The 60,948-nt window shown below is 42.9% G+C and overlaps 4 non-coding genes across 4 annotated transcripts; 1 reads left to right on the forward strand and 3 right to left on the reverse strand.

Moving 5' to 3' along the window:
• Positions 1-3,045: 3,045 nt before the first annotated feature.
• Positions 3,046-3,127, reverse strand: trnas-gcu (transfer RNA serine (anticodon GCU)). The gene has a single exon. It is a non-coding gene; the product is annotated as a tRNA-Ser (tRNA).
• Positions 3,128-6,193: 3,066 nt separating this feature from the next.
• Positions 6,194-6,266, forward strand: trnaf-gaa (transfer RNA phenylalanine (anticodon GAA)). Its single transcript has one exon. It is a non-coding gene; the product is annotated as a tRNA-Phe (tRNA).
• A 45,275-nt stretch (positions 6,267-51,541) lies between these two features.
• trnak-uuu (transfer RNA lysine (anticodon UUU)) lies at positions 51,542-51,614 on the reverse strand. Its single transcript has one exon. It is a non-coding gene; the product is annotated as a tRNA-Lys (tRNA).
• A 2,928-nt stretch (positions 51,615-54,542) lies between these two features.
• Positions 54,543-54,624, reverse strand: trnas-aga (transfer RNA serine (anticodon AGA)). The gene has a single exon. It is a non-coding gene; the product is annotated as a tRNA-Ser (tRNA).
• Positions 54,625-60,948: the final 6,324 nt, after the last annotated feature.

The raw sequence follows: 60,948 nt of genomic DNA on the forward strand, positions 1-60,948 counted from the left end.
CCCTCCAATCCTGTACTTGGGTTCAATGTTGCTGTTCCATTTTGCAGCAGTAGGTGTCGCTGTGATCCCAGGTTCAGTTCAAGAGTCCCAACTCCAGCTCATGTTGGTGACCTCAGTGGCAGGGTAAAATGGCGCTTCAGTGGATCATGTGCATCAACTCATGTCTGTCCTCACTGCTCCACAGGTCTGTCAAATGTTCTGTAAAATAGTTTGACCACAGCAGAGATGCTAGATTAGGAGCTGATGGGAGTTGTTGCAGATACCAGTGTCCAAAGTCCAGCTTGAACCCAGTTTGTGCCACTTATTTGTCAAGCTAGCAGTGATTCTTTTCACTGCCAAGCTAAAGTGACTTCTGTCAACAAAGGTAAACACACAAAAGGATATTTCTACTGTCAGTTCAAGATTTTTATCAAACTCCTTTTTCATAGCTTGAACCTTCCTCTTGTGTTAGCTTTCTGTTCCCATCTCTGATGTTAACAGGTCAGTTTTGACCCTCGTCTTCAACCAGCTGTAAAATAAACTAAAAACAATTTTCTATCATCCAAGTTGTTTCCCATCTCTTGGTTACCTTGTTAGGCTTCCTTATCCATGGAAATATTGATTGGAATATTTTGTTGTGGGCCTCTGGACCTTTTTTTAGTCAGTAAACCCTCGATTTCAGTTAAAAAAATGATCAAATGAACCTCCAGAAAATCATAGAAATAAACAAAATGTTGTTGTGTTTCCTGACCATTACTGAGGGGTGTTAGAACACATCTCTGACATGGATTGGTTTGATTTATTATTCATTTTAATATTATTAACTATTGTAACATCCATGGTGTTATGGGTCAGTTTCGACCCTCATATATTTACTTCAACAAAAAGGCAAAAAATTCTCTTTTTTTTCAGCAATAGAACTTTAATACAAACACAAAATGAAAAGCAGAAATGGAGTGACTGCAGGAACAGGAGCTCCATGGAGCTCAAAGGAGTGATCACTCTCAACTTTGAGCAGTCCTGTTCAGAGTTTTCCAACAGGGCTTTGAGAGACCAAGAGTTCCCCAGAGCTGCAAGGAGGAACAAGAAGGAGACTTGGAAAAAGAAGGGAGGGAAACCTGCTGATGTGTTATGAACTTAAGTCACATAAAGTTCTCCATTTATTGAGTTTGTATTTTAAAACTTAATTGTGCAGTTCAGTGTTGAACAATAAAGAATGTGTTTATTGGTGATAAAGCATTTCAAGCTTTAAGTAGGAGGAATTGCTTTCTTGATCACCCCTTGACTAAAAACACCTACAAAATAAAACACACCACTGCTGTGGGCACCCACCTCATGGGAGTCAGGCCCCTGGTGGTCATGGCCCCCAGGAGCCGTGGTGGGCGTCCCTGATTTTCATTTCTAAAAGGTGGCAACCTGACAGCAAACAAACCCATCCTCTGAACTAGGAGTCTCAGTTGAGGCTGCATCTGAAACCAAAGACTGTGTATGAATAACTGTCAACCCACATTCTTTGTCTGGACTAAAAGTTAATTAGTTAACAGTTGGCTAAGCTACCTGTGGTCAACTACTGATTTAAAAAAGGTCCAGAGGCCAACAACAAAATTTTCAAATCATCCAGTCATGTGACTGAAGTCATCCAGTCACGTGACTGAAGCCATCCAGTCATGTGACTGAAGTCATCCAGTCATGTGACTGAAGTCATCCATTCATGTCAGTGATGTCACTTGGCAGGACTGTCATTGCCGTCACATTCTAGAAAAGAATCCAGACTCCACATGTGGCTCCCATGATAACTGATGGACCTCTGGTTGGAGGCTGGACGATGATGTTCTGACTTGAAGGAAAACTCCTTGTCCAAATTCCATTGTGTTCAAATTTAAAGTCCCACAATAAGAAGTAGCTGAATCTGACAGGTGAAGGTTTGGAACTACAAGATGGTTGATGTTTTCTTGACTTGATGCTCTGACTGTCAGGGTAGATGACAGCTTCTTTCTGCTGCTGCATCTGAGTGGCTATGATGTGAGGTTTTACCTCCCAAGGTTGTCTGGTTCCAGGGGAAATTTGAAAATTCCAGTCCCCAACCTTGGCTGTTCTGAAACTCTTCTCCTGAATCACTCCTGAGCTGCAGCAAGAAAAAATACCAGTGCCCAACCAGATCAACTTCATGGCTGCTAACAGCCTCAGACACTTGATTTCCATCAATCTGGAGCCAAGAAGGCCCTCACCTGTGGTTCTCCTCCAGGAGGGTCCAGGTTCTGCCATTGTGGCTCCTTGTGCCACTGCCAGAGAGTCTCAGCTGCACACTGCAACATTTCAACAGGAGATTGACATTCCTTCAAATGTCCTGACATCTTCTTCCAATGGTTCTGTTCTATCTTTATATTTTAAAATCAATCACACAATGAAAGCTGCCACAGCTGGTTTAAGAGAGAGAACACACTAAGAGATTTGAAACCAGTAAAATATGCTTTTCTGTGTGCAAACTAGTGAGGGGCATGGAAGGATATTTTACCACCAATACAGAACCCAAACTTTAGTCATGTGATGAGATGGCGACTGTGAAGAGTGATTATGAAGTTAATGGACAAAATGTGAATTGAAAGAAAATACATTAAAAAATACTAAATAAACAAATAAATAAAAGAAGGAGCACAAATGACATTTTTCTGCACAAATTTACTGGTATTAGACTGCCTTTTTTGTTCATGAGTAGATGAAAGAGTATCACATATATATTATATACATGTGATACATGCACGTGGCTTTGGACGAAAGCTGAAAGAAATTGTAGAATTATTTAAATGTACCAAGTGAACTTTTTCAGGTTTCTTGAAGATGCTTCAGCTCTCATCCAAGAGGTGTCTTCAGTTTTCTTCACTGATGGGAGGATTTATAGCTCTGTGGGGGCGGGACCTTCTACAGAGGTGATTGACACATGTGAGCACTGGGTGTCAGAGTTGTTTTGGTCAGGTTGTGAAAGGGAAGTTGACTCAACTGGTATCTGTGTCAGTTAAAAGCCTCACAGTAATTCCATAATGTTGGAGCAGAAACCAGAGTCGCTCACGACGAGGATGGGATTCGAACCCATGCTTGCAGAGCACAATGGATTAGCAGTCCATCGCCTTAACCACTCGGCCACCTCGTCTGCTGACAGCAACTCTGAGCTTTTAAACACCTGAACTCTTTGGAGCCTATTTTTCAGAAATGGACCCAGCAGGAGCCACTGAACACAACTCTGACATAATCAGGCTTCTTCCCAGCAGCATCGTGCTACAGAAGGCAGAATACAAACCATCGATACATCATCAGAGTGAACACCAGCTGATGCTTACAAGTTTAATTCACCTTTTACTACAAAATGACATCCAAGCTCAGATTCTCTTGTCCTGATTGAACAAGTAAATGTTTAAGAAGATGAGAGTACCAGACTTTTTCATCCAAGGAAACAAGCATCCTATCACTGTCCTATGCAGAGTTTCTTTAAAAAAAAAAGTGAGACAACCTCAAGATTTTCTGTTTCCTCTTGTTGGATTTTGCCACAGAGAATCAGAGACAATCAAAAGCTTGTTGGACTTTAACGTTGGAGGACTGAACAAGTCATGACATCATCAGTTTTACCTTCACAGGTGCTTCATTTACTTTACTTTCAATTTTACAGAGGTAGAACCTGAAATCAAAGCTGTCCATCAAAAGAAGTGAAAGCTTCCCAGGTTGTGATGTTCTTGTCTACAAACTCTGTCTTGTATGGAGCTTCAATCTTTAATAAAAAGAATAAAAAGAAGATAACACTTGTTGTGATTTGGCGCTTTAAAAATAAAACTTACGACTTACATGGAAACTGTCTGGGGGGGGTGGAGCCTCCATCAGGTATGTGTTTGATGTCTGAATTCTGTCTCTGATGTCTGAATTCTGTCTTTGATCTCTGGGTTCTGAGCATTGATCTCCTGCTTCAGTCTTTGATCTCTGACTGATCCTAAACTAATCAAAGGATCACATCAGCATATTTGTTCAGTCTACAGATGGTGATTTTACCTATTTGAAGCCTTATTTTGTGTTTGATGGACATTTTTAAAATCATTAATGACTTTTTGACTGAACATCCTGGACACTGTGGTGCCTGATGAGGAGACAACTTGGGTACAAAGTTGAAGAGGAGGGTTTTTGGAGAGGGGATATTTTTGCAGTGTTCCAAGTCAATAATAACTGTGGCAAAATGTCATCATTTTTCAAAATGTCCTCACAAAGATTGTTTGAAATTCTGTCTCTCCCTCATCCTCAGCTGCTGCAGCACTTTAAAGAAAACCTTTGACTCGTGGATCTAAAAAGATCAGATGTTGTCTCCTCCAGAACATCAACACTTTAACGTTGTTGGCAGGACTCCAACCTGAGCAGGGAGACCCCAATGGATTTCTAGTCCATCGCCTTCACCACTCGGCCACAACAACCACATTCACACACACATTTGTAAAAGATTCACATTTACACAATTCTTTAAAATTATGTTACAAGCCCATTTGTGTGAGGTCCTATTTTCTCTTTTTCAGCATTCCTTTGTTTCCAGGTCTCTAATAAGTGCAGAATTACAAAGACAAGCAAGCTGGATCCATCCTGGGCAGGTGATAGGAGCCATTGACCACTGGCCAGAGACCCTGGCACAGACGTTGGGGATGGTGAGAGAGAGCATTTCTACAATTATATTCTACATTTATAGAATTCTACAATCCTACAATTTCATTGAGCAGACGCTTTTGTCCAAAGCCACTTGCATATGTTTTTGGTGAGTTTGGCTCCTGAGCTCAAGACAGTTGTGACTCATAAAGGACAGCTTCAAATGCAGCTGTGAAGCCTCATTGTAAGCTGGGAGGAACGACAGGTGTCTCCCTCTAGTGGCTCCTCACAGCAACACGAGCCTCATTTCATACACATGCATCCACCACCTCACTACCAAAGGCCAGTTGGGCCTCGACAGACAGGTGAGTTTCAAGTGTTGGACAAAGGTCTTTAAGATGTTCTTATTAATTCTATAACATCTGAGATGGAAATCTATGGAATTACAACCAACAAGCAGTCCAACACCTGATCAGATGCTCCTTCATGAGGCTGAGAAGAATCAATCTAAACTGGGATGAAGAAAATTAATTGAGAGGAGAAACCTACTGATTGGATGACATGGACCCACCTGATCCATGTCAGCCTTGTTGGAGCAGAAAGAGGTGGATCAGAGGAATCAGTGGATCAAGACTCAGGTGTCAGATGAAGAATCTCTTTATTCACAATGGAGTCAGAGAAATCTTCCAACGTGAACGTGACAGACCATTTTATACCAAAGACAGGCTGTGTGTGTGTGTGTGGGGGGGGGGGGGGGGACAATGGCTTAAGGGAGCTCCAGGTAGCTGGTTTGAACTGGTCCCTCATCTCTGTGAGTAGAAACCATCTGAGGTGGAGGGTGAAGATCTGCTTTGACCTCCTGATCTCCCAGTAAAGCCAGTATAGATGTTGAGCTTGGAGGAGTTGATGGCCTCCTTCATCTTCTTGTTGGAGATGTTTGCTAAACTCAGCACCACCACAGATCAGAGGAAAGTCCACTTGTAAGCTGGACATTGGAGTTTCTAGTGACCTGCAGGATCTTAGTTGTGGTGGCAGCAGGCCTGTTCTAAGAGCTTTGCTCACATTCATGATCAGGCTTCATAATGGTTCTGGACCACTGTGTGATAGAAGCTGATCCTGGGGCAGCAGAAGACAAATATAGAGAAGAAAAGACAAAAGACAGAGAGAAAGGAGGGAGAGAATGACAAAAAGATGGGAACAAGATGAGGGTGAAAGACAAGCAGAGAGAAAGACAGAGGGATGGAAGACAGACACACAACCAACAAAAGCAACAACAGCAATAATAGTATTGATATTGTCCTGTTATTGATGTTTTCATGTGAAAGTGGCATATTTAAGATAAAAGACACTGTTAGAACAGAAAGATCCAGAAAACCCACCAACCAGAGGTGTGTCTGGTACAGATGTGGAATTATTGGCTCACACAATGTTGAGGCAACTGGGAAGAAGACAAACAAAAAAGGCTTGTGTGATTCAGACATTCATCAAAAATGGTCCTGTAGAACTGTTCAATGTGTCATGACTTCAGAAGCTCAAATCCTCTCTAAGTTCTAGTGAGAGTGGAAGAGATTATAAAATGAGAGAAGCAGGGCCTTCACTCAGAGCTGAAATAGCTCAGTTGGGAGAGCGTTAGACTGAAGATCTAAAGGTCCCTGGTCCGATCCCAGGTTTCAGCAGAGGAACAGCATTGACTTTACTTTCCAGTGGAGGAACTGCAGACATGAAGGAAACTAACATCTTGTCCTGTGCATTCTTATGACATTCAAGACATTTTTGGAGCCTCTTGTTGGATTTTGCCACAGAGAATCAGAGCCAATCAAAAGCATGGTGGACTTTAACATGGAGGATTGAACAAGTCAAGAAAGCAGCAGTTTGACCTTCACAGGTGTTTCTTTTCCTGTCTAAATGCTGTAGAAAGAGCCTGAGTAGCTCAGACGGTAGAGCATCAGTCTTTTAATCTGAGGGTCCAGGGTTCAAGTCCCTGTTCAAGTGCTGTGGTTGTTCCAGTGTTTGACAACATGGTACTGGATGAAGTTTAGTGTTGAACAAACTGTCATCACCAAAAGTAGAAGTGTTCTTGTCTTGAGACTGTCGCTGCAGGTCAAATGTTAAGAACCGGCAACCCCCATTTTGCAAAAAGTTAAATTTTTCTAACTGTTCAATTGGAAAGTATTTTCAGATTGAAGAAGTGATCAAGAGAAACAGGAAAAACCCTCTAAACACAGCAAACTCCATCCATCAATCCATTTTCTACAGCTTTTCCTGTTCAGGGTCTCAGAGGGAACTGCAGCCTGTCCCAGCAGCCTCAGTACAAGAGGAGGGGTTCACCCTGGACAGGTCGCCAGTCCATCACAGGGCCAGGTGAAAGTGCCAACCACTGCACTGCCCCTACTAGTCGTCTACATATCAGTGTTCTCAGTATTGCACTGACATTCACATCAGTATTGTGCTTATATTTTATTTCCTGGCTCTTCAAGCCTCCTATTATGCTGAAGTTGATTGCTTCAGTGACCAGGAGACGTTATCATTGGCAGCTAGTTTACTATTATTGCTGCTGCTGTTGCTGTTGTTGGTTGTGTGTCTGTCTTCCATCCCCCTGTCCCTCTGTCTTTCTCTCTGCTTGTCTTTCTCCCTCATCTTGTTCCCATCTTTTTGTCATTCTCTCCCTCCTTTCTCTCTGTCTTTTGTCTTTTCTTCTCTATATTTGTCTTCTGCTGTCTGTCCTGTCCTGCTCTGTTTCAACAACCAACCAGTCAAAGCAGACGTCCGGTTAAAAAAATTATCATAAAAGAACTCTTGATGTGATTTGGCTTGAGACATGAAGAAGATAGGATTTTTTTTCTCTTAATTTTAGAAGCATTTACAGATTCATGAAAAGATCATCAATCAGTGTAGTATTTCAGACAGACTTCTGGTCCGTGAGGACAAGGAATCCAGCACAGATCCACAGAACTCCAACTGCCATCTTTGATGATTCCTTTACAGTCTGTAGGGTGGAGAGATCCTCCTGAGTCTGGCTTTGAATGTTTGTCTGTGGATGTGTTAACCCTGTCATGGACTGGTGACCTGTCCAGGGTGAACACGGCCTGTCGCCCAAAAGCTGCTTGGATAGGCTCCACCCCCTCCATGACCCTGAACAGGATAAGCAGAAGAAAATGGATAGAAGTCATGACACATTGAACAGTTCTACAGGACCATTTTTGATGAATGTCTGAATCACACAAGCCTTTTTTGTTTGTCTTCTTCCCAGTTGCCTCAACATTGTGAGAGCCAATAATTCCACATCTGTACCAGACACACCTCTTGTTGGTGGGTTTATGGATCTTTCTGTTCTAACAGTGTCTTTTATCTTGCTTTTATCTTTTATCTTTTGGATCTTTTCTTTGTATCTGCATTCTGTGGTGCACGGTTGCTCTGGAAGAGCGCTCTATCTAACTATTTTCACTGTACCCCCCCCCCCCCCCCGTATAGCAAAAAGAAAAGATTCTGATTCTTACACACACACACACACACACACACACACACACACACACACACACACACACACACGTGTATAAACATGATGTTCCGAATGTTTCACTGTCTGTGGTTGTCCATCTTTCCTTGCCTCTTCACTGTCATTGTCAGAACTCTGAGCAGTCTTCCTCTCCAGGTGATGTCTCTGAGTGATGATGATTGCTGTCTGTTCAACCAGCTTCATTTGTTGATATCTGAGAAGGACTGAAGACAGCAAAGTGTGCTGATTGGCCAACAACCCCACACAGGTCAAAGGTCACTGCTCTGAGGCAGACCAGTTTACTATATCAGTGGTGACACCATCCACTGCTGGCGCTCTCTTCAGTGCTTCTTGTTTCTGCCCTTTGTGCTTGAGCTCCTAGAGCAGCTGGTCCGGCTCTCCCCCTTTTCTTTTCTATTCCACTAATTTTTTTTTAAAAATTTTCTATTTTTGTAATTCATCATCGATCTCAGCTCACGGTTGCTACACTCTTGACCTCCTGTGAGCCTTGAATCTCCATCCTGACCAGCAGAGAGAAGCCACCTTTGTGTTGGAGAAGAGCAGCTTAGTCGAGGCAGCCAGCAGCCTGAGACCAGAGGGTAGCGAATCAACGCGCTTCCCTTCTTCATCGAGCGAATGTCAGCGGGAGCCACGGTCGACGAGGTGGAGGCTTTGGAAGCCGTCCTCCCTCCAGTTCGTTGGAGAGGCATCGTACATCGATGGGAGAATCCAGCTGAGAACGTCAGCCGGTTACGTTGGTTTTCACCTATTCAGGCCTGGACTCCTGTCTCACTGCCAAACTCTGCCTGACTCCGTAGAGCTGGTCAGCCTCCACTCAGTCCTCTTCATTTGTTTGGAGGTCACTATCGTTCATCCTACACACCTTTCCACCTGCCTCTTTGCTGTCTACTTGAAGCTCAGATAAATGGAGGCTAATTCATCCCTGCTACTCAATAAGTGCCTTAATTACGCTGCTGGAATTATCACTCTGTCTTAAGTGTTTTCTTAATTGTATTAAATCCTCTTTAATTTCCAAGAAGTGTTCCAACTCATTCATGCATGCAAGCCACTGATCCACAAGGACTCATTGATGAGCTTAAACCTGAGACTGATCGTTTCTCGTTGGACGAGACAAAAATACAACGAGTGGAGCCCAGAGTAACAACTGGATAAAACATTCTAAAGATACGCCGTCATCACCAGTTTATCAAGTCACGACACTCTTTTTATATCATCTTTTTATATCATCCAACATCCTCAGGGACTATCATTGAAGAAGCTCTATTTAATATAAGATGCATAAAATCACACCACATGAAGCAGGCTAATGAAAAATAAATCAAATGTAAAAATGCTTTATTTTAAGATCTAGAATATCTTGTGAATATCTGGAGCTTAATTCCAGCAGCAGACCTCCTCAGGTGATGGAATTTATATTTGACATGTTTACCATTAAATGAGACACATTTGCAGTCCATTGAAATCTACTTGTGTTCATGGTGAGTTGATTTCAAAACATGAGCTGACAGAATCTACGTTTAGGGAGGAACCACCATATCCAGGTGTCTGGACCTTTTAGTAGTCAGAGCCATCAAAGTAGCAGACTAAGCTAGCAGACATTAGCATTGAGAAGAAACTGACACCTGGAGCCTACTTTTGGGTCTGGTCAAGTGATAACAAAATAATATGACATTGTTGTCAGACTGACGCCTGCTCAACAATGACCAAACACCGCCTTATGGCATTGTGGGAAATTTCTGCTTGGCCCGTGTCCATCAATACACACAAAGAAATTTCTCCAGAGTCAGTCACACCAGTGGTAAAAACACTAAAGTGCTGTCAAGGAGAAACAGGATACGACCAAACACACACACAAGTTACAGAGAGAGAACTCTCCCAGAAGGAACCACTCAAAGGAGAACCATGGACATCATCAGGCTGTATGACCTCATCAATATGAGACAGGGGGATAGGAAACAAGCTCAGAGATGTCAGAAACATGAGATTCAAGTGCTGAGAAAGCTTCAACTGGTGAGGTTCCAGAACCAAGAGCGAGGTGGAGCCTGCATCACCTACTGGGAGCTTTTTGTCAAAGGTTCAACTTTGATTTGAATGCTTTTGGAGAGACAACGTGCAGGGAGGGAATTTGGTGATGAAGAACAAGTTCCTCTCAGCTTTAAATGGAGTTTTCAGGAGTCAAAGAGACACTCCTCTGATCCGTTGTCAGATGTGTTCTCATTGCACCACAGCCCTACAGGTTGAGGGTTCTGATCCTAGTCAGACACATTCACTATGATGCTGCTGAGCCTGAAGGGAGGATGAATAAAGGAGTGTCTGAGAGAGCTTCAACAGACAAACTGTCCAGTTTAACAACAAATACTAGTCAGTATTCATGTTGCTGCCGTGACCCGGATTCAAACCAGGGTTGCTGCAGCCACAACACAGAGTACTGACCACTATAGGATCACGGCCTCCTGGAGGCTGAGGTTTGAGCTTCTATGTCTTTGTCTCATTGAGAGATCAAAGACAATTTGTGTCCACAAAGAAATCATTGAGGAATCAAAGTGAGATCAAAGAAAGAATTCTAAGATCAAACACAAAACTCTGAGATCAAAGGTTGAAGTTCCCAAGGTTCAGTTTTAGCTCAGACCCCCTTTAATATCTGTATACTGCCACTTGTCATCAGGAGACTCAGTATAAACTTCCACAGTTCTGCTGATGTCACATAGCTGTACATCGCCATGTCTCCTGATGACTTCCTCCACGTCACCTGTTGATGTGACAGGACTCGACCAAACGTCATGTTTTGATGAAGAGGGTGTGAGTCTGAGTTGGCTCAGTTGAGACAACTGGACAGCAGCAGGACAGAACAGAGACTCTCCACAATGACAGGAGACAGGAAACAGGTTTGGACCATCTGGGCTCCACCCACTTGTATTTATTAAAGGAAATTGTAAAAATCAACAAAGTGGAAACATTGGTTTTGCCAGTGGGTTTAAATCATGATTGATATTTTAGTGTTTGTTCATCCATTTATTTGTCCAAGAGAAGAAGAAGTGACTCTGAGTCAAACTGGAGTCCTTTGAGGTCTGGCATCTCAGGAAGAAGGAGCATTCAGGCTGAGGTCATCATAACAGTCAGGATGTGCTGACTCATCATTAGTGGGAATCTCAGTGTCCAATGTTGTGTAGTGAGGGACAGCACTGTTGCTGTGGCCTGATATGTAGATGAAGGAATCAATGAGACACCATGAAGACAGACAGCATTGCTGGACAACACCTTCTTTTATTACTTCAGCATTGGCAAGAACTGGAAGCATCAGCAGAACCACCACAGAAAAAGAACACTTTTCTTTTTTTACAGATTTTTCACGTCACCAAGCACTCTATGAGCTCAACTGCCCCCTTCTGGTGTAACTACGCATGTACAGGTGAAACAATGAAACTCTTAGCAAAAATAACAGAAAATCATGGAGCTCATTATGACATCACACTAACTACTTTCACTCCAGAAATCAGGTCATGACATCATGAAGAAGAATAGAAGTCTCTTCCTCACAGGTGTCACAGAACAAAATCTCTCCAACACTAAACAGCAGTGAGAGAGCAAAGCTGGTAAGAAGACAGGACTGTTGGAGGAGGAAACCTCTCAATGTTCCAGAGTTGTTTCAGTGGAAGACATCACATTTGGGAGGGAGGTTCTTGACATTTTCATCCATTTTTATTTTGGTCAGATGAACACATCATGAGCTCTACTTTGACAGAATACGCCTTCAAACAGGCAGGGGTGCTGAGGCTCAGAGACCAACAGTTGAACAACATCAGAGCTCATCAGAACAAAGACCAAGGTGTCTGTTTTCATTTCAAAAGATTTGTTGTCAGTGAGTCTCTTATATTTTTCATCAACACCTGAATGAAGGATGGTTTCATGAAAAAACTGTCATTTTTTAACGAAAGCTGAGAAAAACAGTTTTGTCAAAGAAGTGGTTTTCCAGCATCAAACTGGACTTCATTTTGTTTCCATCTCTCATTTGGTGACTTTAAATGTTCACTGTAAAAATCCAGCCTACTAATCAGGAGGAGGCCCAGTATTGGACCATGAGCTGATCTCTGCTATGCTGGTAGATGGGAACTTGTTTAAAGTTGATTTGTGATTATTTTTCAACAAAATGTGCTCAGACGGCTCCTCAACAGTTCTGATGATGAACAGAACCTCTGTCCTCATGGGTCATGTGACAGGATGTGACCTCTACTTGAGCCAGAAGCAGTGAACGCACCCCTGCACAGCAGAACATGTTCACTTGACCTGCTCTGGCTACTTGTTAGCTTGCTGCTAACAAAAGTGGGTACAAAATGGAATCATGGTCCCTTCAGACTTTCCATCAGTTTTATTCTGTCAGTGGAACGAGTCAGTTTGGGCTGTAGAGACTAAAACAATGAATCCAATGTTTTACAGACACTTCTTCTTGGATGTTTATGGGAAAAAAGTATTTTGGGGCCACAGTGCATCACGTGGTGAATGGGGGAGGGGCATCCAAATCTGAGGAGCCATTTCCATTGGATGGAAAATGAGTCGACGCCACTGAGGGAAGGATGAGTCCTCAAATGTTTGGATTGTTTTAACAGGAAGAGAAAAAAAGAAAAACAGGGAGTTTGATGTGAAAACACTGGAAAAGGGATGTTTTTGGTTTGTCATGTGTGGAGAGATAAATGAGCCATGACCACAGAGATGCAGGATCAGAACTGAGAACATGGAGTTTTCATTTCAGGGACCTTCAATAACCTTTGATCTATCTGATAAAACAGGCCAGAACTGAGACTTGACCTTGAGAACAGAGACGGACGATCATGAAAACATGAGAAAAACCACAAGACTGCAATGAGGAGACCTCCTGTTGCTTTAAACATCATCACGGTGAAAGCAGAAGAAGCCTGGAGCTCAGTTGTGGCGGCGCTGCAGTCACACGTCCGTGGTGTCTTGGTGGTGAACTCCAGCCTCTTCATCAACCAAGCCTTCCTCTGTAGCATCACCAGCGTTGAGTTCAATGTTCTCCTGGTGTCCTGCCTGCCGCTCCATTTTGGCCTGGAAGACATGACAGCTCAGACCTCCAGTTGCTGCTGAAACAACTGCTCATAGCCAAGGACTACGAAGCTACGTCGTGTTACCTTGAAGTAGCGGTAGAAGAAGACAGCACATGACCCCAGGATCAGATGGTGGATGAACGCTCTGATGATGAAATCACTTAAAGGCACTGAAAAACATTTAGAATCATCACATTTGATCAATGACATCACCACTGTCCGCCACAGACATGTTGATGGTTGAAGGTTCTTGATGGAAGGCTGCATGTTAAAGGAACACGCTAAATTTTAGGAGAAGTCTCTGACTGTCCATCATCCCCAGAGCCAGACTAGAAGATGGAGACCCTTCTCTAGGAGCTGAGACTCATGCTAGTTAGCTTAGCACAATGAATGGTAGGAGGTGGGAAGTGTTAGCATAAAAGTCCCAAACAGTCATTGCCTGTGGAAGGAACTTAAAAAAATGAAAATAAAAGTTTTAATGTAAACAGACAGAAAATGTTGGGATTTAATGCGTTTTCACATAAAACAGACACCCCCTATTTTTTGAATTTATTCCACCTGACCAGTAGGTGGAGCTCTGACGCTTACATGGGTTAGGCTGAGAGATTTTTCCCACAGGCCCAACGAAGCGTCAGATATCAAACGGACTTGAGAAGACGTTCATCCATCGTTTCTCTCTTCATTGATCCTCAGTCTTCATCCTGGGTATCACATGTAGCGTCCAGATACCCCTCAGTCTGGAGCCGCTACACCTGCATTCATATATCTGGGCTTGTGGATCACTTTTAACAGACATTCTAATTTTAGAATCAGACACATAGCTGGGACTACTTTCCTGACTGGGAGCAGTGATTTGGCCACCAAAACCAAATGTTTGTTGGAGCAGGAGAGCGACTGCTGCTACTGATCATGGCCGACTTTGTAAGAGAGGAGGAGGAGGAGGACTGCAGGACAAACCAACATCATGATCCTGAGACAGTTGATGCTAACACTTCCCACTCACTACCATTCATTATGCTAAGCTAACTCATGGTCTGCTGGTCTCTGCTGGTCTCAGCTCCCTCATGGACACACAGAACATGTAATTACAACATTCTTGGTTTGATTTCACCAACGTGTTGAACCTCATGCCGTTTCCTCTCTCTTTGTTTCCTGTTTGTTCAAACTGTCCAGTTCAAGTCTGGGGCCTCTTGCAACGAGATCGTTTCCTGTCAGGTTCGTTCTGACACTGAGTTTGAAGTGGGACCTTCACGTGAGCAAATGATAGGACGAACAAATGTTTCTGGAGAAACTATTAACACTTGCTAACACTTCCCAACCGCTACGATTCAATGTGCTAAGCTAACTAGCAAGGGTCTCAGCTCCCTAGAGGAGAGTCTCTGTCTCCTTGTCTGGTTCTGGGGATGATGGACAAGAAGCATATTTCCCAGAAGGTTGGTGGATTCATTTAACACAGACTATTTTTACACGTCCGCCATCGTTCCACTGTTATTCTGAAAATGACAACAGTCCAGATTTAATCAGGATTCTAGAAAGAGTTTATTCTGGGTGGGTTTTCAAAACTGAGCATTTCTCAATGAAAACGTAGGACAGACCAATATTATTTAGGTTTGAGGCTTTTCTGTCATGAATGAACTTCAGGAGGAATTAAAACTGTAGAGTCTCACAGTGTGAGACACTTTAACTGGACGGGAGACAAACAAATGACAAGTCAAGTCAGTTTTATCTATATTGCACCAAATCACAACAAAAGTTATCTCATGACACTTTACAGGTGTCTGCTTTCTGAATTGTACCAAGGTGCTTGTTTCCTTGGACTTATAGATTTCTTTTTTAACGGGGCATTTGAGTCCAAAGTTGTTCTTAAGGAGCCTGTTGGACTGTCAAGAAAATGATCAACGTGACAGTGAATTTTAGCTCCGCCCTTCATCTCTCAGACTAGCCTAGCTAGTTAGAATTAGCTAGCTGGACTATTTTCCATAGTCATGTAAACAGCTTCATCAGAATGTTGTCATTTTCAGGCTAAAAACAAGAAGCAGGAGAACAGAGGAGTAGAAAGTGCATGTAAATGTAGTCAGGGTCACATTCTTCTGTCTGACTCCAGCTGGTCCTGTTGTCACCTGCTATGATGAGGTGGAGCTCCTGGCTCTCAGAGGAGAAGTGATGGGGGAAAACATGGGACAGGTGATAAAGACATTTGTAGTTCCCTCGGTGGGTGTGGTCTGCTGCTGAGAACAGGAACTGGGCGGAGTGCTTGAGCGCTGGTAGGGTGTAGTTCTGTGCCGTGCTGGAGGTGGAGAAGATGAGCTGGAACAGGCCTCCTGGGTACTGTGGTTCAACAGAGCAACTGATGGTGAAGTTGGAGCCCCGGAGCAGCAGAGTCTCCTGCTGCCTCACCTCAGAGACGCCGTCAGTGAAGGCAGAGAAGGAGATGTTTGGCTGGACCAGCAAATCTGTGGAGGGGGGAGCAGAAGAAAGGCTGAATCAGCAGATGTGCTGGTGTCATCAAGGAAGCAGCAGCTTGTTTGGAATGTCCAGTTTTACCTGAGCACACCACCATCAGACTGGTAGCACTTTCAACTCTATCAGTCTCCAGTACACACTCCCGCAGTCCAGATGCTGACTGGACACAAGAAGACCTGATCCACCACACAGGCCTGGATCGTGAGTTCCTTCTTTTATTTGTTAAAGCAGCAGAGCCACAATTTATCCGTCTACACACTGCAGAGGCAGACTGGTGGAGCCATTCAGGACCCCCAGGGGCCGCTGGTCTCCACTCTCCCTGGTGTTTGATCTCCAGGGTCCCAGCACAGCGACTGGGCTCTCCCACCATCCTGACTCCATCAGGCTCTGAGCAGACACAGGAATCATGAGTGGTAGAAGCAAAGCAGTGGGATGAAGCAGATCTATGACCTTCACCTGAGCAGACGAGGCCAACGCTTTTCCCAGGTAAGCAGGTCTTCCTCACTGAGCCAGACCTTCCACAGTTTAGCAGAGCAGATTCATCTCCACCACACTGGAACTTGGCTGCCATGACTGGGGTCTCCATGTCTGTATACGGGCCCCCGTGGAGGAGGGACGGAGCCCCACACCCCAACTCTCTACACAGCACCTCTGCATCCTGCAGGCCAAAATCCTCCTCACACACAGAGGACCATGACTGGTTAGACTTCACCTCCAGTCTGCCTGAGCACAGACTGGACCCCCCCACCAGCCTGACAGACTCTGTGGAGACATCAGGAAATCATCATTCTAATATTCACCCATTTTTCTCAGCTACTAATCCTGCTTAAACTCATCGGAAAAAACAAGAACCATGAAACTTCCCTTCCTGACTCACCTTCCTCTTGTTATTGCTTGATGAGGCTGAACCCCCAACACACACACACACACACACATACACACACACACACGCACATACACACACTCGTATTTGAGACACCTTGGTCTCTCTGCTTAAAGTGAAACATCTGGATTCCATATTTCATATCATCAACATGACCCTCATCAAATTCAGGATCTCATCATTGTCAGAATCATAGAGGAATATTTGTGTTCATGTAAACAGCCAAAGTCAACTTGTCCTGGATCTCAGTCACATGACTGTTAGTGTCAATAATGTTACCTGAGCAGGTGATTTCCTGGATGGTGGAACCAGATGAGTTCCGTGATCTCACACACTCCTTCAGTGTTGATGTAGACTGAACACACTCAGAGTTGATGAACCACATGAGTCGTTCTGAGGACTCGTCTCTCTGCTGTGTTGAGACAGCAGAACCACAGTCCAGCCGTCTACATATCACAGCTGTTTCCTTCAGGGTCCAGGACCAGTCTGTCTCTGCTTCTCTCCACTCTCCCAGGTGTTTCACCTCCAGTCTACCAGCACAGCGGTTTGCTCCTCCCACCAACCTGACATCATCAGCATCTGAGCAGAGACAAGAGCATCATTAATACATGAATATGCAACAGGACGGAAGTGGACCTGAACCAAAGCTCCACCTGAGCAGATGAGTCCAACTGATTTGCCAGGTGAGCAGGTGTTTCCAGACCCTGAGCGTCCACAGTCCAGGAGGGAAGATTCATGGTGCTCACACTGGAACGCCTGAGTCCAGAATAGAGACTCTGTTGGTCCAAAAAGTCCCCCCTCCAGGACTAAAGGTGTCCCACATCTCAGCTCTCCACACAGCACCTCTGCATCCTGCATGTCAAAGTCCTCTTCACACACCGAGGACCACAGCTGGTTAGATTTCACCTCCAGTCTGCCAGAGCAAAGGTCCGACCCGTTCACCAGCCTGACAGACTCTGAGAAAGACAACAAGAGGCAGATTCATGATGAGAATGAATTCATGTTAACATGAACTCACCTGTTCATGCCTCTGACATGTTAACTAGCAAACCCTGGAAATGAGACAGGAAAACATTGGTTTCCAAGGAATTTAACCTGAGAATGAAAAAGAAAATTTAGAATTGCAAGGAATTTATCCTCTTTGAAATAATTCACATGCTCTTATATCATCTGAAATCCCACACGTGTAAATCAGAGAACACAACTGGAATCTCTGGTTTTCATCACCATCTTAACCCTTGTCAAATTTGAGCACTGGTGGCTTAAAGTTAAGAAATATTGACTTGTGATTGGAGGGTTGCTGGTTCAATCCTCAGGATTTGCAGGAAGAAACAGTGTAAATGACTCTCATGTAGGTCTGTTTCTGAGGGAAAATTTCCTGAGGGGTTTTAATTTGTTCAGGTAATTTTCAGGATTTGAGAATTTTATTTTGAAGGGAATCCAGTTACGTTCCTGTTTTGCACATCTGGCAGGCAGCAATTTGATGCCTTCACAGAATGAAGTGAGGTTAAACAGGGTTTTCCTGATGTGTGCTGATCCTGTTAAAGACACTGAAGCTCCTGGCTGGAACTGGAACAAGGAATTCTGTGGTTCATTTGTTTGATATCAATTTATGGGAATCAGTGAACTTGATTGTGTGTTGAGATGAAGGCTATGCTAACAGGAGCTTCTCTCACAACTGTTTCTCAGTCTTGTTAGCTTCTCTACCTCACCACATGAGCACACTATGGGTGAACATGACTAATTTTTGTGGTTCGTTGTTGTGTAGATTGTTCATGTTGCACATCTGACGTTTAAAATTGTTGTTTTTCTAAGAGATAAATTTATTTCATTTATCTGTCTTTTAGCTCTGAAGGTTTTTTTCTGAACACGAAAATGAAACAGAGAGACAGTAAATTATGTTAAAATACAACTGAAAGCTGAACAGATTAAAAAGCTACTGGAAACATCAGTACACTTCACCTTTGTCTCACCAGGATTGAGCTACAAGCAGCACTGCTGCCTCCCTCATGAACACCACTGAGGTGCCCTTGAGCAAGGCCCTCAGTGGCTGAACTGAGCAGCTTGTTTTATGTGATGATGAACATTTTCAGTGTGCTGCTGCAAATGTGAGTCCCTCAGTTAGTTTCCTCTGGTTAAATAAAGGTTAAATAAGGGAATATCATCATTGTCAGAATAATAGAGGAATATTTGTGTTCATGTAAACAGCCAAAGTCAACTTGTCCTGGATCTCAGTCACATGACTGTTAGTGTCAATAATGTTACCTGAGCAGGTGATTTCCTGGATGTTGGAACCAGAAGAGTTCCATGATCTCACACACTCCTTCAGTGTTGATGTAGACTGAACACACTCAGAGTTGATGAACCACATGAGTCGTTCTGAGGACTCGTCTCTCTGCTGTGTTGAGACAGCAGAACCACAGTCCAGCCATCTACATATCACAGCTGTTTCCTTCAGGGTCCAGGACCGGTCTGTCTCTGCTGCTCTCCACTCTCCCAGGTGTTTCACCTCCAGTCTACCAGCACAGTGGTTTGCTCCTCCCACCAACCTGACATCATCAGCATCTGAGCAGAGACAAGAGCATCATTAATACATGAATATGCAACAGGACGGAGGAGGACCTGAACCAAAGCTGCACCTGAGCAGATGAGTCCAACTGATTTGCCAGGTGAGCAGGTGTTTCCAGACCCTGAGCGTCCACAGTCCAGGAGGGAAGATTCATGGCCCTCACACTGGAACACCTGAGTCCAGAATGGAGACTCTGCTGGTCCAAAAAGTCCCCCCTCCAGGACCGAAGGTGTCCCACATCTCAGCTCTCCACACAGCACCTCTGCATCCTGCATGTCAAAGTCCTCTTCACACATTGAGGACCACAGCTGGTTAGATTTCACCTCCAGTCTGCCAGAGCAAAGGTTCGACCCGTCCACCAGCCTGACAGACTCTGAAAAAGTCAACAAGAGACAGATTCATGATGAGAATGAATTCATGTCAACATGAACTCACCTGTTCATGCCTCTGATATGTTAACTAGCAAACCCTGGAAATGAGACAGGAAGACACAGATTTCCAAGGAATTTATCCTCCTTGAAATAATTCATGTGATCCAACAGGGCTGGTTCTAGACAGTCACATATAAGGGGGCAGAAGGAAATGTGAAGGGGGCAAAGGGTGGCAACAGATGTGGGGAAATGGTGTGGTGGCGGTGTTGGGGGGGGGGGGTAGGTGGTTCTCTGGATAACTGATATTATCATGTAGTTTGATTGCTCTTTATCAGACCTTTACCCTAAGACCGGTCCGACTTGGTCCAACTTGTCCCACCTGAAGGCTAAGCTTCTGCTGGTGTAACTCTTCAGGTCACTGAGGCCCACAAACCCCCTGACCCTGATGAGGTGGCAATACCTCGGGAAAAAATTAAAAAAAAGAAAACAAAAATAAAAACAAAAAACAAAAAACTTTTCTTAGGATGACAACAACTAAATCTTGACATCTACCTTCATTGGATGGCCTGTATCAAATATATTCAAACCCAACAATAACACTTATCATGATTGCCAATATCAACAAAACAAAAAGGGTAGGCCAGGTTATTAAAGAAAAATCCCTTCACCAAGTCTTGAAAAACAAAACCGATCAATAGAAAATAAATAAATAAAAAAAAATAAAGAATAAAATAAAACATCCATCCAGATCTCGACAACCAACAACATTGAAGGTCTTTTTTGGCTCCATGCAGCAGACCAGCTCACTGTGGTGCTTGTGGGATCCAGAAAGAAACACTTCTCTTACAGAGTCAAACAGTGAGAAGAACAACGGGCTGGTCCTCAGTTGACTCTACAAATACAGATGTGTGTGCAGCTGAGTGACAGGGAGATGAGAGGAAGCTGAGACTGGAACACACACCTTTTTTTGCATTTTTTCTGCTACTGCAGATCATTTTGTCAACTCATAATATATCAATTTTGTACGTATATCAAAATGTGTTTTTTTTTTTACTTCTAAAATTTTTTGATTTGAGGGGGCAGGACATATGTTTGAGACAGATCTTGCTTCCCCATAGAACCGCCCTGATGATCTTATATCATCTAATATCCCACATGTGTCAATCAGAGAACACAACTGGAATCTCTGGTTTTCATCACCTTCTGGACCCTTGCAAAATTGAGCACTGGTTATGTCACGATCCCTGTCTCGTGCTTCCTGTTTTATTTTGTAGTCATGTCCTGTCTTCCTGACCTCCCTCCTGTGATTCCCTCATGTGTCTCACCTGGTTGATTGCACCACCTGTGTCTTGTTTCCCCTCTCGTATTTAACCCGTGTGTTTTCCCCTGTTCGGTTGTTGGGTCATTGTTGTTGTTGTTGATGATGTCGCTGTCGTCGCTGATTGTTCTGTCTTGTATACTGTCAAGTTCATCAGTCACCGGTCAAGCCTCCAGCCTCACGTCTTGTCTACGCCCTCACACCACGTCTCCGCCCTCACGCCACGTCTCAAGCCTTCGCCCTCACGCCACGTCTAGCCCCCAGTCACCCAGCTTCAATAAACCTCTTTTGTGCACCTCCCAAAATTGTCTGCATTTGGGTCTCCCACACCATCCTCAACCCCCAACACTGACATGTTGCGAAAAGGAAAGAAAATTGCCTTGTGATTGGAAGGTTGCTGGTTCAATCCTCAGGATTTGCAGGAAGAAGCAGTGTAAATGACTCTAATGTCGGTCCATTTCTGAGGGAAAATTTCCCGTGGGCTTTTATTTTGTTAAGGCAATTCTCAGGAGTTGAGGCTTTTATATTGAAGAGCGTCCAGTTAAGTTCCTGCACATCTGGCAGGCAGCATTTTGAAGCTCCTGGCTGGAACTGGAACAAGGAACTCTGTGTTTCATTTGTTTGATGTCAATTTATGGGAATCAGTGAACTTGATTGAGTGTTGAGATGAAGGCTATGCAAACAGGAGCTTCTCTCACAACTGTTTCTCAGTCTTGTTAGCTTCTCTACCTCACCACATGAGCACACTATGGGTGAACATGACTAATTTTTGTGGTTCATTGTTGTGAAGATTGTTTATGTTGCAGATCTGACATTTAAAAAAAAAGCTAATTTCATTAATCTGTCTTTTAGCACTTGAGGGTTTTTCCTGAAGAAAAGGATGAAACAGACAGTAAATTATGTTAAAATCCTGCTGAGTGCTGAACAGATTAAAAAGCTACTGGAAACATCAGTGCACTTCACCTTTGTCTGGCCAGGATTGAGCTACAAGCAGCACTGCTGCCTCCCTCACTACCACCACTATGGGGCCCTTGAGCAAGGCCCTCAGTGGCTGTACTGAGCAGCTTGTGTTGTTTTCAAGAACATTATCAGAGTGGTGCTGCAAATGTGAGTCACTCAGGGAGTTTCTTCTGGTTAAATAAAGGTTAAAAAATGGAATATCATCATTGTCAGAATAATAGAAGAATATTTGTGTTCATGTAAACAGCCAAAGTCAACTTGTCCTGGATCTCAGTCACATGACTGTTAGTGTCAATAATGTTACCTGAGCAGGTGATTTCCAGGATGGAGGAACCAGGAGAGTTCCATGATCTCACACACTCCTTAAGTGTTGATGTAGACTGAACACACTCAGAGTCGATGAACCACAGGAGTCGTTCTGAGGACTCGTCTCTCTGCTGTGTTGAGACAGCAGAACCACAGTCCAGCCGTCTACATATCACAGCTGTTTCCTTCAGGGTCCAGGACCAGTCTGTCTCTGCTGCTCTCCACTCTCCCAGGTGTTTCACCTCCAGTCTACCAGCACAGTGGTTTGCTCCTCCCACCAACCTGACATCATCAGCATCTGAGCAGAGACAAGAGCATCATTAATACATGAATATGCAACAGGACGGAAGTGGACCTGAACCAAAGCTCCACCTGAGCAGATGAGTCCAACTGATTTGCCAGTTGAGCAGGTGTTTCCAGACCCTGAGCGTCCACAGTCCAGGAGGGAAGATTCATGGCCCTCACAATGGAACACCTGAGTCCAGAATGGAGACTCTGCTGGTCCAAAAAGTCCCCCCTCCAGGACTGAAGGTGTCCCACATCTCAGCTCTCCACACAGCACCTCTGCATCCTGCATGTCAAAGTCCTCTTCACACACCGAGGACCACAGCTGGTTAGATTTCACCTCCAGTCTTCCAGAACAAAGGTCCGACCCGTCCACCAGCCTGACAGACTCTGAGAAAGACAACAAGAGGCAGATTCATGATGAGAATGAATTCATGTCAACATGAACTCACCTGTTCATGCCTCTGACATGTTAACTAGCAAATCCTGTAAATGAGACAGGAAAACATAGATTTCCATGAAATGGAAATGTGAAGGGGGCAAAGGGCGGCAACAGATGTGGGGAAATGGTGTGGTGGCGGTGTTGGGGGGGGGGGGGTAGGTGGTTCTCTGGATAACTGATATTATCATGTAGTTTGATTGCTCTTTATCAGACCTTTACCCTAAGACCAGTCCAACTTGGTCCCACTTGTCCCACCTGAAGGCTAAGCTTCTGCTGGTGTAACTCTTCAGGTCACTGAGGCCCACAAACCCCCTGACCCTGATGAGGTGGCAATACCTCGGGGCAAAATTAAAAAGAGAAAAGAACAAAAACTAAAAAAAAACAAAAAACATTTCTTCGGATGACAACAACTAAATCTTGACATCTACCTTCATTGGATGGCCTGTATCAAATATATTCAAACCCAACAATAACAGTTATCATGATTGCCAATATCAACAAAACTAAAAGGGTAGGCCAGGTTATTAAAGAAAAATCCCTTCACCAAGTCTTGAAAAACAAAACCGATCAATAGAAAATAAATAAATAAATAAAATAAAGAATAATATAAAACATCCATCCAGATCTCGACAACCAACAACATTGAAGGTCTTTGTTGGCTCCATGCAGCAGACCAGCTCACTGTGGTGCTTGTGGGATCCAGAAAGAAACACTTCTCTTACAGAGTCAAACAGTGAGAAGAACAATGGGCTGGTCCTCAGTTGACTCTACAAATACAGATGTGCGTGCAGCTGAGTGACATGGAGATGAGAGGAAGCTGAGACTGTATCACACACCTTTTTTTGCATTTTTTCCGCTACTGCAGATCATTTTGTCAACTCATAATATATCAATTTTGTCTGTATATCAAAATGTGCTTTTTTTAACTTCTAAAATTTTGATTTGAGGGGGCAGGACATTTGTTTGAGACAGATCTTGCTTCCCCATAGAGCCGCCCTGATGATCTTATATCATCTAATATCCCACATGTGTCAATCAGAGAACACAACTGGAATCTCTGGTTTTCATCACCTTCTGGACCCTTGCAAAATTGAGCACTGGTTATGTCACGATCCCTGTCTCGTGCTTCCTGTTTTATTTTGTAATCATGTCCTGTCTTCCTGACCTCCCTCCTGTGATTCCCTCATGTGTCTCACCTGGTTGATTGCACCACCTGTGTCTTGTTTCCCCTCTCATATTTAACCCGTGTGCTTTCCCCTGTTCGGTTGTTGGGTCATTGTTGTTGTTGTCGTTGTTGATGATGTCGCTGTCGTCGCTGATTGTTCTGTCTTGTATACTGTCAAGTTCATCAGTCACCGGTCAAGCCTCCAGCCTCACGTCTTGTCTACGCCCTCACACCACGTCTCCGCCCTCACGCCACTTCTCAAGCCTTCGCCCTCACGCCACGTCTCAAGCCTTCGCCCTCACGCCACGTCTAGCCCCCAGTCACCCAGCTTCAATAAACCTCTTTTGTGCACCTCCCAAAATTTTCTGCATTTGGGTCTCCCACACCATCCTCAACCCTAAACCCTAACATGTTACCAAAAGGAAAGAAAATTGCCTTGTGATTGGAAGGTTGCTGGTTCAATCCTCAGGATTTGCAGGAAGAAGCAGTGTAAATGACTCTAATGTCGGTCCATTTCTGAGGGAAAATTTCCCGTGGGCTTTTATTTTGTTTAGGCAATTCTCAGGAGTTGAGGCTTTTATATTGAAGAGCATCCAGTTAAGTTCCTGCACATCTGGCAGGCAGCATTTTGAAGCTCCTGGCTGGAACTGGAACAAGGAACTCTGTGTTTCATTTGTTTGATGTCAATTTATGGGAATCAGTGAACTTGATTGAGTGTTGAGATGAAGGCTATGCTAACAGGAGCTTCTCTCACAACTGTTTCTCAGTCTTGTTAGCTTCTCTACCTCACCACGTGAGCACACTATGGGTGAACATGACTAATTTTTGTGGTTCGTTGTTGTGAAGATTTTTTATGTTGCAGATCTGACGTTTAAAAAAAAGCTAATTTCATTTATCTGTCTTTAAGCACTTGAGGGTTTTTCCTGAAGAAAAGGATGAAACAGACAGTAAATTATGTTAAAATCCTGCTGAGTGCTGAACAGATTAAAAAGCTACTGGAAACATCAGTACACTTCACCTTTGTCTGGCCAGGATTGAGCTACAAGCAGCACTGCTGCCTCCCTCATGAAAACCACTGAGGTGCCCTTGAGCAAGGCCCTCAGTAGATGAACTGAGCAGCTTGTTTTGTGTTTTTGTGAACATTATCAGAGTGGTGCTGCAAATGTGAGTCACTCAGGGAGTTTCTTCTGGTTAAATAAAGGTTAAAAATGGGATATCATCATTGTCAGAATAATAGAAGAATATTTGTGTTCATGTAAACAGCCAAAGACAACTTGTCCTGGATTTCAGTCACATGACTGTTAGTGTCAATAATGTTACCTGAGCAGGTGATTTCCAGGATGGTGAAACCAGGAGAGTTCCATGATCTCACACACTCCTTCAGTGTTGATGTAGACTGAACACACTCAGAGTCGATGAACCACACGAGTCGTTCTGAGGACTCGTCTCTCTGTTGTGTTGAGACAGCAGAACCACAGTCCAGCCGTCTACATATCACAGCTGTTTCCTTCAGGGTCCAGGACCAGTCTGTCTTTGCTGCTCTCCACTCTCCCAGGTGTTTTACCTCCAGTCTACCAGCACAGTGGTTTGCTCCTCCCACCAACCTGACATCATCAGCATCTGAGCAGAGACAAGAGCATCATTAATACATGAATATGCAACAGCATGGAGGAGGACCTGAACCAAAGCTGCACCTGAGCAGATGAGTCCAACTGATTTGCCAGGTGAGCAGGTGTTTCCAGACCCTGAGCGTCCACAGTCCAGGAGGGAAGATTCATGGCCCTCACACTGGAACACCTGAGCCCAGAATGGAGACTCTGCTGGTCCAAAAAGTGCCCCCTCCAGGACTGAAGGTGTCCCACATCTCAGCTCTCCACACAGCACCTCTGCATCCTGCATGTCAAAGTCCTCTTCACACACCGAGGACCACAGCTGGTTAGATTTCACCTCCAGTCTGCCAGAGCAAAGGTCCGACCCGTCCACCAGCCTGACAGACTCTGAAAAAGACAACAAGAGGCAGATTCATGATGAGAATGAATTCATGTCAACATGAACTCACCTGTTCATGCCTCTGACATGTTAACTAGCAAATCCTGTAAATGAGACAGGAAAAAAGATTTCCTAGGAATTGTTCCTCCTTGGAAAAATTCATGTGATTGTTGAAACTGGGAAACAATATTCCTGCTCATTTCTCACTGAACCTAATATCCCAGGATTTAATATCCCACATTTCTAAATCAGAGAACTCAACTGGAATCTCTGGTTTACACAAGTGAACTTGTGATGGGAGGGTTGTCAGTTCAATCATCAGGAGAGGCAGGAAGAAGGAGTGTAAATGAATCTGATAGGCTGTTATTGGGGTTAAACTCTGTGAGCTTTTATTTTCTTAAGGCCTTTTTTCATCGAGGCTCCTAACATGTAGGAATCATTCAAAACTTTGAAGCACCACGTTGGAATGAGAACAAGGTCTTCTGTCATTGTTCTGTTTGATGCCATGTTCTGTGTTTTGGGTGGGGTTTTTGTATCTGTGTGTTGAGGTAAAGGCTATGCTGACATCAGTCAAGTCAAGTCACTTTTATTTGTATTGAGCCAAATCACTACAAAAGTTATCTCATGACACTTTACAAGTACAGCAGGTCCAGCACCAAACTTCTTCAATGAATCTACACCCAACAATTCTCCATCAGCAGGCACAAAAGCAGTGACAAAAGCCTTCCTTTTCACAGGCAGGAACGTCGAGCAGATCCAGGCTCAACAGGAACGGCCTTCTGCTTTGAATAACAGGGGGAAAGAGAGCAGGAGAGCAGGACAAGACAGAAAAGGGAGGAAGACAGATAAACAGAAGGAAAGAGAGGGACAGATGTAAAGACAGAGAGAAAGTGGAAGAGACTGATGGACAGATTGGGACGGGGATTAAAAAGAGTTCTGTGGAAATACAACTTGATGTTTGGCTTCAATTCCATACGACAGGACGAGGTTGAGGGTGTGACTGAGACAGTGAGTGGGCTCACCTGCAGACTGATGGAAACCAATGGAGTCTAAAACCATGAGCTTTGGTCACAACTGTTTCTCAGTCTTGTTAGCTTCTCTACCTCACCACATGAGCACACTATGGGTGAACATGACTCATTTTTGTGATTCATTGTTTTGAAGATTGTTCATGTTGCACATCTGACGTTTAAAATTTGTGTTTTTATTAAGAACTGATTTCATTTCATTTATCTGTCTTTTAGCTCTGAAGGTTTTTTTCTGAACACAAAAATGAAACAGAGAGACAGTAAATTCTTTTAAAATACAACTGAAAGCTGAAAAGATTAAAAAGCTACTGGAAACATCAGTACACTTCACCTTTGTCTCACCAGGATTGAGCTACAAGCAGCACTGCTGCCTCCCTCACTACCACCACCATGGGGCCCTTGAGCAAGGCCCTCAGTGGCTGTACTGAGCAGCTTGTGTTGTTTTCAAGAACATTATCAGAGTGATGCTGCAAATGTGAGTCACTCAGGGAGTTTCCTCTGGTTAAATAAAGGTTAAAAATGGATATCATCATTGTCATAATCATAGAGGAATATTTGTGTTCATGTAAACAGCCAAAGTCAACTTGTCCTGGATCTCAGTCACATGACTGTTAGTGTCAATAATGTTACCTGAGCAGGTGATTTCCTGGATGGTGGAACCAGGAGAGTTCCATGATCTCACACACTCCTTCAGTGTTGATGTAGACTGAACACACCCAGAGTTGATGAACCACATGAGTCGTTCTGAGGACGCGTCTCTCTCCTGTGTTGAGACAGCAGAACCACAGTCCAGCCGTCTACATATCACAGCTGTTTCCTTCAGGGTCCAGGACCAGTCTGTCTCTGCTTCTCTCCACTCTCCCAGGTGTTTCACCTCCAGTCTACCAGCACAGTGGTTTGCTCCTCCCACCAACCTGACATCATCAGCATCTGAGCAGAGACAAGAGCATCATTAATACATGAATATGCAACAGGACGGAGGAGGACCTGAACCAAAGCTGCACCTGAGCAGATGAGTCCAACTGATTTGCCAGGTGAGCAGGTGTTTCCAGACCCTGAGCGTCCACAGTCCAGGAGGGAAGATTCATGGCCCTCACACTGGAACACCTGAGCCCAGAATGGAGACTCTGCTGGTCCAAAAAGTCCCCCCTCCAGGACTGAAGGTGTCCCACATCTCAGCTCTCCACACAGCACCTCTGCATCCTGCATGTCAAAGTCCTCTTCACACACTGAGGACCACAGCTGGTTAGATTTCACCTCCAGTCTTCCAGAGCAAAGGTTCGACCCGTTCACCAGCCTGACAGACTCTGAAAAAGACAACAAGAGGCAGATTCATGATGAGAATGAATTCATGTTAACATGAACTCACCTGTTCATGCCTCTGACATGTTAACTAGCAAACCCTGGAAATGAGACAGGAAAACACAGATTTCCAAGGAATTTATCCTGAGAGTGAGAAGGAAAATATAGAATTGGAAGGAATTTATCCTCTTTGAAATAATTCATGTGATTATTGAAGCTGGGAATCATGATTCCTGCTCTTTCCTCCCTAAACCATCTAATATCCCACATGTGGATACCAGAGAACACAACTGGAATCTCTAGTTTACGTTATCACCACCATTTTCAGATCCTAGCAGTGGCAGCCTAAATAGTGATTCTCAAACTGTGGAAAACCCAAATATCTTTTGGAAAGTTAAACAAGTCAAAATTGTTTTGAAACAATGAATACTATAGAAAAAATAGCAAACAATTTTGAAAGAAAATACATATCTGTATCAATCAAGGATGGTTCCAAGTCTGCTTTCAGACAGGAGGTGGAGCAGCTGGTCCACTGGGGCAGTCTGAACCACCTGGAGCTGAACCTGCTCAAGAATGTGGAGATGACAGTGGACTTCAGGAGAAGCCCACCCACACTCTCCCCCCTCACCATCCTCAACAACACAGTGTCTCCTGAGGACATGTTCAAGTTCCTGGGAACCACAATCTCCAAGAACCTGAAGTCCACCTCTAACATGGACACTGTCCAGAAAAAAAGCTCAGCAGAGGTTGGACTTCCTGTGACAGCTCAGGAAGTTGAACCTGCCACAGGAGCTGCTGATCATCTTCTATACTACAATCATTCAGTCTGTCCTGTTCACAGCCATCACTCTGGTTTGGATCGGCCACCAAACAAGACAGGATCAGACTGCAACGAACAATCGGGTCAGCAGAGAGAATCATGGGGGCCGACCTACCTGTCATCCAGGACCTTTATCAGTCCAGGGTCAGGAAACGGACAGGCACCATCTCTGCTGACCCATCACACCCCAGTCACAAACTGTTTGATCCCCTCCCCTCTGGAAGATGCTACAGAGCCCTGGATGCTGAGACCACCAGGCTAAAAACAGTTTCTACCCTCAGGCTTTCAGTCTGATGAACGGGAAATCGTCAGAGTGTCAGGAAATAAAAACAAACATCTGCTACACCAGCAGCTCAATAGCAGGTGATCTGACAGGAGGGAACTGCAAATCACTACAATGGTGATGAAGGAAAAGACGGCCCTGGTGTTGTTCAGTGTGAAAACCCTGGAAGAGATCGTCATGAGGCCACAGCTCCTAGAGGAGCTGAATGATTCCCAACTCCTGTGTTGTCCTGAGGATGAACTCACGTCACTGCTGCTCGCCTCCACAGAAGAACCAGAGCCAGCGTTTCCCTGATTGATGCTAAGATACATTCTGATGTGTGTGATTCTACAACTGTCTGGTGTGCATCTCAGTCAAACAGCAACAGTGTGTTGGCCTACCTGTGCTGGACCCTGAGCAGCACACACTGGGTCTTCTATTAGAACCTGTGCTCAGTGTGTATTGCTATCAAAGGTGATTTCAACAGAGGCTCCAGCTGACTGCTGCATCAGAGCACTGATACCAAAGACACTGCCCAGCTCCTTACTTTCAAATATTCTCAAACACTATTCATAATATAATTTACTGTATTTCATCATTGATCAATGCATCATTTATAGCAGTAATTGGCAACAAGTGGATCTTTTCACTGGAACCTCAGAGTTCACCAGATTGACACACACACTTGAAAACAAGTTCAGATTCATAAAATATTCCAGTGTTTCATGTTTCTCTATGGTTGTCTGATGGTTGGCCTCTGACTCACTCTGACTCTGAGAAAACATGCTGTCCACCTCTGATGCAGCTGAACAGAGGCGCTATGACACTGTTCCATGGTCATCATGGAGGTACTTGCTTCAAGAGTTAGACAACCACTGGCCTGAAGGACAGAGAAGTGAACTTGAAACTAAAAGGTTGTTGGTTCAATCCTCAGGACTGGTAGGAGGAAGCAGCCACACTCATTAACACCACCAAGATGCCCTTGAGCAAGGCTCTCAGAGGTGGTACTGAGCAGCTGCTGTTCTATGACTGTGAATGTGATCAGGGTGCTCCTGCAAATGTGAGTCACTCTCAGTGAGTTTCCTTGGACTAAATAAAGGTAAAAAATAAAAACACTGGAGTTTTGTGAATATTTGTGTGCATGTTAAAAAAACAAAGTCACTTGTACTGGATCACAGTAACATGACTGCATTACTGTGTACCAAATCACATACTTCCATACTGCATTTGTAAAATTTTCAAACTGAGTATTCTAAGCAAAGTATGTACTCAATCGCGCAGTGCGCGTGTTTCGAGGGTGCAGTGCTGTCCCAAACCACATCCTGCCGTGCGGTGCACTCTTCAAAATGATGACGTGATGTCTTCTTCTTCTACACAGATTTGTGACTGGCGAGCACCGCATCAGCATCAGCTAATTACTGCCTCCTTTTGCCTGTGCTTGTTTGTCAATTTCTGAAGCAGTAAAAAAGCAAAATGGAGGGTCATCGCACATTGTTACACCACAATAGGCACCAACAACACGATGTCCTCCTTCTACTGGCTGAAGAAGCAACTGTCTGTAGAGTTTAATTATGTGATTTATTTAGCACAACATTTTGGTGACAAGTGATTTTATCTTTTCAAACCCGTGTCCACACAGAATTTCCTACTTGTCCCTGTTATTTCATGTAAAGATGACTCGAAACAAGTCAGTGTTGGCCGACTCTCACCACAGCAAGTGTCCACAGTTGCACACTCAAAATCTTAACTGATTGGAGTACGTCATCCGGGAACTTTTGCTTTCTCAATTTTTGAAAACTATCCATACGTTTTTCCATTTTCAGTTGAGTAGACTCAAAATTTTAAGTATGCAGTATAGAAGTATGCGATTGAGAAAACACGCAGTGAGAGTCTTCTGGCGAGATGAAGGTTAAAAAAATTTTTATGTTGTTGTCAGAATCATAGAGGAACATTTGTGTTCATGTAAACAGCCAAAGACAACTTGTCCTGGATCTCAGTCACATGACTGTTAGTGTCAATAATGTTACCTGAGCAGGTGATTTCCTGGATGATGGAACCAGAAGAGTTCCATGATCTCACACACTCCTTCAGTGTTGATGTATACTGAACACACTCAGAGTCGATGAACCACATGAGTCGTTCTGAGGACTCGTCTCTCTGCTGTGTTGAGACAGCAGAACCACAGTCCAGCCGTCTACATATCACAGCTGTTTCCTTCAGGGTCCAGGACCAGTCTGTCTCTGCTGCTCTCCACTCTCCCAGGTGTTTCACCTCCAGTCTACCAGCACAGTGGTTTGCTCCTCCCACCAACCTGACATCATCAGCATCTGAACAGAGACAAGAGGATCATTAATACATGAATATGCAACAGGACGGAGGAGGACCTGAACCAAAGCTGCACCTGAGCAGATGAGTCCAACTGATTTGCCAGGTGAGCAGGTGTTTCCAGACCCTGAGCGTCCAAAGTCCAGGAGGGAAGATTCATGGCCCTCACACTGGAACACCTGAGCCCAGAATGGAGACTCTGCTGGTCCAAAAACTCCAACCTCTAATTGGCCTCCCTGGATGAGTTTTACATTTTACTTTCTACTGCTCACTGCAGGTCCAGTCAAGTGAGAGCACTTTTCCTTCACCTGCCTCAGCATTTTGGGACTCAAAAGTACTGCAATTGGAGGAGGGTGGAGCCGACAGGGAGGGAGAAGAAAATGTGCTTGAGAAGCAGCTAAATACATAAAGACTGATGCTACATTTCCAGGCAGCACCTCTGGTTTGAAGTAAACATACTAGCTTTGTTTATATGTGATCTAACCTCATGTACACAGCAAGTTAATGGTGTGATTCTCATGACACTCCTGCCTAAACTGTATAATACAACATTATTCCACATTTATACTTGGATTCATCTGCACGTTCCAGTTGATTTGCACTTCTGGTTGGATGCTAGCTGCATGTCAGTACTTGTACTCTGAACAATGACAAATTTGAATCTATAATTGATGTTTAATATACATCATCGAGGCTATTTGTAAGTATTCAGTGGAAAATGTTTTTATTGCACCAGGTGAACAAGTGCACCTCCTAAAATTACGAGTGTATATTAGGCCTGTCACAGTAACACGTTATGTTAGTTGATGTATCCCATCAATTTCGTACCTCTTATCTTGTTAAGGATAGCGGGGGGCTGGAGCCTATCACAGCAGCCTTCCTGTGAGAGGCCAGGTTCAACCTGGACGAGTTGTCAGTCCATCACAGGGCCAACACATAGAGACAGACAACCATTCACACTCAAAGCCACACCTACGGACAATTTAGAGTATCAATCAGCCTCGTCCCCTCTTGATGTCTTTGGACTGTGGGAGGAAGCTGGAGTACCAGAGAGAACCCACGCAGACACAGGGAGAACATGCAGACTCCACACAGAAAGATCCTGTGCTCAAGTTTGGGCTCAAACCTGGAACCTTTTCGCTGTGAGGCAACAGTGCTGACCACTGCACAACCATGTCTCCCAGGATATATTATCCAAGAATTATTTTGATTTATGATATGATTATTGACATTTTAACAATTTTACCACTTCAATAATTATGTACCACCTAATAAATCAAGTGCACACTTTATCTTTGTTCCTGTCATGACTTGAGCTTGGACGAGAACCCAAAGCCACGACTCCCAGGCAAGGTGCCAGATGAAGAAAGTTTATTACTAAAGTACAAATCAAAACCACTCTTATGAGGAAAAAAGCCTAAACTACAAAAACTCAAACTCACTCGACTGAGGAGAACCTGACTAGACAAAGTGACAAAGAAACTCAAAGTTAGATCAGGTAAGGAGCATGGCATGGAAAACAAAACCTGACTAGACAAAGATTCAACAAAAACACAAACTTGATGAGGCATTAAATGACGTAGCACGTTTGGAACTGACGGAAAAGACAAACTCGCACCAGACAAAGAGAAATGCAGACGACATAAACTCATGAGGTGACGGAAACAGGAGGACACAGTCGGGGTGGGGAAGACAATCAGACTGGTGGGAAATCCACGACGGGGAAGTGGAAGTTACCAGAAACTGGGAGGATGGTTAAATTTCAAAATAAAACAGGACGTCATGACACAACATAGACACATGGCAAACAAAGAACACCACTACATGCATGGACATGACAGTTACAAGAGTATTTAAGTCTGTGACATCACCAAAGAGGACCAGTATCATGATGGGTTTATAGAGAAAGGACTCCAAAAAGAAACTGAAATTCCAGACTGGAGTACCAAGACTCTGAGAGGGTCATGTTCACTCAGACCTGGATTAACAACTGTGTCATGATGAGTTTCCAGGGCCTTTTCAATTACGGTGCTATGAGCCAACTTAAAGGAAATAGAAGGGAGCTGTGCCCCCCCTCCCCCCTCCCTCAGTGGAGGAGGAGAGGAGCAGGAGACCTGTCACAGGAGAGGAGAGGTGCTGGTGACCAGTAAACCTGCCTCAGTGGTCTTTTCTGGTGTCAAATGCTCACACGTACACACAATTATCACAGTTACTGAGGACAGAAAAATGATGGAGGTCGTACTGGAGAAGAGTTCAAACTGGAGCCAGGAGGCAACGACCATTCCATCATCCATCTTCCAGCATTCCCCTCCAGCACTCACTATCACCCAGAAGTCCATCCTGTTAGACTGGAAACCTCCAAACAACCTCAACATCCTACAGTGGAAGAAGCTGCTGATGAGCAGAAATCCCTGGAAAAATGTCTGCATCCATCAACCATGAAACCACCAACTTCAGTAAAACCTGGTCCACTACCATCAATAAATGAACCTGACCTCCAACCCTCAAAGTGACATTGAACACACAAACACCCAACACATTCAACACACACACACACACACACACACACACACACACACACACACACACACACACACACACCAGCTCCATTCACCCTTTACTCTTTTTAAAATGTCTTTATTTGTTCATACATTTATTGTTTTCATTACAATATCATAATTATTATATTTGATATTATTGTTGCTGTATTAGAAACATTTCTACTGATCGTGGTGATAACAACAAAAGCATTGAAAAGGATACCATTGATTCTGAATAATACAGAATTACTGCATGATGAAATTATTATAATTGTTATTATTATTAATACTCTCACTCAATCAATATTTTGTTCTATTTTATTATTAATAATGTATCATTTCAGACATTATAACTATGTTCTGGTCTCTTTCTCCTCGTCCACTTGCTTGTTTATACGTTTTTTGACAGTAGAAATGCTACAAATCCTGTATGAGGAATCACTGCAAGTGGAGGAGGAAAAAAATAGGAACAGCAAACCAGAGATGAACAATTTATCCTCATTCACCATTATTATTACCAAACACAAGTTATTAATGAAATGTGACACTTCTCTCTCATTATTATTATTATTATTATTATTATCACTGTTTTTGTGGCATCACTGTTTTCTGGTTCTCATCACTACTCTTGCTATTATTGTTCTGGCATTAACAACGTTGTTAATGATGACATCACCTTTATATTAATATCACAACTATGGTTATTGTTTTTCTTATTATGGTGATAGTCATGAATTACATATTTCTACTCTTTGTCTCCTATGTGTTTGTTTATTCTTTGCTGTACAAAATGATTGTGGAATTATATTTTATTGATATTTCTGTATGATAGAAACCAGAGGTTCTCAATTACAAATGTTAAAAGGCCTTAAAGTAGGATTTATTTCTCTACCCATTCATTTATTCTATTTCTTTTTTCAATGATCTTCTTCAGATGTCATTCATCAGCCTACCATGATAGATATTCATCATTCATTATTAATATGATTGAGATACAAAGATAATGAACACAACACACACACCATCAATTTACACACAACACTGACACAATATTAGTCTCTCATTATTAATGAATTATTGATTTGTTAAAATTATTTTTAGTTTCTTTTTTCCCCCAGATAATTCTTTTAATTTTAGCATTTCAATTCATGAATTAATCTTGTTCATTGTTTCCTCCAATTTCCTGCCTCTCCCTTTCCAGTTTGTCCAGTCCTCTTTAAAGAGAAAACACACAAAATGACTTTCAACCGTCCGATTGCTCAACTACTTGAATAAATGAATAATAAATAAATGAGACAAATATGTCATGAGCAGACGCCCTGACATTGGGTCTGGGGGTTGAACTGGGAGGAGATGGAATAGCGGCTGGTGGCTTCCATCAGCAGCTTCCTCCTTTCGTTTGGTTCCACACCCGACGCTGCTAACTAGTGGCTAGCCAGCCTCAGCTGTGAGCCTCTGCTGCTGATGCTGACTGGACAGGTTCCCCCCTCCTCCTTCTCTCTTTGGGACACTCATACATACACACACACACACTCACACACACACACACACACACACACACACATACACACACACACACACACACACACACACGTTATCACTTTGTATCTTTTGGTTCGATTGAACTGTTATACCAACGTGTTGCTGATTGATTGCTGCATTGTGTTTAATAAACATTTTTAATCATAAGAGAGAAGTCGCAGTGTCTTTTGTGTCCAAAACTGTGGTCACGTGTCTCAGTGATAGGCAGCGCTCTGATCTCACCCTTCTAAGATCAGAGTTGTCCCTGTTTAGTTGATATTACAGAATATTGACTGTTTAGTGGATAACCTCTGTTTGAGACTGACAATTTTTCCAAATTTGGTCAAAATTTTAGTTTCCCTGAACTCATCAGGGTGGTGCCCCGATTGATTAATATTCAATATGAATTAGTATTTCATTCAATAATCAAAAATTATATTCATAATTATTGACAATTATAATTTTGACCAAATCGCTCCTCAACGCACAACATTGGCAATAAAGTCTTTTCTGGTTCTAACCCCCCCTCCCCAAACACACACACACACACACACACACACACACACACACACACAATTTCTGTAAATGTGGCTTCAGTTTCTTTGATTCTAGTTTCTTATTTCATGGTTCAGTTGTTGACACTCAGTCTTTTCTCAGCGTTCCTGTTATCTTGTCTCTCCTGCTTCATGTGAATTAAAAGAATATTTTTCAAGTTGATCTGAAACTAAGCTGAGACTAGTTAGACTGTGGATGACCGACACTCTCTGGGTTTAGCAGCAGCTCAGCCACCTCATGTGATTGAACTACTGTGTTTGTACCAGCACACTACAACTGGAGAACAGTCCATTTATTTGACTTCTTGACATACGGAACACAGAACATCAGAGCAGTTGAGGGCCGACTGGAGCAAACAGTGAGGGAGTCAATCCAGAAATGCAGCTGCTGCCTCGTGGACATGAGCCAGTTGATTTGAGCCGTTTCAAACACACGTCTATCTGAACCATGCAGATCAACAACACCTCCAACAGGAAGCCTACCTGAGCTCCACAGCACCAGCAGCACCAGCAGCACCAGCAGCACCCTGCCATCCATGTCCAGTGTCAAGCTCCTCCGATCGTCTGCTACTAGTTTCTTCACTCTTATTTCCTCATCAGGACTCTTAAGTGCAGCTTTTCATGTCCGTGTCAACAGCTCCTGATGTGCTGAAGTGATACAAAGATAAAGCTGAGGGTCGGACACGTCATCCACATCAGAGTTGCGACACTCATGATCTTCTGATCAGATGAGCAGTTTCCTCTCCTTCACTGCTGCAGACGCATCAGATTGTCAGCACCACATCTCCTGTTTCCTGATGTAAAACGACACCTACTTCATAAAACAAGCCTGACCAACTTAACACATTTCATGTCAACTGCATTTAACAACACAGAGATGTTTTGTTGAATCCTACTAGAGGTGAATCTCATCCATGATTCTCCAGACATTTTTTAAATCAAGATCCTGGGGGTGGACTGTCTTTGGGAAGCTGAGGTGTCTGGTGGTCTTGGTGGACCCTCTGTAGCTCAACTGAGACCACCAGAGTCAGTGTGACTGTAAGCCTTCAAAGCCAGCATGAAGGAGCTGGTTTTATCTTTGAAGGGGAAATCACACACACAGCTACTCTCAGTTCCCAAATGTGTGTGTCCTCACTCCTCCGTCCTCCTGCTGCCCTCAGAATACAGACACAATTCAACCTGGTAGGTCTGGTGCATAGAAGTGCTCCTGAAAAGATTTGTGTCAGCCCACAGCTGGCTGTTCTTACCTGGAACCTCAAGATGAAACTGCTTCCACAGATTGGAAATGAATCTGATGTTGACTTTTGGACAAATCACCTGTTCATCAGTTCAACCATCACTTCCATCCATTTTCTACTTCTTATCTTATGATAGAAAGGAGTCTATCTGCTGTGTGACGGAGGCAGTTACTGTGAGCTGCTGCATGTCTCAGCTGTGTGTGTGTGTGTGTGTGTGTGTGTGTGTGTGTGTGTGTGTGTGTGTGTCAGTGACGTGCGGTCAGGGGAGGCAAGTGAGGCTTTGGAAAGATACTACAAAATTTTATATACATGATTATATACACTACTTTTTCAATTAGAATGTGGATCAGATCAGCTGATTTCAGTGTGAAGTCCATCCCTCCATCCACTTTCTATTCTTATCCTTTAAGGGTCACGGGGGGGGGGGGGCGATCCCAGGTGACATTGGACAAGAGGCAGGGTTCACCCTGGACAGGTCACCAGTCCATCAGGAGAAATGAGGTGGTCGGTATCATGCAACCTAAACTAAAACATTAGTCAGATCAAATTCAGGTTAAAGCAAGAGTCTCCAGATCAAAGTCAGAATTCCTGATGATGTCATCAGGACTTTGACAGTACCTAGAATTCTGTCTTTGATCTCAGGAGGACATGAAAGAAACACAATTGAGGAAAGTAGAAGAGAGCACATTCAGCTTCATTAGAAACACTTGAACTGTTGAACAGTAGAATTTGTTTGAAACAGTTTACAACACTTAGTGACAGGATTGAAGAGGGAAGATTTTTCTACTTTAAATTTAATTCTAACTTCAAAGTCAAGTCAAGTCAAGTCAATTTTATTTATAAATGCCAAATCACAACAGAAGTTATCACATGACACTTTACAAGTTTATCTACTGAGATCGGTACCCTGGAAGGTATCACCTTGGCCCCCAGCACGACCCTAAGGAACCTTGGAGTTCTCTTTGATGAGGATCTGTCCTTTAATGCCCACATTAAGCAAATTTCTAGGACTGCTTTCTTTCATTTGTGAAACATTGCTGAGATCAGACACATCCTGTCTCAAAAAGATGCAGAAAAACTAGTCCATGCCTTTGTCTGCCTTTTGCCTTGCCTTTGAGAATTCAAAATTCTCCTTCTAACATACAAAGTCCTCAACAGTCAGGCTCCTTCATACCTGACAGAGCTCCTAGTCTCCTATTATTCAGCTAGAACCCTTCGCTCCCAGGATGCAGGATTACTGGTGGTTCCTAGAGTTCTAAAAGTACACTGGGAGCCAGAGCCTTCAGCTATCAGGCTCCCCTCCTGTGGAACCGTCTCCCAGTTTCGGTCCAGGATGCAGACACCCTCTCGACCTATAAGAACAGACTAAAGACCTTCCTTTTTGATCAGGCTTATAGTTAGGCTGCTTAGGCTGGCCCTTAGATATGCTGCTATAGGCTTAGGCTGCTGGGGGATCTCCCATGGTGCACTGGGCTTCTCTCTCCTCCTCTCTGTCCTCCTGTATGTGTCATACATAAATCATACTCATACGTATTACGAACTCGTCTCCTTTTCCGGAGCCTGAGTTTATTGACTGATTGACTGAAAACGAGCAAACATAATAGGGTCTTCGCCTGAAGTACCTTCAGGCTCAGGCCCTAACAAATCATGTCAGAGATGTGTTCTAACACCCCTCAGTAATGGTCAGGAAACACAACAACCTTTTGTTTATTTCCATGATTTTCTTGAGGTTCATTTTACCATTTTTTTAAACTGAAATCGAGGGTTTACTGACTAAAAAAAGGTCCAGAGGCCCACAACAAAATATTCAAATCAATATTTCCATGGATAAGGAAGCCTAACAAGGAAACCAAGAGATGGGAAACAACTTGGATGATAGAAAATTGTTTTTAGTTTATTTGACAGCTGATTGAAGACGTGGGTCAAAACTGACCTGTTCACATAAGAGATGGGAACAGAAAGCTAACACAAGAGGAAGGTTGAAGCTATGAAAAAGGAGTTTGATAAAAATCTTGAACTGACAGTAGAAATATCCTTTTGTATGTTTACCTTTGTTGACAGAAGTCACTTTAGCTTGGCAGTGAAAAGAATCTCTGCTAGCTTGACGAATAAGTGGCACAAACTGGGTTCAAGCTGGACTTTGGACACTGGTATCTGCAACAACTCCCATCAACTCCTAATCTAGCATCTCTGCTGTGGCTCAAACTATTTTACAGAACATTTGACAGACCTGTGGAGCAGTGAGGACAGACATGAGTTGATGCACATGATCCACTGAAGCGCCATTTTACCCTGCCACTGAGGTCACCAACATGAGCTGGAGTTGGGACTCTTGAACTGAACCTGGTATCACAGCGACACCTACTGCTGCTAAATGGAACAGCGACATTGAACCCAAGTACAGGATTGAAGGGAGACTGATGGTCGCTGTTTGGGTTTTTGAAGAACAAGGAGGGCGTTGGTTCAAGCTGGATTTTCAGAGACTATTTCCCCAACCTCTACATTGGCATCTACACTGTCATCCAGTCAGGTGACTGAAGTCATCCAGTCATGTGACTGAAGTCATCCAGTCATGTGACTGAAGTCATCCATTCATGTCAGTGATGTCACTTGGCAGGACTGTCATTGCCATCACATTCTAGAAAAGAACCCAGACTCCACATTTACTCCTGTCTATTATTGTGTCCCACCCTCCTGGTCCTTACTCTGAATTCTCAGAGTTTATATCCAGTTCAGTTCTCAAAACAGATGAAGTCATGAGTGTAGATTAATTTCCTTTTCTCCACTGATTATATGTCAAGGTTTGTGTGTGGGGGTGGAGCCTATCCAAGCAGCCTTCGGACAAGAGGCGGGGTTCATCCTGGATGTGTCACCAGTCCATCACAGGGCCAACACATAGAGACAGACAACCATTCACACTCACAGCCACACCTAAAGTCAATTTAGAGTATCAATCAGCCTCGTCCCCTCTTGATGTCTTTGGACTGTGGGAGGAAGCTGGAGTACCAGAGAGAACCCACACAGACACAGGGAGAACATGCAGACTCCACACAGAAAGATCCTGTGCTCAAGTTTGGGCTCAAACCTGGAACCTTTTCGCTGTGAGGCAACAGTGCTGACCACTGCACAACCATGTCTCCCAGGATATATTATCCAAGAATTATTTTGATTTATGATATGATTATTGACATTTTAACAATTTTACCACTTCAATAATAATGTACCACCTAATAAATCAAGTGCACACTTTATCTCTGTTCCTGTCATGACTTGAGCTTGGATGAGAACCCAAAGCCACGACTCCCAGGCAAGGTGCCAGATGAAGAAAGTTTATTACTAAAGTACAAATCCAAACCACTCTTATGAGGAAAAAAGCCTAAACTACAAAAACTCAAACTCACTCGACTGAGGAGAACCTGACTAGACAAAGTGACAAAGAAACTCAAAGTTAGATCAAGTAAGGAGCATGGCATGGAAAACAAAACCTGACTAGACAAAGATTCAACAAAAACACAAACTTGATGAGGCATTAAATGACGTAGCACGTTTGGAACTGACGGAAAAGACAAACTCCAGAAGAAAGAAACTCCAAAAAGAAACTGAAATTCCAGACTGGAGTACCAAGACTCTGAGAGGGTCATGTTCACTCAGACCTGGATTAACAACTGTGTCATGATGAGTTTCCAGGACCTTTTCAATTATGGTGCTATGAGCCAACTTAAAGGAAATAGAAGGGAGCTGTGCCCCCCCTCCCCCCTCCCTCAGTGGAGGAGGAGAGGAGCAGGAGACCTGTCACAGGAGAGGAGAGGTGCTGGTGACCAGTAAACCTGCCTCAGTGGTCTTTTCTGGTGTCAAATGCTCACACGTACACACAATTATCACAGTTACTGAGGACAGAAAAATGATGGAGGTCGTACTGGAGAAGAGTTCAAACTGGAGCCAGGAGGCAACGACCATTCCATCATCCATCTTCCAGCATTCCCCTCCAGCACTCACTATCACCCAGAAGTCCATCCTGTTAGACTGGAAACCTCCAAACAACCTCAACATCCTACAGTGGAAGAAGCTGCTGATGAGCAGAAATCCCTGGAAAAATGTCTGCATCCATCAACCATGAAACCACCAACTTCAGTAAAACCTGGTCCACTACCATCAATAAATGAACCTGACCTCCAACCCTCAAAGTGACATTGAACACACAAACACCCAACACATTCAACACACACACACACACACACACACACACACACACACACACACACACACACACACACACACACACACACACACACACACACACACACACACACACACCAGCTCCATTCACCCTTTATTCTTTTTAAAATGTCTTTATTTGTTCATACATTTATTGTTTTCATTACAATATCATAATTATATTATATTTAATATTATTGTTGCTGTATTAGAAACATTTCTACTGATCGTGGTGATAACAACAAAAGCATTGAAAAGGATACCATTGATTCTGAATAATACAGAATTACTGCATGATGAAATTATTATTATTGTTATTATTATTAATACTCTCACTCAATCAATATTTTGTTCTATTTTATTATTAATAATGTATCATTTCAGACATTATAACTATGTTCTGGTCTCTTTCTCCTCGTCTACTTGCTTGTTTATATATTTTTTGACAGTAGAAATGCTACAAATCCTGTATGAGGAATCACTGCAAGTGGAGGAGGAAAAAATATGAACAGCAAACCAGAGATGAACAATTTATCCTCATTCACCATTATTATTACCAAACACAAGTTATTAATGAAATGTGACACTTCTCTCTCATTATTATAATTATTATTATTATTATCATTATTATTATCACTGTTTTTGTGGCATCACTGTTTTCTGGTTCTCATCCCTACTCTTGCTATTATTGTTCTGGCATTAACAACGTTGTTAATGATGACATCACCTTTATATTAATATCACAACTATGGTTATTGTTTTTCTTATTATGGTGATAGTCATTAATTACATATTTCTACTCTTTGTCTCCTATGTGTTTGTTTATTCTTTGCTGTACAAAATGATTGTGGAATTATATTTTATTGATATTTCTGTATGATAGAAACCAGAGGTTCTCAATTACAAATGTTAAAAGGCCTTAAAGTAGGATTTATTTCTCTACCCATTCATTTATTCTATTTCTTTTTTCAATGATCTTCTTCAGATGTCATTCATCAGCCTACCATGATAGATATTCATCATTCATTATTAATATGATTGAGATACAAAGATAATGAACACAACACACACACCATCAATTTACACACAACACTGACACAATATTAGTCTCTCATTATTAATGAATTATTGATTTGTTGAAATTATTTTTAGCTTATTTCTTTTTTATTCATTTTATTTTATTTAATATTCAATATTAATTTGTATTTCATTCAATAATCAAAAATTATATTCATTATTATTGATTATTATAATTTTGACCAAATCGCTCCTCAATGCACAACATTGGCAAAAAAGTCTTTTCTGGTTCTGACCCCCCCTCCCCACACACACACGCACACACACACACACACACACACACACACACACACACACACACACACACACACACACACAATTTCTGCAAATGTGGCTTCAGTGTCTTTGATTCTTGTCTCTTATTTCATGGTTCAGTTGTTGACACTCAGTCTTTTCTCAGCGTTCCTGTTATCTTGTCTCTCCTGCTTCATGTAAATTAAAAGAATATTTTTCAAGTTGATCTGAAACTAAGCTGAGACTAGTTAGACTGTGGATGACCGACACTCTCTGGGTTTAGCAGCAGCTCAGCCACCTCATGTGATTGAACTACTGTGTTTGTACCAGCACACTACAACTGGAGAACAGTCCATTTATTTGACTTCTTGACATACGGAACACAGAACATCAGAGCAGTTGAGGGCCGACTGGAGCAAACAGTGAGGGAGTCAATCCAGAAATGCAGCTGCTGCCTCCAGGACATGAGCCAGCTGATTTGAGCCGTTTCAAACACACGTCTATCTGAACCATGCAGATCAACAACACCTCCAACAGGAAGCCTACCTGAGCTCCACAGCACCAGCAGCACCAGCAGCACCAGCAGCACCCTGCCATCCATGTCCAGTGTCAAGCTCCTCCGATCGTCTGCTACTAGTTTCTTCACTCTTATTTCCTCATCAGGACTCTTAAGTGCAGCTTTTCATGTCCGTGTCAACAGCTCCTGATGTGCTGAAGTGATACAAAGATAAAGCTGAGGGTCGGACACGTCATCCACATCAGAGTTGCGACACTCATGATCTTCTGATCAGATGAGCAGTTTCCTCTCCTTCACTGCTGCAGACGCATCAGATTGTCAGCACCACATCTCCTGTTTCCTGATGTAAAACGACACCTACTTCATAAAACAAGCCTGACCAACTTAACACATTTCATGTCAACTGCATTTAACAACACAGAGATGTTTTGTTGAATCCTACTAGAGGTGAATCTCATCCATGATTCTCCAGACATTTTTTAAATCAAGATCCTGGGGGTGGACTGTCTTTGGGAAGCTGAGGTGTCTGGTGGTCTTGGTGGACCCTCTGTAGCTCAACTGAGACCACCAGAGTCAGTGTGACTGTAAGCCTTCAAAGCCAGCATGAAGGAGCTGGTTTTATCTTTGAAGGGGAAATCACACACACAGCTACTCTCAGTTCCCAAATGTGTGTGTCCTCACTCCTCCGTCCTCCTGCTGCCCTCAGAATACAGACACAATTCAACCTGGTAGGTCTGGTGCATAGAAGTGCTCCTGAAAAGATTTGTGTCAGCCCACAGCTGGCTGTTCTTACCTGGAACCTCAAGATGAAACTGCTTCCACAGATTGGAAATGAATCTGATGTTGACTTTTGGACAAATCACCTGTTCATCAGTTCAACCATCACTTCCATCCATTTTCTACTTCTTATCTTATGATAGAAAGGAGTCTATCTGCTGTGTGACGGAGGCAGTTACTGTGAGCTGCTGCATGTCTCAGCTGTGTGTGTGTGTGTGTGTGTGTGTGTGTGTGTGTGTGTGTGTGTGTGTGTCAGTGACGTGCGGTCAGGGGAGGCAAGTGAGGCTTTGGAAAGATACTACAAAATTTTATATACATGATTATATACACTACTTTTTCAATTAGAATGTGGATCAGATCAGCTGATTTCAGTGTGAAGTCCATCCCTCCATCCACTTTCTATTCTTATCCTTTAAGGGTCACGGGGGGGGGGGGGGGCGATCCCAGGTGACATTGGACAAGAGGCAGGGTTCACCCTGGACAGGTCACCAGTCCATCAGGAGAAATGAGGTGGTCGGTATCATGCAACCTAAACTAAAACATTAGTCAGATCAAATTCAGGTTAAAGCAAGAGTCTCCAGATCAAAGTCAGAATTCCTGATGATGTCATCAGGACTTTGACAGTACCTAGAATTCTGTCTTTGATCTCAGGAGGACATGAAAGAAACACAATTGAGGAAAGTAGAAGAGAGCACATTCAGCTTCATTAGAAACACTTGAACTGTTGAACAGTAGAATTTGTTTGAAACAGTTTACAACACTTAGTGACAGGATTGAAGAGGGAAGATTTTTCTACTTTAAATTTAATTCTAACTTCAAAGTCAAGTCAAGTCAAGTCAATTTTATTTATAAATGCCAAATCACAACAGAAGTTATCACATGACACTTTACAAGTTTATCTACTGAGATCGGTACCCTGGAAGGTATCACCTTGGCCCCCAGCACGACCCTAAGGAACCTTGGAGTTCTCTTTGATGAGGATCTGTCCTTTAATGCCCACATTAAGCAAATTTCTAGGACTGCTTTCTTTCATTTGTGAAACATTGCTGAGATCAGACACATCCTGTCTCAAAAAGATGCAGAAAAACTAGTCCATGCCTTTGTCTGCCTTTTGCCTTGCCTTTGAGAATTCAAAATTCTCCTTCTAACATACAAAGTCCTCAACAGTCAGGCTCCTTCATACCTGACAGAGCTCCTAGTCTCCTATTATTCAGCTAGAACCCTTCGCTCCCAGGATGCAGGGTTACTGGTGGTTCCTAGAGTTCTAAAAGTACACTGGGAGCCAGAGCCTTCAGCTATCAGGCTCCCCTCCTGTGGAACCGTCTCCCAGTTTCGGTCCAGGATGCAGACACCCTCTCGACCTATAAGAACAGACTAAAGACCTTCCTTTTTGATCAGGCTTATAGTTAGGCTGCTTAGGCTGGCCCTTAGATATGCTGCTATAGGCTTAGGCTGCTGGGGGATCTCCCATGGTGCACTGGGCTTCTCTCTCCTCCTCTCTGTCCTCCTGTATGTGTCATACATAAATCATACTCATACGTATTACGAACTCGTCTCCTTTTCCGGAGCCTGAGTTTATTGACTGATTGACTGAAAACGAGCAAACATAATAGGGTCTTCGCCTGAAGTACCTTCAGGCTCAGGCCCTAACAAATCATGTCAGAGATGTGTTCTAACACCCCTCAGTAATGGTCAGGAAACACAACAACCTTTTGTTTATTTCCATGATTTTCTTGAGGTTCATTTTACCATTTTTTTAAACTGAAATCGAGGGTTTACTGACTAAAAAAAGGTCCAGAGGCCCACAACAAAATATTCAAATCAATATTTCCATGGATAAGGAAGCCTAACAAGGAAACCAAGAGATGGGAAACAACTTGGATGATAGAAAATTGTTTTTAGTTTATTTGACAGCTGATTGAAGACGTGGGTCAAAACTGACCTGTTCACATAAGAGATGGGAACAGAAAGCTAACACAAGAGGAAGGTTGAAGCTATGAAAAAGGAGTTTGATAAAAATCTTGAACTGACAGTAGAAATATCCTTTTGTATGTTTACCTTTGTTGACAGAAGTCACTTTAGCTTGGCAGTGAAAAGAATCTCTGCTAGCTTGACAAATAAGTGGCACAAACTGGGTTCAAGCTGGACTTTGGACACTGGTATCTGCAACAACTCCCATCAACTCCTAATCTAGCATCTCTGCTGTGGCTCAAACTATTTTACAGAACATTTGACAGACCTGTGGAGCAGTGAGGACAGACATGAGTTGATCCACATGATCCACTGAAGCGCCATTTTACCCTGCCACTGAGGTCACCAACATGAGCTGGAGTTGGGACTCTTGAACTGAACCTGGTATCACAGCGACACCTACTGCTGCTAAATGGAACAGCAACATTGAACCCAAGTACAGGATTGAAGGGAGACTGATGGTCGCTGTTTGGGTTTTTGAAGAACAAGGAGGGCGTTGGTTCAAGCTGGATTCTCAGAGACTATTTCCCCAACCTCTACATTGGCATCTACACTGTCATCCAGTCAGGTGACTGAAGTCATCCAGTCATGTGACTGAAGTCATCCAGTCATGTGACTGAAGTCATCCATTCATGTCAGTGATGTCACTTGGCAGGACTGTCATTGCCATCACATTCTAGAAAAGAACCCAGACTCCACATTTACTCCTGTCTATTATTGTGTCCCATCCTCCTGGTCCTTACTCTGAATTCTCAGAGTTTATATCCAGTTCAGTTCTCAAAACAGATGAAGTCATGAGTGTAGATTAATTTCCTTTTCTCCACTGATTATATGTCAAGGTTTGTGTGTGGGGGTGGAGCCTATCCAAGCAGCCTTTGGACAAGAGGCGGGGTTCATCCTGGATGTGTCACCAGTCTGTCACAGGGCCAACACATAGAGACAGACAACCATTCACACTCACAGCCACACCTACAGTCAATTTAGAGTATCAATCAGCCTCGTCCCCTCTTGATGTCTTTGGACTGTGGGAGGAAGCTGGAGTACCAGAGAGAACCCACACAGACACAGGGAGAACATGCAGACTCCACACAGCTGGGGCTCGAATCTGGAACCTTCTTGCTGTGAGGCCACAGTGCTGACCACTGCACCATTGTGTCCCCTGAAAATGCCACCAGATCGTTTGGATTTCCTTTAAAATCAAGTACACATGAACATGAAGAGGTTTTCACAGGGTTGGTGGTGCAATGGATAGCATGACTGACTACTGTCAGAAGATTCTAGGTTCAACTCCTGGCTTGCGCACTTAAAACTTTATACTGAGAAGCTTTCACACCTGAAGTGTGAACCACTGCTAAAAGTCCCTGAAATCCTCCAAGGTTTCCTCCTTGTCTGCTGTAAACATGAACACATGCATGGATCCTGCTACCTCTCACATGTTAAGCTGGCACTTGACAGTGACAGCAGGAGAACAAAAGAGCTTGTTTCTAACATTACTTGACAGCACTTTTTAGGGCCTGAGCCAGAAGGAACTTCTGGCAAAGACTCCATTATTTTTTCCACTTTTTTTTCTTCTTGCAATCAACACTGCCCAGAGTTGATCTGCAGGAAATAAGACTCATACAATTGATGCAGTTTGGTCAGACGGTGCAGACACACTTGACACCCAGAGAGGTGAGCAGGTTTTGGACCAAGTTGAAACTTGTGAAGTATTTGAGACAGAAAATGACAGAAAGCTGTGGCTGTGTTCTGGTTCTGCATGTTTCAGATTTATTCCCCTCCCAGTAATGTCTTATTTCCAGCTCTGCTCTCCCTCAACTACTGTTTAGTGTCATATTTATTTTGCTGACTACTTCATTGACATGTGGTCAAAATGTCTTGTGTTTCCTGAAATTAACTGAGTGCTGCTCAGTAAAGTAGACATGACTTGAGATTCTATTCCTGCTTGGTCCATTTCAACATTCTTATCCTTCCTAGCATTGGAGATAAAGTATCAGTCAGGGCTGTACTTGATTAGTACTGCATATAGTACACATCAGTCACTGCCATTACACAGTGGAATGGAAGTTGAAATACTGTTGACCAGCAAGCTGAAAACTGTTGTGGTATTTGACAATTCTATTGTTTCTGAATGAAAATCATGTGAAGGAGAATCATTGAGACATCCTAAAAATGGCTGAGGTCTGCTGAGCTGCAGCAGGTCTGAGCTGCTTTTGATGCCCAGATGATGAGGAGGCAGTGAATGTTGGGTTTGGTGGAGCTGAAAAAATGCTGCAGGTGTTGAGAGGTCTGCTGGTGTCCAGGACTTCCTCTCCAGTTCTCAGCTTCTCCCTGCAGTTCCCACAAACACCACAACAGTCCTGGAACCCCTGCAGATGGTGGAGGACCATGATGACCCCGATGCACCATCAGGCCATCAAAAACCAGTCCTGATGATCAAAAAGGTCCCTCCACTCATCCAGCGTCAACTCTAGAAGAAGCTTCTGGAACAGATGAGCAAACGCACTCAACTAGAAATCATGATTTAAACACAATGTTGATTTTTACAATTTCCTTCAATGTTTTAAAAACCATCAAAGTAGACAGAAGCCCAGATGGTCCAAACCTGTTTCCTGTCTCCTGCCATTGTGGAGAGCCTCTGTTCTGTCCTGCTGCTGTCCAGTTGTCTCTACTGAGCTCCTCTGCTGGTTCCACCTTGAAGAGGGTCTGAGCTAAAATTGAACCTTGGGGAACATCAACCTTTGATCTCAGAGTTTTGTGTTTGATTTTAGAATTCTTTCTTTGATCTCATCTGAGACAAAGACATGGAAGCTCAATCTGGTGTTGAGGAGGCCCTGATCGTATAGTGGTTAATACTCTGTGTTGTGGCCGCAGCAACCCCGGTTCGACTCCGGGTCACGGCAGCATGAGACAAATTTCTTGTGTGTATTGATGGACACAAACCAAGCAGAATTTTCCCACAATGCAATAGGGCGGTGTTTGGTCAGTGTTGAGCAGGCGTCAGTCTGACAATGATGTCATATTATTTTGTTATCACTTGACCAGACCCAAAAGTAGGCTCCAGGTATCAGTCTCTTCTCAATGCTAATATCTGCTAGCTTAGTCTGCTACTTTGATGGCTCTGACTACTAAAAGGTCCAGACCCCTGGATATGGTGGTTCCTACCTAAACGTAGATTCTGTCAGCTCATGTTTTGAAATCAACTCACCATGAACACAAGTAGATTTCAATGGACTGCAAATGTGTCTCATTTAATGGTAAACATGTCAAATATAAATTCCATCACCTGAGGAGGTCTGCTGCTGGAATTAAGCTCCAGATATTCACAAGATATTTTATATCTTAAAATGAAGCATTTTTATATTTGATTTATTATTCATTAGCCTGCTTCATGTGGTGTGATTTTATGTGTCCTATATTGAATCGAACTTTGTAAACGATCGTCCCTCAGGATGTTGAATGATGTCAAAAAAGTGTTCTCTAAGCTCTCCTTTCCTCGAAATAGAGGAGTCTCTGCTGAGGTTGTTCCCTCTCAGAGTCCTGACGTCTATTCGGATGCACCGAGAGACTCAGGCAAACAGAAGACAAGGGGAAGTGAAGTAACCTGAAAATGAGAGGGGAGGTTCGACATCAAACTAAAACAGGAAGAACAGGACACAAATGGGATATCAAAATAAGAGAGACCATGAGACATGACCCCCCAGTTCCTGCTGCTTCCAGCTCTTCATATCGAGCCCCTCGTACAGTGGTTGAGAGAGACCACAAATATTCAAGGTGTCTACATAAATGGAGAAGAACACAAGGTGGCGCTGGACGCTGATGATGTTTTAACATATTGAAGTGAGCCCCCTAACACAGGACCTGCATTAATAAAACTCTTTGAAACACTGGAAGCTTTGCTGGATATCAATTCTCCATTCTAATCACTCACCTCCAGAACACATGGAGGAAAACCTCCACCTGGATTGGGGCCAGAACTCCTTGAAGATGATAGAAGAAGATGGAACTCCATTTCCTTTCTGAGTCTGAGTCACAGGGTTGATAGAGTAAAAACAAATGTCCTACCACAAGATCTCTTTCTAGTTCCAGGACCAACTGGAGAAATTGCCTTCAAAACCGTTTCTGAATTGAACAAAATGCTTTCCAGATTTATCTTGCAGGGGAAGAAACCCAGGCTCAAATTTAAACCACACCATGAATGAGCCCCAGTTCCTGCTGTACTGGCCCATCAAAATCTGGAAAAATGTTTCCGTAATGTCCAAATCTCAATGAATAATTTGGAATGTTAACAGGAGAATATCACTACAAGTCATTTAATGATGTGCTTTTAATCCAGGGTTCAAGCCTCATGAAATGAACCCTAGATTTAAATCCTGGATTCAAAGAGAGTAACAACTTTCTACTCACTTGTGGAAAATGGAAATTTAAAAGATTTGAAAGCCTGAGAAGAGAATATCACTGAGAAAGTCGGACTTTTTAGAATCTTCTTCGGTGAGCAATTATTTTAGAACACGACATCAGAAATGAAACAGACTTTAATGATCCAATGCTGAAAATATTCTTGGCTGCCCATCAAGAAACAAGTAAAACCTCATATCGTATGTTGTTTTCCGTTTGACCTGATTCTTGGTTGTCAACTAACTGGCTCATTGGCTTTCTTGATGGAACAACAAAAGCAAAAGTTGAAGACTTTGAATATCCAGACCTCTGGCGTGATTCTCAGCTGTCATTTAAATTTCACATGAACTCAGTGTCCAAGCAAATATCTGGTTGGCTAAAATGACTTTTGTCGTTCTGTTGACTTTTTCCATGAGAAGTCTGGAAAAGTATTATAACACAGTTCATGTTCCCAATGTTGGACTACGCTGGTGGTTTCTATGGGAACACTGGTGACGGCCCCAGGCCTGGGTCCTATGCAGCGTTGTGTGTGCAGGGTCCTGTTGGTGGGTGTGTTTGTGTCTTTGCAGGTCTGACGTCCTCAACAGTCAGGTTCCTTCATACCTGACAGAGCTCATAGGTGAACCCTGCCTCTCGCCCGTAGATGCTGGGATAGGCTCCAGCCCCCCCTGCAACCATTAATGTGGGTGTTTTGTTAATTGCATGCCACATGAAATTATTATTGGTCACTTTTCTAGCAACAGTCGCACAGTGGCAAGACAAGAACACTTCTACTTTTGATGATGACAGTTTGTTCAACACTAAACTTCATCCAGTACCATGTTGTCAAACACTGGAACATCCACAGCACCTGAACAGGGACTTGAACCCTGGACCCTCAGATTAAAAGTCTGATGCTCTACCGTCTGAGCTACTCAGGCTCTTTCTACAGCATTTAGACAGGAAAAGAAACACCTGTGAAGGTCAAACTGCTGCTTTCTTGACTTGTTCAATCCTCCATGTTAAAGTCCACCATGCTTTTGATTGGCTCTGATTCTCTGTGGCAAAATCCAACAAGAGGCTCCAAAAATGTCTTGAATGTCATAAGAATGCACAGGACAAGATGTTCGTTTCCTTCATGTCTGCAGTTCCTCCACTGGAAAGTAAAGTCAATGCTGTTCCTCTGCTGAAACCTGGGATCGGACCAGGGACCTTTAGATCTTCAGTCTAACGCTCTCCCAACTGAGCTGTTTCAGCTCTGAGGGAGGGCCCTGCTTCTCTCATTTTATAATCTCTTCCACTCTCACTAGAACTTAGAGAGGATTTGAGCTTCTGAAGTCATGACACATTGAACAGTTCGACAGGACCATTTTTGATGAATGTCTGAATCACACAAGCCTCTTTTGTTTGTCTTCTTCCCAGTTGCCTCAACATTGTGAGAGCCAATAATTCCACATCTGTACCAGACAAACCTCTGGTTGGTGGGTTTTCTGGATCTTTCTGTTCTAACAGTGTCTTTTGTCTTAATTATGCCTCTTTCACATGAAAACAAACACAAAATGAAAAGCAGAACAAGCCAGAACCCAAAATATGGATTTGCAAGGTCAAACAAACAACAACCAGTCAAGCAAATCAAACCAACAGAAACCAACTACTGGTTCAAAACCAGTAAAAAACAAAAACAGAGGAAAAGTCTCTGTGTGCAAGAACATGCATGTGTGTGTGTGTGTGTGTGTGTTTAGATGCGTGTGTGTGTGTGTGTGTTTAGATGCGTGTGTGTCAAAAACTGACAACATGAGCCAACAGTGGTGGTGTCTGTCAAAGAGGTGGAGCTCTGTCCTTCACCTGCAAGATTTCAGCAGGCAGCTCAGGTCCAGTTTTCTTCACTGTGCCACCATGATAAGTTTCCTCCTGAGAAGTTCTTGTCCAAGGTCATAGCTAGTAAAAGAATTGTCACAGTGATACTGGGACCCTGCAGTCCAGTCGTCATATCCAGGACCACACTGGACATGGCCGTCTTTGTTTGTTTTGTTGTTGTGCAACGTGAGAGAACGTGACAGACCATTTTATACCAAAGACAGGCTCTGTGTGTGTGTGTGTGTGTGTGTGTGTGTGTGTGACCATGTTAAATTCTTTTAAATAAATGTGTTTCAACCTGCTATTATTTGTATGCTGTATGATTTCTGAAAACCAAGACTAACTAAGCGCACTGACCGATTGAGCCACAGAGACTCTGAGTCTCCTGCTTTTCATGAAGAGTTTTCAGGCTAATTTCAGAGTGTGAGGTCCACACTGCACATTTGAGGGAACATGAAGGACAGATGAGAGTCTGACTGTCATGGTGAAAGCCTTCAGCACTAGAACTGAAACAGCCCCCACCATCTTAACCCCCCCCAGACCAAACATCATCATCCAGCCTCCAACCAGAGGTCCATCAGTTATCATGGGAGCCACGTGTGGAGTCTGGATTCTTTTCTAGAAAGTGACGGCAATGACAGTCCTGCCAAGTGACATCACTGACATGAATGGATGACTTCAGTGCATCCAATTACCAAGTCCACTGCAGCAGTCCTTGTTGCTGTCTGCTGTTGTGTCACAGCAAAGTCTTTGGTGCTGGGATGAGGTCATGGAGACGATCTGGGAGCAGTCCTGATGTCAAATGGACAAAATGTGTCAACATGAAATAAAATTGGAAACCTATTTGAAGCCTTATTTTGTGTTTGATGGACATTTTTTTTTAAATCTCTAATGACTTGTTTTAACTGAACCTACTGGATCCTGTGGTGCCTGATGAGGAGACAACTTGCAACTCTCTTCTGGGAGGCCTCCCTGCATGCTCATTCAAGCCTCTGCAGATGATCCAGAATGCAGCAGCACGCCTGGTGCTTCCAGCCCAGCGCTGCTCCAAATCTCTAGCCAGACTCTTCTCTTCTGTTGTTCCCAAATGGTGGAACAAACTACCGAACTCTGTGTGTTCTACTGAGTCCCTTTCTACTTTTAAGAGACAATTGAAGACTCAATTGTTCAGAGAGCACCGAGGCACTTGACCTGACTCTTCTCCTCTTTGTGCTGTGGGGTAGAATAAGTAAGAGGGTCCAAGACCCAGCACTTAGTGATTATGTAGCACTAACTGTGTTGTGTGATGTTGTATGTCTGTCAAAAAAAAGAAAAAAAAAAGGGAGGGGGGGGCGACACTTCTTCTGCCACTAGATGGCGGTACCTGTGACCAAATCACAACTGAAGCACTTTTGCACTTCCTATGGACTTTTCCTTAATTAAGTCTAAATTCTTACTTGTGTTGTACGTCACTTTGGACAAAAGCGTCTGCTAAATGAAATTGTAGAATTGTAGAATTGTAGAACTTGGGTACAAAGTTGAAGAGGAGGGTTTTTGGAGGGGAGGGGATTTTTTTTCCAGTGTTGTAAATCAAAGTAACTACAACTACATGCTAGAATTTCTCAAAATGTCCTAAGATGGATTCCAAACCAAATCAGCTGTCACAAGGGAAAGTCTGCATGTAAACACACACACACACACACACACACACACACACACACACACACACACACCAACTGACATTCCCAGGGACTAAACCAAACCAATTCCTACGTAACCCAAAGCTCCACCTCAGTTCCAGATGAAACTGGTTGAACATGGAACCATCCCACTTGGAACATTTCCATCAACTTCACCACCACTGGAGTATCAACAAAGATTTTGGTCAACACCAGAATGGTTGAGACAAGACAACATGCTACCAATCCTCTCTCTCTCCCTCATCATCAGCTGCTACAGCCCTTGAAAGAAAACCTTTGACACATGGACCTACAGTAGGAGCAGATGTTGTCTCCCCTGGAACAGCAGTTTAACGTTGTTGGCAGGACTCGAACCTGCGCGGGGAGACCCCAATGGATTTCTAGTCCATCGCCTTAACCACTCGGCCACAACAACTACACTCCCATGAGCATGAGTAGAGGACTGATATTCAACAATTTATCTTCATCAAAGCACAGTAGATTTTTTTTATCTTCTCACAAACACAAACTATTTGTGTGTGTGTGTGTGTGTGTGTGTTGTTTACCAGCAAGCTGAAAACTGTTGTGGTTTTTGACAATTCTATTGTTTCTGAATGAAAATTATGTGAAGGGACTTCCGGTGACGCCATGATGTAGAAGACACGAGGGAGAATTGCTCCGAGAGAAAACTTATGTAAAAATAGCTCTTTAACGTGATATTAGCAGCAGAAAGGGGTCGAGGACGCGGATAATCAGAGACTAAAGATAAGAGAAATAAAATGGACAAAAAAGGGAAGTCAGCTAAGAAAGAAAATGCGAATGATACAGGCGCCGGTGGAGCGCGGAGCGCCGCACCGGGGATGGCGATGTCCGGAGACGAGGTATCGATGATATTAGCGGAGCTCCGTAAACTACGCCAAGAACATGCAGACGCGGTGACGGAAAACAAAGGAGCCTTAGCAAGACTAGAAGCTAAAATAGCTGAAATGGGGGAGAAAATGGCTCAGTTGGAGCAGCGGTCAGATGAGATGGAAGAGAGGATTAACGACACGGAAGGCCGGACGGCGAGGCTGGAAAGAATGGTCACTTTTCTACTTCAACACGAGGCAAGGCTGTCCGCGAAATGCGAGGACTTGGAATCAAGATCAAGAAGAAACAACATAAGAATACACGGAATCCCAGAGGGCGCTGAGAAAAACGACACCATAGGATTTGTGACTCATTTTATTCAGTCCTCAATGAACTTCCCTGATAAAATGGCGGTTCATTTCAAGAGAGCGCACCGATCACTGACTACGAAGCCGAGAGAAAACACGGCCCCCCCGCGAGCAATAATTGTTCGCTTCCTCAACTACAGGGTGAAAGAACGGGTGATTCAAGAAGCATGGAAGAAAAAGCTCACGTATGAGGGTCTACTTTAACCAGGATTACACAAATGAAGTACAAAAAAAGAGGAAACAAGTAAGGGAAGTTATAAAGAAACTGAAGGAGAAGAACGTGAAGGCACAATCTCCATATCCTGCACAGCTGAAAGTCTTTCTGGAAGACGGGACAAAGACGTTTGCCACATTAATGGATGCTGCACCCATGCTGAGGAATATGGGGATTCAGGTGGAGGAGGAGGACGAGACAGAGAGACTACAGAGAGTGATGGCGCAAGGCAGCTGGACCATAATGACGGGACAGAGGGGGAGAAGACAGCAGCCAAACATCACAGAGACGGATCTACGGGCCCTTATCAAGTGAAGTATTTCATACGAAGAGGATGCCCTGAAATATACATGATCAATAAAAGTGTCTGTTAAAAAGGACATACACGAAGACAAATGGAGCTGGTTAAGAGGTAATTTACTACTTATAAAAAAAAAAACAAAAAAAAACAGACAAAATATTGTTTTGGTTCTATTTTGGAGCAAAATCACTGCTTTTGTGGAGCAAATGGCAACTTTACACAACATCCGAGAAGTTGCAAGTGCACATAGTGCGAACCACCAGAGGGCCTTCGTCACAACTCTCTGGTCAGGGGACAGTTGGGAGTCTTGTTTTTCTTGTTTTTCTTGTTATTGTGTATTCGTTCTTGAGGAGATGCAGACTTGTCTTTTTCGCTGTGCTACTTTTTGCACAGTTATATTAGTTAATAAGAGATGTAAAGTTACTGGGTTTCCACTTAAACAAATATGAGTAGGCTAAACCTTGTGTCATATAATGTCCATGGCTTGAATCACCCCATAAAGAGAAAGAAAATACTGAGTCAATTGAAAAAAATGCAATGTTCAATAGCTTTGATACAAGAAACACATCTGGATGACAACGAATGTAACAAACTGAAAAGGGAATGGGTAAACCAAGTATTTCATGCTTCTTTTGGAAAAAGAAGGGGAGTAGCCATATTAATAAATAAATCCCTGCAATTTCATACAGAGAAAGTGATAAAAGATCATCTGGGAAGATATATAATGATGGTTGGTTCCATAAGCGATATGACAATATCCATACTAAATGTTTATGCCCCAAATGAGGAAAATGCGGCATTCTTTAAAAATATAGCCAACGTAATTGCCAACAATGGGAAAGGGATGATAGTGATTGGGGGTGATTTTAACACAGTGCAGAATGGTAAGCTGGATAGATTGCCTCCAGAACAGGGACCAAGTGTAAAAAAATCTAAGGTACTAAATAATGTCATAAGAGAGCGAGGTCTTACTGATCCATGGAGAAGAAATAACCCTAGAGGGAAGGATTTGACTTTTTACTCAAACCCACACGGGAGTTATTCAAGGATAGATTTTTTCTGCGTTTCACAACAACATATGCATAAAGTGCTGGACTGTGGCACAGACACCATCACTATAAGTGATCATGCTCCTATTACGCTAACGGTAGATATGGGTAATGAATCTTTTTTCAAATACTGGAGACTTAATGTATCTCTGTTATCAGATGAGAGTGTGGTAAAGGAACGAAAACAAAATTTAAAGGAATACTTTCAAACTAATGACAAAGGGGAAGTTTCACCTTCAATTTTATGGGACGGGGGGAAGGCAGTTATTAGAGGGAAAATAATAGAGATATCTTCCAGAATGAGAAAGGCCCGATTAAAGCAACAAAATATGTTAGAGAATAAAATTAGAGAGTTGGAATTGGAACACAAAAGAACATCAAGTAACTCAACACTTATCGAACTGAAAAAAATCAAACAACGGCTCGATGAACTATTAACTTACAAAGCAGAGGGGGCTTTAAGGTTTACGAATCAGAGATATTATGAGATGGGGAATAGAGCCAGCAGATTATTAGCATTTCAACTTAGAAAAGCCCAGGCAAATAGGACGATAAATAAAATAAGACATCCTAACTCTAAAAAATATATGATAAAGCCAACGGAGATAGCAGCAGCGTTTGCAGAATATTATAAAAATCTATATGATGACCCTGACTCGCAATCACTAGAAAATAAAACACTGGCATTCCTCAAAAGATTGCACTTACCGTCATTATTAACAGAGGAGGCATCTGAAATGGTTAGGCCAATCTCAGTACAGGAAATAGCTAATACAATTAAGGTACTTAAAAATAATAAATCCCCTGGCACGGATGGGCTCTCGGGAGAATTTTATAAGTGTTTTGCGAAGGAGATTACACCAGCCCTTTTCAAAGGATTTAATTATGCCCTGACATCAGGTGACCCAGCAACATCTTGGTCAGAAGCCATTATCTCAGTCATACATAAAGAAGGAAAGGACCCAACCACATGTGAAGGATACAGGCCTGTCAGCTTGTTATGTAGTGATCTGAAGATATTGACTCATATTTTAGCACATAGGATACAGATATATATATAACAAAATTAATCAAACCAGATCAGACAGGGTTCATCCCTGGTAGACAAGGAGCTAACAATATTAGGAGAACATTAAATCTTATATCATGTACTAAAAACAACAGACAACCCGCTTTGATGCTCAGTTTAGATGCACAAAAGGCATTTGACCGGGTAAAATGGAGCTTCCTATATCGGACATTAGAAGTTTTTGGGTTTCATTCAACATTTATAGATTGGGTAAAATTGGTTTATAAAAACCCCAAATCACGGATTAGAGTTAACGGATGCTGTTCAGATTTCTTTCCCCTCAAAAGAGGGGTCAGACAAGGGGATTGTCTGAGTCCATTGCTGTTGGCATTAAGTACTGAACCATTAGCCGAATCAATAAGACAAAATAAGGATATTAAGGGAATAAGAGATGAAGGGGGAGTGGAGCATAAAATATCTTTATTTGCTGACGATATATGAACATATCTAAGTGAACCCTCCTTAACTATACCAGCTTTATTGAACAATCTGAATGAATATGGAGAATCATCAGGTTATTTAACTAATGAATCTAAGTCAGTAGCAATGATGCTTTCAGGCAAATATCCAACTGAATTAGAGGGAAAGTTCAATTTCAAATGGACCACCACAGGGTTTAGATATCTTGGCATCATTATTACTCCCATTATATCACAGCTATTAAAAGAAAATTATGGAAAACTGATTACAGAAATAAAGAAGGATTTGGCCAGATGGGAGATATTGCCCCTGTCGATGGTGGGAAGAATCGAAACAGTGAGAATGAACATTGTACCCAGATTGTTGTTTCTGTTCGAGTCACTGCCAATTATGGTCTCTAGTTCAACTTTTAAGATGTTAGACAAAATCATATCTAAATTTGTTTGGCAAAATAAAAAAGCTAGAATCAAATACAAAATCCTTCTTTGCCCAAAAGAGAAGGGAGGGTTAAATTTACCTGGTCTAAAAAATTATTATTGGGCAGCACAACTTAGAGCGATTATTACGTGGATCACGAAGGAGACAGACACAATGTGGGTGGGAATGGAACAAAATTCCTGTCAGAAAACACCTTTGGAGGTACTCCCGTTTTTGAAAGAGAAGATGCAGAAAAAAGAGGGGATGCGTAATGACTGGATTAGGGTAACAATAAAAGTATGGTCAATAGTGCGAAAAAAACTGAAAATATCGAACTCAATAAGTAGAATCACCAAAAAAGCAGGAAATCCAGACTTTTTACCATCTGTTATGGATGCAGGGTACAACAAATGGAGAAGTAAGGGGTTAATTTATATTGCACAAGTTTTCAATGGACAGTATATGAAGTCGTTTGAGCAACTTAAAAAAGAGTTTAACTTACCGAACCATGACTTCTACAAATTTCTACAATGAAGACACTACCTTCAGAAGCACAGAGAGTGGGAAAATATTTGTAGAACACCATCTAAGCTGGAGGAATTGCTGTTGTCGTATTTGGAGGGGGAGACTAAAAAGGGGTTAATATCAAAAATCTATAGAGTACTACAACATGAATGTAAGGACAACAATTTGGATGTTAAGGAAAAATGGGAATTAGAAACAAATACGATTATACCAGATGAAAATTGGGAGGAAACATTCAGAGCAGGACACAAATTAACAAGCAGCCCAATGTGGAGGGAGTTTGACTGGAAGGTGAAGATGAGATATTTCAACACTCCATCTAAGACTTCAAAATATAGCAACACATCTGAACTGTGTTGGAGAGGATGTCAGTTAATAGGAGATTTTACGCACATATTCTGGGATTGCCCACAGCTGTTGAACTTCTGGGAGAATGGTCGGAAGGAGATTGGGCAAATTTTGGACATTAATTTTGCTTTGGACGCAGCAATGTTTATCCTTGGCATACCACCTGAGAATCTGACAGACAGAAACCTGATTGCTTTGTGGAGGATTTTGATTCTGATCGCTAAAAAGACAATAACAGCCTGCTTGCTAAAGCCAGAACCTCCAAACATATCACAATGGAGGAATAGAGTAAAAAATGTATACATCATGGAAAAAATCACAGCAAGGTTACAGCTGAAAACAGGACAGTTTGCTGAAAGATGGGCACCAGTGAAAACAGTATTGGAATTATAAACATCAACATTTTTTAAAATTTTTTTATTTATTTATTTTTTTTTCATGTGTATCTTGGAATAAGTATCTGAACACTTGTCTGGAATATTTGTCTGCGCATCTCTGTCATGTTCTATCTGTGCTGTATGTATGTTAAATAAAAAATAAGTTCCAAAAAAAAAAAAAGCCTCACAGTAATTCAATAATCTAGAAGTAGAAACCAGAGTCACTTGGGACAAGGATGGGATTCAAACCCATGCTTGCAGAGCACAATGGATTAGCAGTCCATCACCTTAACCACTCGGCCACCTCGTCTGCTTATGGCAACCCTCACCTTTTTAACAGCTGAACTCTTTGGAGCCTATTTGTCAGAAATGGACCCAGCAGGAGCCACTGAACACAACTCTGACATAATCAGGCTTCTTCCCAGCAGCATCGTGCTACAGAAGGCAGAATACAGACCATCGACACATCATCAGAGTGAACACCAGCTGATGTTTACAAGTTTAATTCACCTCTTACTACAAAATGACATCCAAGCTCAGATTCTCTTGTCCTGATTGAACAAGTAAATGTTTAAGAAGATGAGAGTACCAGACTTTTTCATCCAAGGAAACAAGCATCCTATCACTGTCCTATGCAGAGTTTCTATGAAAAAAAGTGAGACAACCCCAAGATTTTCTTTTTCCTCTTGTTGGATTTTGCCACAGAGAATCAGAGCCAATCAAAAGCTTGTTGGACTTTAACGTTGGAGGACTGAACAAGTCATGACATCATCAGTTTTACCTTCACAGGTGCTTCATTTACTTTACTTTCAATTTTACAGAG

This window comes from Aulostomus chinensis, chromosome 4 (assembly GCF_037954235.1).
Source record: "Aulostomus chinensis isolate RoL2024-O1b breed Wild chromosome 4, RoL_Achi_v1.0, whole genome shotgun sequence".
Lineage (NCBI taxonomy): Eukaryota > Metazoa > Chordata > Actinopteri > Syngnathiformes > Aulostomidae > Aulostomus > Aulostomus chinensis.